This window comes from Gopherus flavomarginatus, chromosome 2 (genome assembly GCF_025201925.1).
Source record: "Gopherus flavomarginatus isolate rGopFla2 chromosome 2, rGopFla2.mat.asm, whole genome shotgun sequence".
Lineage (NCBI taxonomy): Eukaryota > Metazoa > Chordata > Testudines > Testudinidae > Gopherus > Gopherus flavomarginatus.
Genome location: NC_066618.1, coordinates 34,395,482 through 34,456,429, shown reverse-complemented (window position 1 = coordinate 34,456,429; position 60,948 = coordinate 34,395,482). Strand labels below are relative to the sequence as shown.

At 44.0% G+C, this 60,948-nt stretch overlaps 1 protein-coding gene across 1 annotated transcript; it reads left to right on the top strand.

Moving 5' to 3' along the window:
• The first annotated feature begins 10,860 nt into the window (after positions 1-10,860).
• On the top strand, positions 10,861-52,239 carry RAB18 (RAB18, member RAS oncogene family). The gene is made up of 7 exons (XM_050939172.1): positions 10,861-11,031; positions 22,687-22,742; positions 37,943-38,004; positions 48,725-48,797; positions 49,744-49,862; positions 49,947-50,013; positions 50,911-52,239. Exons 1-7 carry the CDS (start codon positions 10,964-10,966, stop codon positions 51,084-51,086), a joined length of 621 nt encoding a protein of 206 aa, XP_050795129.1. The 5' UTR covers positions 10,861-10,963; the 3' UTR covers positions 51,087-52,239.
• Positions 52,240-60,948: the final 8,709 nt, after the last annotated feature.

Below are 60,948 nucleotides of genomic sequence, written 5' to 3'. Positions count from 1 at the left end.
GAGGAATCTCAAGCACTGTGTAAGTGAGTAGAGACTGAAAATAAGGGGCTCTGTACTGGGAATGTTAGGTGCTGAAATTCCCTGGCTTCTGGTTTGTAGATCTAGATATTAAAAAAAAAAAAATGAACACGTTCAGGCATCTGTAATTCTACAAGATAATAACTAAGTAATCCAGATTACTATGGGAAAATATAACTGAGTTTTTGTTCTAATATGGAGCGATCTAGCTAGCATTCAACAGCAGTATATATTACTCTTCAGACACAAACACAGTACAGTTATGTCTTATTTCTATATTGAGGTATTGTAAACCCAGAACCAATACTGCAACTAAAAAACTAGATTAGGGCATTGTCTTGCTGACAGTGAAGTTAATTATAGATTTGTCCCATTAACCTCAATGGGAGCTGGATCAAGTTGGAAATCTGGAACTAGTATAACTCATGATTATCATTAATAACACAGTAGTGCTTTTTCATCTTTGACAGCCTCCAAGTAAATGAACAACAGCAAAGCTGAAATTAAGTTAAAAAATAAGGTAATGGATTGCCCATGGAAAATTCTGGAAACAAATTCGTTCAAATACAACAGGAATGAGTATTTATACATTGGCAAATCTCCGTAAAGCTATATTGTATACTCCAAAAAGTTGATAAGGAAATGTTCTGCATGAGGAAGGCATCAGACTGTTAAAAGTTTAGAGACAGCAGGAAATGATTCATATCACAGTACTGTGGAATCTAGAATCACTTATATTGGTGAGCATACTGTGCCTCACCAGCTCAGATTATCATGAAGAATAGTTTAAATTTAAATCATCTTGTTAAAACAATTACTAATAGCTAAAGATACTTAAGAGTCCCCTAGAAATTAAGGATCAAACAAAGGCATGAAGATCTGCAAAAGTGCTTCCAAAGTTCAATATGTTCTAAGCACTCTATGTAAAAAGCTCAAATGACAAATGGAAACCAGAGTCTTTTGAAGCCCATAACAAATACTTCATATTGACACATAATTGAAATACTCATCGGAAAAGCTACCCAGACACAATGGATGGTATGTGATATGAACAGGAGAAGTTAAAAACAGGATACAAGACTCTGGGGACTATAGTGGAGACTATCCAAAGGCTAAATGACAAATATAAAAAACTCTAACTGCATTCAAGTTACCAGATGCTTCATAAATAGACAACTAACTAACTGAATCCAGAAAATCAAGGGGGAATACTACCAAGATGCAGGAAACCCAGTGGAAAAGTAATCTTAGTAAATCAACAAGACACTAAAAAAGTATGTGCAACTATATATACTTATAACAGAGGTGCAATAGGTAAAACAGAGACTAATCTTCTCAATGCCAGGAAAACTCAGTCACCTAATTCAAACTCCTGATACAAAAGAAATGTTTTGGTTTATCTGTAAGCATTTTGGCTTACATGTTGTTATGAGAAGACGAAATTGCATATATGTTGTTCTTGAAATTAGTACTGTGCATTGTGCCACCACCAGGATTGTGATTGGGAATGTGAATGGGCACCCGGGAATGGGCAACAGGGGATGGATCACTTGATTACCTGTTCTGTTAATTCCCTCTAGGACACCTGACATTGGCCACTGTCAGAAGACAGAATACTGGGCAAGATGGACCTTTGGTCTGACCCAGTATGGCCGTTCTTATTTCATGAGTTAGGGTACGTCCAGACTACCCGCCGTATCGGTGGGTTAAAATCGATTGCTCGGGGATCGATATATCGCGTCTAATCTAGACGCGATATATCGATCCCCGAGCGCGCTTATATCGATTCCAGAACTCCATCAACCCCAACGGAGTTCCGGAATCGACACGGAGAGCCGCAGACATCGATCCCGCGCCGTCTGGACAGGTGAGTAATCCGATCTTAGATATTCGATTTCAGCTACGTTATTCACGTAGCTGAAGTTGCGTATCTAAGATCGATTTTCCCCCCCTAGTGTGGACGAGCCCTTAGAAAGGGTCAAGCCTGGTCAGTATTTGAAGAAGCAGTTCACCAAGAAAACTCAAGGTGGCATAGGCATTATTATTTCCTACCTAATAGATGGGTTTTTTCTCTCTGGATCAGCTCTTCAGGACATAGACCTGTGGCCATACAGCACCTAAACACAGTAGGGCCCAATCCTGATGCAGGCCTTTGGACACTAAAGCAACAGAAATATTAAAAATAATAGTAAACCAATACCCCAGCGTGGTGTGGGAAAGGATTGTTTAATCAGTAGGTAATTTACATCAAGTAAAAGGTAAAATTAAGGCTTTGAACATTAGTTTTGATTAAGGCTACGTCACAGTATTTTTAGTAAAAGTAATGGACATGTCATGGGCAGTAAACAAAAATTCACAACCCCTGACTAAATCTTGGGAGTGCTGCGGGTGCTCGTGGTGGGGCGTGGCTACTGTAGGGGAAGGCTGGGGGACACTGCAGAGTCCTCGGGAGTGCGGCAGGTGTTAGGGGGCCAGTCCAGGGGATATTGCAAGTGCTGGGGGGAGCTGTCATGGGGGTGCCGTGGTGCTTGGGTGGGAGCAGCCCAGGACTCGTGCTGGAGGAGGGCAGGGGGGAGAGGAGTTGGTGGGATTGGCAGGCTCCCTATCTGGCTTCTTGGAAGTGGCGACATGTCCCTCCCTAAGCTCCTAACTCCATGCTTTGCCAGCTCCGCAGCTTCCATTGGCCAGGAACTGTGGCCAATGTGAGCTGTGGGGGCGGTGACTGCGGGAAGAGGCAGCACACAGAGGTAGGCACTAAAGGAGGGAAGGAAATGGTGCCGCTTCCGGGGAGCCCCCCCAAGGTAAGCGCTGCCCAGAGCCCTCACCCACTCCCACACCTTAGCCCTGAGACCCCCACACTCCCAAACTTCCCCTGCTGCTGTTGGGGGGCAGAGGTGCGGTGGCCCAAGACTGACCCAGCAGCAGCTGGTGCAACTGGCCTAGGGCTGCCTGAGCTGCTTGTACAGCCCCGGAGCCAGCTGCACCAGCTGTGGCAGAAATCATGGAGGTCACAGAAAGTAACAGAATCTGTAATCTCTGAAACAAACTTGCAGCCTTAGTTGTGATTAAACACCCCCGTTACAATTTTCACAAGACTATACCAGTGGATGTTAGCTGTTGTTCTGCCCAAATCCTAATTTAGGTAATTATACTTTGTCTTTACCAATCTAACTTTCTGCTTCACTTGCAAATAGAGATGGTATTTTTCTTATGCTCCTGTCCTAAACAGTTGCTGCTTTCTACAGCAGGGGTAGCTTCACTTCAAGCAGTTGTTAAAAAGATTCCTAAGGAGTTTTCAAATCACTTTGGGATGAAGGGCATTATGTACCTGTGAGACACTGTAGTATATTTATTATTACTATTACAACTATAATAGACTTCATTGTGAAGGGTGAACACTCCCATTTCCCATTGAAAGAGAGTTGCAGCTGCTCAGTATGCTCCAGCATAAGCCCCCAAAATAATAAGATATTATAAGTGAAAAAGTAACATGATGAAACCAAAAACATAGATACTCATAGACTCATAGACTTTAAGGTCAGAAGGGACCATTATGATCATCTAGTCCAACCTCCTACACAGCGCAGGCCACAGAATCTCACCCCCCAACTCCTGTAACAAATCCCTAACCTATGTCTGAGTTAGAAGTCCTCAAATTGTGGTTTGAAGACCTCAGAGAAGAGGAGGCTGCAGTAGCCATGGCAGGATAGAAGAAAATCTTTTCAAGACTCTCCGATGCTGCAGTTTTTATAGGGGAAGATGTAAGAAAGGATAAACAATGTGTGCTGTTATGCTGCCATGGCTACTTAGTGATGAACAGGCATAGGAGAGAATTGAATAATGGCAGCTGACTTGGGCCAGCCTCGGAATCTAGTATTGGCCTTTTACATAATACACAGAAACTTGGGTTCCAATTCTAAGTCCTTGCTGTCTAAGCCTGGAAATTTGTGGATGCAGCATGATCTGCAACTGCAGGAGGGAGAAGAAAACTCCTATTACTCAGGCATCCTTGCTTACTATACACCTTTCACCCAGCACCTGAATTTTAGGGGCACTGCATTCAGATTCTCAACCTGTCAGACACAGCACCGCCAGACAGATGGCCCATTCCCTTTTGTAGCATGGGCCCTCGTCACTTCCTCACTTTCTCACATCCATATTCCTGTGCCAGAAAAGGATCTTTTTCACTTGGTTGGTTGTGTTCCTAACTTATCAGATGGCTTATGTTGTGGCAGCCTTTGAATCATATGTTGCAGATGTGTATGAGGGCAAAGGCTCTTGTAAGGTGCTGCATTAGCCTTATTAAGTCATGAGACCAACTGGCTTGTGGTAAATGAGGGCATTTGTTCTCAAGTGCAGAAAAGACCCATTGCTGACTTTCCTCCTTTTAACAACCTTATTCAAGGTTCAATCTATTGAAGAAAAAAAAGTGATCTATTTCTTTTCTTACCCAGAACAATTGCTAAGAAATTATTTGATCTGGTTTGCTTGCAGACACATACCAGTCTAATCTGCACCCACAAGCAAGAATTTCCTATATTCAGAAAAATACCTCTTGCTTTATCACCACCATTATAAATCTGCAAGAAGTCTCAAGTTAGCTTTCCAGAAATGAATGCAGTGAGGTGAGGATACTAAGCTTTGGAAATGTGTTACTAATTCTTTTTATAACTCATCAAGATCCCTGCATATATATTCTATTTGAAACTGACTTGTCATCTTGATCTGTTCTATGAATAGCCCCTTCTTTAACTTCTACTTTTTTATGGTGTTAGGTAAAATATTTTTAAGATTATTGTATTGGATAAAAATATACTTCCTATGAACAAAGAAATGTCATCACAACCCTAATTGTTTCAGTATGCTTACAAGGTGCACACCTCTGCCTTACTCACATTTGGCTACTGAGGGAAAACTCCAAGGTTCAGAACTAGTCACATGTGTCATTGGTCCTTCTGTGATCTTTCACTGATTGTTTGCCCCATCCTTTTCACGGTTGGTACTTTTGTTGTAATTAAAAATATAAAAGATATTTTGCTCCTTTTTAAGATGTAATGAATGCACACCTGAAACTGATGCCCAAACAGAGGTACACTTGTGCACTGCTATGTTTATACCTTTTTAATGGTAACTTTAGAGATATTTTTAAAAGTGTATTTAGTGCATCCAATCAGTCTTAAAAGTCAGTTCTTGGTTGAGCTGAAAGGTTATTGACACAGTGCTGAAAAAGTGGCTTTTATTTTTAAAACTACTGCTTGCTCTTGTTGGGATTAAATGATTAATCCATTTATTTGAACAGAATTTAACAGAATGGAGACTTGACCAGCCTTTTACAAAATCTTCCAGCTGATATAAAGTGTGGTGAGTTGTGAAATGAGCACTGAAGCCTAACATTTAGTTAGTAAATTTGCCACATTTAAAGGCACAAAACTAAACTTGAACACTACTTAAGGTAACCAAATTCCTTTAGCATAAAACCAGGATCGTCTATAAATGATTAATACAGAGTTCCTTTTTAATTATCTTAAAAATGTGTTGATTTTCACTACCAGCAAGAACTGAGTCTTCCTGAAAAATGTTCAAAGTTATGATGTCACTATCAAAAGCAGCATTAACATTTTTGGGTAGGCCTGCAACACAATTTTTCATGTTACCCACCTACCAAATAGCCAGTTCCTGTCCATCATTATCACAACAATGTGTAATCCATCTCGTAAAAGTGTGTTGACTATGAGCAGTTTACTTTAATTGCTCAATGTTACATGCCTGGCTCCTTAGTCCTCTGCGCTGGTCACGGAAACTCATTAAGCATGTGTAGGCTTGTGAATCTCTGCAGGAGAGGCAGTGCTCAGCCTGGCTGCTGACAGCAGGGAGAGAGACAGTATTCTCATGCATCTCCTTCATAAAAATAGGTTGGAGCCTTCAAAGGAGAGGTCAGCCATAGCATGCTCATTTTCATTATACTCAGGACTCCAGAAAAGGCTTGGGCACCAACTGCACCTCCTGAACATTCCTCCACTCCCTGCTGGGGGCATGCCCCACAATTTGTGCACCTCTGCTTCAGAAGGTTTTGTGTGCAGCCTGGAGAAAATGCATAAATACTACCTAATCGATTGCTGGAACATCTTCTGAGGTAAATTTTATTATCCCTATTCTACAGACGTCAAAATTAAAACAGAAAGATTAAGTGATTTGGCAAAACTGTCAAAGGAGTCTGTCACACCCAGGACTAGACTTTGTTGTCAATCCCATACTTTACATTGCATCTCACCTTACTGAGTCACCCATCCTTATGGCTACAAGTTACATCTGCTCAGCATGGGAGCTGGTCCAACTGCAGACAGTTGGCTCAGAGTGCCTCACAGTGTGGCAGCATTAAATCAGTATTGAGCTAGATGGCACTTATCCATGCAGCCATCAGTCAAGGAATCCAGTGGCCTTGTTTTTCATAGATCAGCTCTGGGTAAAGGGGTGGAGAGGCGGTCACTGGCTTTCAGGAAAATAAGCAACAAACCTTCAATCCTAGCAATCAGTTTACTTTTTCAAAGATATCTTTGAAAGCAAAATTGCTAGAAACTTTCTGTTATTTAAATGAAAACTGACATGTAAGGTCTGATTCTATGGGGTGCTAAGTGACTTCAACAGGCCTGGATTATCCAATGCGCATTCAGTGCACTGGCATATGGCTCCCATCTCAGTGGACCCCCCCAATCACTGGAGGAAAAAAACCACCTTCCCACACCCACACACAAAGCAACTCAGGGCCACAAAGGGGATGTGGCAGGGCATCACATCACGGGGGGTGGGGGGTGTCACTCCTGAACAATGTGGAAAAAGCCAACAGGTTTGAGTGAACAGCCAGGCCAGCTATGCGGGACAGGAGCTGCTGTGGGAGGAAGGTAGGGAGTGCTTGCTCTCTCATCGGGCAGCTCCCACCCTTCAGAAGCGGGCTGGGGAGGGGGCAACTGCCACAGTGCACAGGGCCCCAAAATTACATGGATTTATATACATACTAGTGTAATAAAATAATATATAACACCTTCAATGCATCTCAGAATATTACAATAAAGAGATACAGCCATAGTCATCTATTTGCAGGGATGTGCCTGTAACATCTAATAAGATAATGATTGTTTTCGTGCTCATATAGCACAGTCATTGGGAGTTAGGATCCCTGAGGGAATCATAGAACTTTAGGACTGAAAGGGACCTCAAGAGGTCATATAGCTCAGCCCCTCTGTGCTGAGGTGAGACCAAGTATACCTAGATTATACCTCAAAGGTGTTTATCTAACCTGTTCTTAAAAACCTCTAATTACAGCGATTCCATAACTTCCCTTGGAAGCCTATTCTAATGTTTACCTATCCTTATGATTAGAAAGTTTCCCCTAATTTCTAACCTAAATCTCCCTTCCTGCATATTAAACCCATTACTCCTTATCCTAATCAAGTGTCTCCCAGGGAAGGACCTGTGTCATCAAGTGTGTCCAGAAAGGGGATGGGTCATGTTAACCTGAAAAAAATAATAATCTCAAAATATGCAATATGTGTGGAACAGGAGATGGGGGAAGTGAATGGAGAACATTGGGAAACCAATACATTTATTGATACACCTGTAAAGCAGGTCTGTATAGGCAAAAAGGTACAGTTGGTACAGAAAAGGTACTGGTACAATATTGTATCATGTCGACGAAACTTTTATATATGAGCTTGTATGCATTTATATTCATAGATTCTGTGGCCAGAAGGAACCACTGTGATCATCTAGTCTGACATCTGTATAACACAGGCCATAGAACTACCCCCAAATAATACTTAGAGCATCTCTTTTAGAAAACATCTGATACTGATTTAAAAATCGTCAGTGATGGAGAATCCACCACAATCCTTGGTAAATTGTTCCAGTGAACTGCCTCACTGTTAAAAAGGTACACCTTATTTCTAGTCTGAATTTGTCTAGCTGTAACTTCCAGCCACTGGACCATGTTATACCTTTCTCTGTTAAAGAGCCCATTATTAAATATTTGTTCTCTATATATGTACTTATAAACTGTAACAAAGTCACCGCTTAACGTTTTCTTTGTTAAGCTAAATAGATTGAGCTAAATATTGTCTATCACTATAAAGCAGGTTTTCTAATCCTTTAATCATTCTTGTGGCTCTTCTCTGAACCCTTTCCAATTTTTCAACATCCTTCTTGAACTGTGGACAACAGAATTGAATACAGTATTCAAGCAGTGATTGCATCAATATTAATATTTGTAAGGATAGGTTGAGCAAATGCTCCAATTACATGCTGGAATATTTCAGTTTTGAGGGGTAGCATGCGTGCCCCAGCACACTGAAAGTGATTTTGTTCTCCATTTCAACATGATTTGCTTGCTAGTAGCCTTCCCTCTCTCCTTCCTTTTTGCAGTTGTATCTGACTTTTTCTCTACTTCAGCTGTGATATCCAGTCCCAAAGGTACCACATCTGCCTACACAGAGAAACTGAAAGCCCTGAGAACATCCTCTTGGGTGACTTGTCATCCACCCTTACCCCCAAGTTTATCTAAGTAAGCTGGGGAGGGGAAAGATAATTTAGACCTTATTTTAAATCAAGAAAGTAATTTATCCTGTTTTCAGCTGAAACCCTGAAGACAAGCAGGTATGGATGGCAACCCCTCCGCACTGTTAAAGGAATCATGGTGCTGAGCTGCTTCTCAGCTGGACCCTGAAACTTCACCCAGTACAGAATGGCTCTGAGAGAGCAGGATGGAAGGGGTCTGTCTATATATATGCACTTGCCCTCTAGAAGCTGATGCGCAGAAAGAATAAAATACTTACTGCTAATCCTTTATCTTAAGTAGGGCCCTTCTTTTTGGGTAGTACAAGGTTCCAGCCCTAGCTCCCCAAGTATGTGTGTATAATTTATATAGTAATTTTATTTCCTGTGGTGATAATTGGATGAATAGTAGGCTAAGAATGATGGAAGAGGAGGGAAAATGGATAAACAGGGTGGGTAGATGGTTTCTTGACAATTCCCCATCTGTCCATAGCAAATGCCCTCAATTTATACCTCCCAAATCCATGAGGGGTAAGACCCCAATTCTCTTGAATAGAGCCCCTTCCCCAATACAGTATTTAGCCTGTTGTCCCACTTCCCCGCGTAGATTTGGTCACTAATAAGGATATGTCCACAGAATAGCTGTGATCATGCCTCCCAGCATGGGTAGACACTGCTAACTCTGCTGGAGCTAGCATAACACTGACAACCAGGGTCTGTCCGTGGGCAGGATGGAAGCTGGAATCTCTGGCGCTTAATGCAGGAGCCTCTACTGAATGAGCTAAAAGCAGACGGTAGCTAAGGCTGTAGAGTCATTTTCTCTCTCTCTTTAAGTCAACTTTGTGCCGCTAGATGGGACAGAACACCACACCCAGAAGGTGTGTGGGTTACACTGGCATGCTAGAAATAGCCCATGGACATTGGGGCTCCACTGGTGGCTGGAGTCCAAGCCCTTCCACCTCTTGGGTCTGAGTCAGGTGACTAGCCGGAGCTGCCACCCCCATCACAACGTCCATGCTGCAATTATTGGCATGCTGGAGCGGAGCTAGTGCAAGTTTGTTTACGGTGGGGAGACTGATTCCCCAACCGCAGCGCAGCCATACCCCTCGGGCAGGACCCACGTGTGGCGGGGCTGATCCCCCGGCCGCAGCGCAGCCATACCCCCCGAGCAGCACCCACGTGTGGGGGGCTGTTCGCGGTGGCAGCGCAGCCATACCCCCCCCCCCGGGCAGCACCCAGGTGTGGGGAGCTGATCCCAGCCGCAGCGCAGCCATACGACCCCCCCCCCCGGGCAGCACCCAGGTGTGGGGAGCTGATCCCAGCCGCAGCGCAGCCATACCCCCCCCCCCCGGCAGCACCCAGGTGTGGGGAGCTGATCCCGGTCGCAGCGCAGCCATACCCCCGGGGCAGCACCCAGGTGTGGGGAGCTGATCCCGGCCGCAGCACAGCCATATCCCTCGGGCAGCACTCACGTGTGGGGGGCTGATCTCGGCCGCAGCGCAGCCACCACCCCCGGGGCAGCACCCAGGTGTAGGGGGGCTGATCCCGGTCGCAGCGCAGCCATACCCCCCGGGGCAGAGCCCAGGTGTAGGGGGGCTGATCCCGGTCGCAGCGCAGCCATACCCCCCCCCCGGGCAGCACCCAGGTGTGGGGGGCTGATCTCGGCCGCAGCGCAGCCATACCCCCCGGGGCAGAGCCCAGGTGTGGGGGGCTGATCTCGGCCGCAGCGCAGCCATACCCCCCGGGCAGCACCCAGGTGTAGGGGGGCTGATCCCGGTCGCAGCGCAGCCATACCCCCCGGGGCAGAGCCCAGGTGTAGGGGGGCTGATCCCGGTCGCAGCGCAGCCATACCCCCCCCCGGGCAGCACCCAGGTGTGGGGGGCTGATCTCGGCCGCAGCGCAGCCATACCCCCCGGGGCAGCACCCAGGTGTGGGGGGCTGATCTCGGCCGCAGCGCAGCCATACCCCCCGGGGCAGAGCCCAGGTGTAGGAGACTGATCCCCCGGCCGCAGCGCAGCCACACCCCCCGGGCAGCACCCAGGCCGGGGGCAGAGGAGCAGCAGTCGAAGGCCCCAGTCTGCGCGGGTGACGCAGCGCACGGGGCTGTTCGCTGAAGTACTGAGTGGGGCGCGCAGACCAGTCCCGCGGTGACAGCACATCGCCGAACGCACCTGCCTCTAAGCGGCTAAACACAACTGCCTTCTCCGGCGCATGCGCCGCAGGGGAGGCTTAGGAAGTTCGTTCTCGTAAGTGGCGGCGGGTCAAAGCGCATGCGTGGAGGGGCTGCAATAGAAAACTGAAAAATAAAAAGGGCTGAGTGCGCATGCGCAGTCACGAGCGGACTGGGCTAGACTAGTCTGCGCAAGGAGGTGAGAGTTGGGGTCGGCCGGGCTCGCTCGGGATGGACGAGGACATACTGACCACGCTGAAGATCCTCATCATCGGCGAGAGCGGCGTCGGCAAGTCCAGGTGAGGCAGCGTCACTCTCCCGGCCGGCTGGTCATGCCTGGGCCCGGTGCCGTGCTGGCCACCTCCCTCCCGAGGGGCCCGGCCCGGTGAGGCCTCCTGATGCGGGGCTGCCGGCCTCAGGTACCGCCTCGCCCCCCGGCCCTGTTGACAGTCTGCAGGGGAACCCTCCCCGCTCAGGTCCTGGCCTCCCTCCCCCAAGTCCGGGCCCCTCCCTTGTTCACACCCAACAGGAGGATCTGGGCCCTTCCCCTTCGGCCCTGGTGACAGCCAACGCCCCCCCCTCAGTTCTGGACCTCCCGCCCTCAGGTCCGGGCCCCTCCCCTGGTCCTGTTGACAGCCAACTTTCCCCCCCGCCTCAGGTCTGGGCCCCTCTGGCTCTGGTGACAGCCTGCGGCCCCGCCCCCCCTCAGGTCCGGGCCTGCCTTGCTCACACCAAGCGGGAGGATCCCGGCCCCTCCCCTCCGGCCCTGGTGACAGCCAACACCCCCCCCCCCCTTAGGCCTGGAGCTCCCGCCCCCTCAGGTCTGGGCCCCTCCGGTCCTGTTGACAGCCGGCGGCGTCCCCCCTTCTCGGGCCCGTCCCCCGGCCCCGTTGACAGCCAGCGGCATCCCCCCTCCCCTCAGGTCCGGGCCCCTTGTGTTAACAGCGAGCTCTGGGCCGGGCCAGGCCCCTTCCCTCAAGCTCTGGTGACAGCCAGCGTGCACCGCCCCCAGGTCCGGGCCCCTTCCCTCTGTCCCTGGTCAGGCTAGCAGGGACCCTTCACGTCCTGGATCTGGTCACAGACTGCCCCCTGCCTCAGGGTTGGGACTTTACCCTCTGCCCCTCCTCATTTAGGGGCCTCCCATGCCTTGTGTGGGACGTTCCTCCTCACAGTCAGGCTATCTTCCCTCCTGCTTATCCTTGAGGACCCTCTTACCTAGTTGTCTTCTCTGTTTCTGTTCAGAAGCAGGCTCCCTCTTAGCTGCCCCCCCCACTCCACCGCACCCCGCCCCACGGTCCTTAAGATGCAACTTGTTAAATTACTTCTGAATCACTGCTTCCCAGTACCTGAGGATCATACTAGCATGGACCTTCTTGCAGTGAGTGAGTAGGGGTTCTTTGAACAGTCCCTTGACATAGTTAAAACAGGGACTAAATACAAATATCAAAACTGTCCTACTCAGACAGATCTGTTGCCTCCCCTCCATTTTATTATGCATGGATTTTTCAAATGAGATCTGAAAAGAGGGTCCTGACCACACTGTGTCGAAAAGATGTATGTGCTGTACATGTGAGGGTATCAAAGTTAGGCTTGGCAGAATTTGATTTTTATTTTTTATCATTTTGGTGGATAACAGTGTTAAATTATTTTTATTGATTTTAATTTATTTTCACGGTTGTGGGAAATTATGTGGCGTTGGACAGTTGGGGGTGTCACAGTAATTACTTAATGACAGTAGACCTTGAGATATACAAAGTTAAAGCTTTAGAATATTAAATTACTAATTGTACATTTTGACTTGAAATTTTAACAAAGTAAATATCCTTAAATCAAATGCAGTCTCAAACATTTTTCTTTTGCCTATCTGTAAATTTCTATTATTATCAAATGAAATTTTTTTTGGTTTGTGTGTTTATTTCCATTACTGTTTGTTGACATTTACTAATAAAAAAACCTAATCATTCCAAGCCTAACTATATTACATTTAGAAATAAATGCTTTTTAAAACAATAACTTAATTCTGCTATCTTGCATCAGATAAAAGGGAAACAGCTACTGCTAAGTCTTGCCTTCTAATAGTTTAAAGAAGGTGACAGCTAGTCACTGCCTCTTTCGAATCCTCAGTGTATCAGATCTGTAAAAGTTTTGCACTAATCCTGTGATGACCAACATGACTTGAGCAAATTTCTTTTAGATTAAGTCATCTCTTGTTCATGTGACCTTGTGAAAGTTTGCATTTAGATAAATAACTCCTACATCTTAGTTACCTGTTGTATGTATTTAATATCTCAAAACAGACATTTAAAAATCTTATTTTTATGTCATAAGGATTTCACTATTTTATATCCAAGAATAACATTAAAGCCACTTAGCATTTAAAGTTTTCTTCATTTATTTAGAAGGTAAACTGCAACTTTCTGTCAAGTACAGTAAATCCTCACTTAACATTAAAGTTGCATTTTTTCAGGGACATAACTGCAAGTTAAACAAATCCAATTTTCCCATAAGATTTAATGTAAATGTGGGGGGTTAGGTTCCAAGGAATTTTTTTTGGGGGCAGACAAAAGGCATTATATACTGCACAGTACTGTACTGTGGTGGGGAGGTGTCCCTGGCTTACCCCTGGGGCTCAGGGTTGGGGGTGCAGGGTCTGGCAGGGAGTTAAGTTGTGGGAGGGCACTCAGGGTGGGGGTGCGGGAGCAGGGCTTTGGAGCTGTGCTCTGGCTCCACTCCAGCTCCAGGCAAAAACGTGCCGCTCCAGCTCCAGGCTCCACTCCAAAGCCCTGTGCAGGAGGAGGCTCAGGGCTGGGGCAGGCAGGAGGTGTGCAGGTGGCTCTGCACAGCGCAGCACCACCCCCATGGCCCCGATTCTGGGAGCTGCCCCTGGCAGGCAGGGCCACATGGAATGCAGGTGCTTCAGGGGCTGCAGGGAACTGGGCTAAGGGGGCCCCAAGGCCCTGGCCTGCAGCTCTAAAGCCCCTTTCGGAATGCGGCCCTGCGAGCACGGGCCGGAGCACTCAGGAGGAGCAGGGGCAGCCAGCTGCTGGAGAGAAGTGGTGTTTTTCCCCTTTAAAGTGCCGCTTCTCTCTGACCGGCTTTGAAGGGGAAAGTGCTGCTTCTCTCCGGCCACTGGCTGTGTGGCTGCCCCTGCTCCTCCTGAGTTCTTCAACCTGTGCTCACAGGGCTGCATTCCGAAAGGGGCTTCAGGCCGGGGCCCCCTTAGCCCAGGGCTCTGCAGCCGCTAAAGCCCCTGAGTTCCGGGTGGCCCTGCCTGCCAGTGGGTAGGAGACAGCTTCCCCACTCGCTCACTCTCTTCCTCCATCCCTCCCAGAAAGTCATAAGTGCTGCCAAACAGCTGTTTGGTGGCAGGGAAAGTACAGGGAGGAAGGGAGGGAGAGGAAGCCGAGAAGAGGAACTTGTGCAATGCTCCCTTATAACGTCGTTTGGCTGACTTTACAAGGGAGCATTGCACAACTTTAAATGAGTATTTTCCCTAATGAAGCAGTGACATAACTTTGAAACAATGTTAAGTGGGAGGATGCTCAGCGATGAGTTACTGTAGTGTTATTTTTTACACTAAAAACACTGCTTCTGCTCGGACAATTTAACCCTTCCTTAATTAAGCTCTTACTTTTTTGTAGGTAAAGTAAGCAGTTCGGGCTTGCAATACACACACACACAATGATAGAACTTCCTCAACTTTATAGTCACGCTTCTGGCGATACTGGCACTTTTTATGTTCAAATTCTCTGTAAAATAAACTTGGTTTCTATATGTGATAGTGTCACACTTCAGATGCCCTATATTTTGCTGCACTAGACAGTGAAATTCAATACAGGATATCCATCATAGTTATAAACTCTTGTCCCAAACATGTAAAATCACTGATTAGTATCTTAAAAGGAACTTTCTCAGTGTAGTATTATGGCTAGTATGCCAAAATGAGAATCCTTGTACATAGACTTTAAGGCCAGAAAGCACTATCATGATCGTCTAGTCTGACCTCTTGCATGTTACAGGCCACAGAACCTCACCCAACCACTCCTGTAACAGAAACACAACCTCTGGCTGAATTATTGAAGTCCTCAAATCATGATTTAAAGCCTTCAAGTTACAGAGAATCCACCATTTACACTAGTTTAAGCCTGCAAGTGACCCATGCTGCAGAGGAAGGCAAAAAAAATCCCAGGGTCTCTGTCAGTCTGACCCAGGGAGAAATTCCTTCTCACCCTCAAATATGGGAATTAATTAGACCCTGTGCATGTAGGCAATACTCACCAGGCAGACACCTGGGAAAGAATTCTCTGTAGTAACTCAAGAGCCCTCCTCATCTAGTGTTCTAGCCACTGGAGATATTTGCTGCTAGCAGTGACAGATTGCTTACGCTGGCAAGTAGCCAGTCTCCTCATACTGTCCCCTGTATAAACTTATCAAGCTCAGTTTTGAAGCCAATTAGGTTTTTTGCCCCCACTGTTCCCCTTGGAAAGCTGTTCCAGAACCATCACTCCTCTAATAGTTAGAAACCTTTGTCTGATTTTAAGCCTAAACTTGTTGATAGCCAGTTTATATCCATTTGTTTTTGTGTGCATGTTGGCACTTAACTTAAATAACCCCTCTCCCTCCCTGGTGTTTATCCCTCTGATGTATTTATAGAGAACAATCATCTTCGCGTAGCCCTCTTTTGGTTGGGCTAAACAAGCCAAGGTCTTTGAGTCTCCTCTCATAAGGTAGGTTTTTCATTTGTCGGATCATCCTAGTAGCCCGTCTCTTTACCTGTTCGACTTTGAATTAATCTTTCTTAAACATGGGAGACCAGAATTGCATACAGTATTCCAGATGAAATCTCCCCAGTGCCTTGTATAATAATACTAACACTTCCCTCTCTAAAGAAATAACTTGTCTGATGCATCATAGGACTTCATTAGCTTTTTTCACTGCCACATCACATTGGCTGCTCATAGTCATCCTATGATCAACCAATACACCCAGCTCTTTCTCCTCTTCTGTCACTTCCAACTGATACATCTCTAGCTTATAGCACACATTATTTTTGTTGTTCACGAAGTGCATGACTTTGAACTATTAAATTTCATCCCATTTCTATTAGTCTCATTTCAATGCCATCCAGATCTTCTTGTATGATATTATGGTCCTCCTCCATATTGGCATTACCTCCCAACTTTGTGTCATCCACAGATTTTGTTAGCACACTCCCACTTCTTGTTCCAAGTTTATTAATAAAAATGTTAAATAAGATTAGGTCCCAAGACTGATCCCTGAGGAATTCCACTGGTAATTTCCCTCCAGCCTGACAGTTCATCTTTCTCTATGACCCATTGTAGTCTCCCCTTTAACCAATTCCTTATCCACTTTCAGTTCTCATATTAATCCCCATATTCTCCAATTTAACTAACACTCCACATGAGAAATTATATCAAGTGCCTTACTGAAACCAGATAGATTAGATCTAATTCATTTCCTTGTCTAAAAACTCAGTTAACTTCTCAAAGAAGGAGATCAGGTTGGTTTGGCATGCTCTACCTTTTGTAAAGCCATGTTGTATTTTATCCCAATTACTGTTTACCTCTATGTCCTTAGCTGCTTTCTCTTTCAAAATTTGTTCCAAGTCCTTGCATCAGGATGGATAAAAATCAATGATTTTTTTGATAAAATGTTTTTTACCTTTAGATTGGTTTTTGAGGAATCTTTGAGCTATAATGTATCTTAATTAAAACTCTCATCATGAAATAGGGATTATTAATTCTATAATATGAGACAATATATTCATGTAATGTTTGACACATTTTGTAAATGACTTCCAATAGTTCATGGATTAGGGACCCAAATTTATGGGATTCTAGGGGCTTCTATATAGATTGTTTAGGTTAATCTTTTTATCTACCCAATGGGACTCAGTGGTCTGTCTAGAAGATATCATAAGAAATGCTTAGTTTTGCAGTTCTCAAACTGTGTGGATTTGTCTCCAGAGATAATATGCTTGTTAACAGCAAAAAATGTTTTATTTCTTACCTCTAGATATTTATTTAAAATCAACCCTATTGTCCCTCTGCAAACTTATGAACACAGAGTCAACCCCTTACCTCTCTAAAAGTGCAAAATTTCAAAAAGTTCAATGAATAGAAGACTGAGTACGGTGACCAGAAAGCAAATGTGAAAACTCAGGACAGGGGATGGGGGGGTAATAGCCCATAGAAGAGAGACCCAAAAATCAGGACTGTCCCTATAAAATCGGGACATCTAGTCACCCTATTGTTGAGGGTGAAATACATCTGCACAAGGAGAAGTCTGTAGATAAATGTGAGAAGAGAGGGACAGTAGAATCAAAAGTAAAACTGTTTGAGCAGCATATTCCAGAAGTCTTGAGGCCTTTCTGAGTGTAGCCTTAATTGATTTTGAATCTACCATACCATTCTTTCACTAGAAGGGAAAACCTATAACAGCAGCAGGCTGTAAAAGAGTCCTAGTTTGGGAATAAGAACCATTCAAGTAATATATGTTTGATGTGACTTTCTTTTTTTTTTTTTTTTTTTTTTTTTTTTTTAAACACCAGGGAACTGGTTGAAGTCACTTAAGCACTTGGATTCAGAGACTGATGAAGTGATAATCTCATTTAATGGCAGTAGCTTCTTCTGCCGGTGTAGAAAGAATATTTTTTTTTCCTTTTGGACTAATTCATTCCAAATTGAGAAATCATTTGGGACCTGAAAAAGCAGGAAGGCTTGTTTGTTCATAATCTAGAAAAGAAACAGGAAAATGAAGGTGACGTGACTTAGCTGCAGAAGCCAATATTTTAAGTTTTTCATATTGAGCAGGTTGACAGTCTATTTAATTTGTTTTTCATTTAACTATTTTAGTTTAAAAAAAAAACACCTAAAAGTGGGGACCTGCATGTACCCTTCTAAGCTTAATTCCTAGCTTAGATCTGATAGCGCTGCCACGAGCCAAAATATAGTGTTTGGCACACTTTCTGTTCCCCCAAAACCTTCCTGGGGAACCCAAGACCCAAACCCCTTGGGTCTTAAAACAAGGAGAAATAAACCTTTCCCCCTCCCTGGGTTACCCTGAGAGACTACACTGATCCAAATTCCTTGGATCTTAAAACAGAGAGGAATTAACCTTCCCCCCCCTCCCTTCCCCCCACCAATCCCTGGTGAGTTCAGACCCAATCCCCTTGGGTCTTAGACAAGGGGGGAAAAAATCAATCAGGTTCTTAAAAAAGAGAGCTTTTAATTAAAGAAAATTTTTACTTTTTCTATCTCTGTAAAATCAGGATGGAAAATGTTCACAGGGTATTCAGCTCATATAGACTAGAGGGACTCCCCCTCCCCCTGCCCAGCCTGAAATTCAAGTTACAGCAAACAGAGGTAAAAATACTTCCAGCAAAATACACATTCACAAGTTAAGAAAACAAACATAAGACTAATCCGCCTTTTCTAGCTAGTACTTACTATTTTGAACATGAGAGACTGTTTCAGAAAGATTTGGGGAAACCTGGGGTGCACGTCTGGTCCCTCTTAGCCCCAAGAGTGAACAACGAACAAAACAAACAGCACAAATGAAGACTTCCTTCCACCAAGATCTGAAAGTATCTTGTCCTCCCTATTGGTCCTCTGGTCAGGTGTCAGCCAGGTTTACTGAGCTTCTTAACCCTTTTACAGGTAAAAGAGACATTAACCCTTAACTATCTGTTTATGACAACCTGATTTTTAAAAAACTTGAATGTTTAACTGAATTCAAAAATTCATATGCCTGTTTTGTTAAAATATATGTTTGCTGTTGAAGAAAGGAAAAAAAAATCCAGAATACGTAACCATTGTTTTAGTTAAATCAGTTTAAATGTCTGTCTGGTGATTGTTATCCTCCTAATACAGCCTGGCAAGAAAATCCTCCAAATATTAATGATTAACCTGTTGAATTGGAGATAGTTCACCTCCCAGTGACTTCATAAATATCTGCTTCAATTACCTTTGGCAAATGAAATAACCAGTCATTCATTTTCTGATATGGCTGTAAAACTAATCTGAAAAGTCTTCAAAATAAATCACTTAAAAAATGTGTAGCGTATACCTTCTAAAAATGAAACCTACCTCTATCTCTGAGTTGTGAAGAATATGTACAGTGACTCCTCACTTAAAGTTGTCCCAGTTAACGTTGCTTTTGTTGTTATGTTGCTGATCAATTAGGGAACATGCTCGTTTAAAGTTGTGCAATGCTTCCTTCTAACATCATGTGGCAGCCCCCTGCTTTGTCTACTGCTTGCAGGAAGAGCAGCCCGTTGCAGCTAGCTGGTGGGGGATTGGAACCAGGATGGACTGGTAGCCACCCTGTCAGCCCCCTGCTCCCTAAGTTCCCTGTGCAGCAGCTGCCTGCAGTTCAGCTGTGTTCCACCCCCCCCCACTGCCATGTGCTGCTCCTACCCTCTGCCTTGGGGCTGCTCCCGAGACTCCTACCTATTGTCCGGGGGGGAGGGAAGGAAGAGGAAGGCTAATGTCAGGGTGTCCCCCTCCCTCCTGCTCCTGCACCTTGCTTACCCCATCTTCCATAGAGCAAGAGGTACACATCAGGGCTCAGGACGGAAGGAACTTGCAGCAGCTGAGGTCTCAGCAAGCTGATCTAATTAACAAGGCAGTGTACTTAAAGGGTAAATGCACATATCTCTCTCACACATACCCCCTCTCTCACTCTACAAGGCAGCAGGAATGAAGGGAGTTAACCCTTGAGGGCTCAGCCAATTGCTAGTTCATCATTTAGCAGTAAGGGAAATATCCCACCTTCTGACTCCTCCACCTCAACCAAGCTTCACAATCATCATCATTGCGTACCAGTATTAAAAACTTATACTCTGTATATGTGTATGTCTATCTATCGTATAGTTTGTTTGGTGGGGAAAAAAAATTCCCTGAAACCTAACCCCCTCATTTACATTAATTCTTATGGGGAAATTGGATTTGTTTAACAACATTTCACTTAAAGTTGCATTTTTCAGGAATGTAACTACAACATTAAGTGAGGAGTTACTGTATTAAGGTTATAACAACAAACGAATGCACTTTTATGTAGAAACCCATGATTAAATCAAGTCTTCCTGACTGGTGATTTAAATCATGATTTAAATCAAATCCACCCTGCCTTGCATACAGTTCAAGTCGAACTAACAGGCCTGTAGCTTCCCAGATCACTTTTACCCTTTCTTATAAGTAGGAACTGTATTAGCATTTTCCAGTCATAGGATATAACCTCCAAGTTTACAGATTCATGAAAAATTCTTGCTATTTGAGCTTGCAATTTCACGTGCTAGTTCCTTTAATATTCTCAGATGGAGATTATCTAGGTTCCCAGATTTAGTCCTGTTAAACTGTTTGACTTTGACTTTGGATGTGGTCACTTCCATATACTCATTTCCGTTAGCCACCCTGCCACTGCCCCTAAACTATTCATTAGTCATATTAAAAACTGAGGCGAAGTATTCATTTAGGTGTTGGGCCATGCCTTTACAGTATTATCTTGAATCTCCACCCCATCCTCTGTGCTTAGCGGTCCACCTCCTTTCCTTTTTTCATCTTATATGGTTATAGAACCTCTTGCTACTCGTTTTAATTTCCTTTGCAAGATCCAACTCTGCTTGGCTTTTGACAGTTCTCATTTTATACCTACACTTCCTGACCTTCAAGAGGTAGCTTTCCTTGCTGATCCATCCCATCTTCCATTCCTTGTAGGCTTTCTCTTAATTACCTGTTTTTGAGATGCTTGCTCATGCAGCTTGCTCTGCAACTCTCCCCTACAATTTTTTCCCCCTTTCTTGGGATGCAGGCTTTGGATAGTTTCTGCAGCTTTGACTTAAGGTAATTCCAAGCCTCCTCCACATTCAGATCCTTGAGTTCTTCTGTCCAGTCCACTTCCCTAACTAATTAACATGTTCCATAATCAGGCAATTCCTAGTAGCATTTATTTCACCAAAAACATTAAAGAGGTCTCTGTCTATATCCAAACTGGATCCTGGAGGTCTGTAGCCTACCCCTAGTACTATCCCAGGGAAACCTCTAGTAGCTTTCTTCCCCAATGTGATTTTTAGCCAAAACAGATTCTGTCTTAGTCATTCCATCTCTTCTAATTTCCTTACAGTCTATCTCATCATTAGCATACAATGCTATTCTACCACCTTTACCTTTTATTTCTGTCTCCTGAACAACACTTACCCTTCGATACCAGTACTCCAGTCATGACTACTATTCCATGTTTCTGTTATCCCTATAATATCTGCTTTCACTTCCTGCACCTGTAGTTCTAGTTCTTCTATTTTGTTACCCAGGTTCCTTGCAATAGTGTTAAAACTTCTTAGTTATTTCTACTTGTCTCTGCCCAGATTCCTCAGCCAAATGCATAGTCATTCCACTTTCGGTATCGTCTAACTGACTGTTAGCTTCATAGGTATCAGCATTGTCTTTCCACTTGATGTCCATTTCTCCATTGTTGTATCCTTCCTTACTTGATTTTTCCTCCTGCTCAATGTTCAAATCAAGCATGAAGATTACACGAGTGTCTCCCAACTGTCCCCTCCAAGTTCCTATTTTAAACTCTTAATCAGTTGTGCCAGCATCCATCCCAGAAGTTTATTTCCCTCCTGGCAGAGGTGGAGTCCTTCCCAGGAGAACAGTCTTCTGTCCATGAATGCCTTCCAGTGGTCAAACATCCCAAAGTCCTCCTTATAGCACCACTGCCTGAACCATCTGTTGATCATCATCATCTTGTCTCCCTTTTGTTCTCCCACTCTTGGGGCATGTAGATCCCACTGAAGATCATTCAGCCTCCATTTCCCAGCCCGGCATATCCTCCCTTGTTACAGCTAGATTCTTGCTGGAATGTATAATTTATCCTTCATATGGGAACAATCAGTGGATTCTTTCCTGCTTCAATTAGGATCTTCTTCAACATCAGGTCCACATCCCAAGTCTTAGCTTCTGGCAGACAGCACACCTTTCTTTTTTTCCAGATCAGGTCTGGTGACAGGCCTGTCTGTTCTTAGTAGGAAGTCACCAATCACGTAGACCTCCCTTTTCCAGTCGATAGTGTGATTCTCTGGCCTTCGTCCTGTTTTTTTCTTACTGCAAGTTCTCTTGTCTTTATTCTCCCTCGCAATCGTCTGCGAGTCCTCCTGTATTCCTCCGGGGGTTCTGAACTCTGGGTGTCTTCACTGACTCTTCCCCTCTTCTTATAGGACTAGCTGCTCTTGGATAATAGATTTTTTTAGATGGTCCCATTACAGAATATTCTGTAATTTGAAGTGCCATCCACACCTGTACAATGTAAAATTTAACTTTTAGTGTTCACAGTTTCATCAGAACTTTAATTTGTGTGAAGTTGCATTCATATTTTTCAGTGTATTCTGGAACCTGTACATTAGAAATAGAAATAATTGTGAGGTTTTTTTTCATACTTACCATTAAAGTTCTGTGGCTTTCTGTGTCTAAGAAGTTTTGCATATGTATTGTTCCTTAAATTCTTCCTACTGTGGTAAGTTCTTTCAAACTTGCAAAAATGTTGTGCTTTTTTGCACTGAGTTTTTAGGAGACTTGAAATTGAACAATAGAAATGAAATATTCTGAACAGTAGAGCATGTGATGTTGTTTTGGATAACCCTAGTCAGAGCAGAGATTGAGGCCTAGCCTCAAAGAGGCTTTCTCAGTATTGGAATTGAAGAGTAAAAATAACTACTCCTTTCTCAAAACATAGTGAGTTAGTTATACAGCAAGCTGACATGCATTACTTTTATTTGCACTGTCTTGAAGATGACACTGGGGTCTACCTTGTTTTATATTAATGTTGCTTTCAGTCTTGTGGTATACAATAATGTACTCATCTGGCAAGCTACAGTTACACTCCAACAACAAAATACTTAGTGTTCTAATAGTATCTCTTTTTCCTCCCTCCATCAGCCTTCTGTTGCGGTTCACAGATGATACATTTGACCCAGAACTTGCAGCAACAATTGGTAAGTGTGTGCTAACACGACTTCATAAAAATTCAAACTAACTTAGGTAGAAGACAGTGACTTGCTGTGTTTGCGCAACTAGTAATGAGGTTCAACCTTATCTGCCCTTCAGTAAGGGGGGAGGGGATGATCTTGGCTCATCATTAGCATGGTCTACACTAGAAATGAAGTCAGTTTTAACTATGTTGCTTGAGGTTGTAAAAAATCCACACCCCTAAGTGGCGTAGTTAAGCTGACCTAGTCCCCACTGTAGACAATGCTAGGTTGACAGAAGACCTACCTACACCAATGGGAGAATGCCTTCTGTCAGCATAGGTAGTTCCTACATTGAAGCACTATTGTGCTGCAGGTGTGCCGCTGAAACCTCTTAGGTGTAGACATATATGTATAGTGTACGGAGTTAAACACTACAGAAGTATAAACAGTAATTGGGTGCTGTTATACTTTGCACAAAATTAGTTCAGAATTGAGACAGTGTTGTCGTGTGTATTCTGTATTCTTGAAGATGGAACGTATAGACATGGACTGTCACTGAAGGAGACCTAAATCTGTTAGCACTACAACCACACTCATGGTGTTAGTAAATTTATTAGAGCTGTGTGCAAAAGATTCTTGCTAACCTCTGAGAAATCAGTAAAATCTCTCAAAAGTAATAGAAGATTGGAACTTAGTTTGATAGTAAGAAGAATACTGCACAGAATTCATGTTAGAGTAAGTTGCATAGGTGGCCTGCTCCAGAGAAGCTCTACATTATACTGGGCACTGAACTCCTGTCTCCCAATCATCTCCCTTCAAGGAATGGTAAGAAGTGGCTCCTTCCTTACCTACCCCAATACAACCATTAGCTCCTGGGCAAGTGGCCCAAGAGAAGAAGGGAGTGCCCAGAGCTGCTAAAAAACTGTGTGCCAGGATGATGTGAGTGATATGGGTAGCAGTAAGGGCCCAGCATTAATTGAATTGAATTTAGGAGGGAGAGACAGACCCCAGAATAGGGGGGGTGCTGGTATGGATATTAAGTATCAGAGGGGTAGCCGTGTTAGTCTGGATCTGTAAAAGCAGCAAAGAATCCTGTGGCACCTTATAGACTAACAGACGTTTTGGAGCATGAGCTTTCGTGGGTGAATACCCACTTCTTCAGATGCATGTGGTGGAAATTTCCAGGGGCAGTATATATATGCTAGCAAGCAAGCTAGAGATAACGAGGTCAGTTCAATCAGGGAGGATGAGGCCCTGTTCTAGTAGTTGAGGTGTGAAAACCAAGAGAGGAGAAACTGGTTCTGTAGTTGGCAAGCCATTCACAGTCTTTGTTCAATCCTGAGCTGATGGTGTCAAATTTGCAGATGAACTGAAGCTCAGCAGTTTCTCTTTGAAGTCTGGTCCTGAAGTTTTTTTGCTGCAGGATGGCCACCTTAAGGTCTGCAATAGTGTGGCCAGGGAGGCTGAAATGCTCCCCTACAGGTTTTTGTATATTGCCATTCCTAATGTCTGATTTGTGTCCATTTATCCTTTTCTGTAGAGACTGTCCAGTTTGGCCAATGTACATAGCAGAGGGGCATTGCTGGCATATGATGGCGTATATTACATTGGTGGATGTGCAGGTGAATGAACCAGTGATGGTGTGGCTGATCTGGTTAGGTCCTGTGATGGTGTCGCTGGTGTAGATATGTGGGCAGAGTTGGCATCGAGGTTTGTTGCATGGATTAGTTCCTGAGCTAGAGTTATTATGGTGCGATGTGCAGTTACTGGTGAGAATATGTTTCAGGTTGGCAGGTTGTCTATGGGCAAGGACTGGCCTGCCACCCGAGGCCTGTGAAAGTATGGGATCATTGTCCAGGATGGGTTGTAGATCCTTGATGATGCATTGGAGGGGTTTTAGCTGGGGGCTGTATGTGATGGCCAGTGGAGTCCTGTTGGTTTCTTTCTTGGGTTTGTCTTGCAGTAGGAGGCTTCTGGGTACACGTCTGGCTCTGTTGATCTGTTTCCTTATTTCCTCATGCGGGTATTGTAGTTTTGAGAATGCTTGGTGGAGAATTTGTAGGTGTTGGTCTCTGTCTGAGGGGTTAGAGCAGATGCGGTTGTATCTCAGTGCTTGGCTGTAGACAATGGATCGTGTGATGAGTCCGGGATGGAAGATGGAGGCATGAAGGTAGGCATAGTGGTCGGTAGGTTTTCGATATAAGGTGGTGTTAATGTGACCATCACTTATTTGCACCCTGGTGTCAAGAAAGTGGACCTCCCGTGTAGATTGGTCCAGGCTGAGGTTGATGGTGGAGTGGAAGCTGTTGAAATCCTGGTGGAATTTTTCCAGAGTCTCTTTCCCATGGGTCCAGGTGATGAAGATGTCATCAATGTAGCGTAGGTAGAGAAGGGGCGTGAGTGGATGAGAGCTGAGGAAGCGTTGTTCCAGGTCGGCCATAAAGATATTGGCATATTGTGGGGCCATGCAGGTGCCCATAGCAGTGCCACTGATCTGGAGATATATATTGTCATCAATTTTGAAATAGTTGTGTGTAAGTATAAAGGCACAGAGATCAGCAGCCAGTTGTGCTGTGGCATCGTCAGGGATAGTGTTCCTGACAGCTTGTATTCCATCTGTGTGTGGGATGTTTGTGTAGAGAGCCTCTACATCCATGGTGGCTAGGATGGTGTTTTCTGGGAGGTGATCAATGCATTGTAGTTTCCTCAGGAAATCAGTGGTTATTGGTATGGATATTCAAGTTTGTGAAAGGCAGTAAAATGCCTAAAACCTGTCCTGCTATTATGTGTTGTATCATATGACTGTAATCCAAGATAAATAAGCTGGTGAACTGGGAGCAAATTAAGCTGGTGAACTGGGAGCAAATTAAGGTAACTTTTTTTTCCTGTACAAGGTATTCTAATTATAACACTAGACTTGTTGCAATAGAGGTTCTAACTAAACACCTGGAAGAGAGCAAGTAATTTTCCTTAAACTATTGATCAGTCGAGGTGGCTACTGAGAGAGAAACACTAATGTAAAACCAAAAATAACTGTATAGTTGTCTAATGTATTTGACTAGCTGAATTAAATATTGCAGGGGGGGGGGAGGAGTGAGTAGGAAGCTATTTAATTATTGTTTAGGGATAGCCATGTTTTAATTCCAACTCCTAAAGCAGAAAAAATAGGTTTTGCAGAAATACTAACACTTCATTTCTTTTGGATGTCCCGACTACTAATTTGGGCAACTGAGACTTGACAAGGCATTGCTTGATACCATCCCTTCAATCTACCTTCTCTTAATGGCTTGTGGAGTGAGAAAAAGATGTACCTTTCTTTTCAGTGATATCCTCTGGCACTAGCACTGCAGTATTATGGACAAACATCAGTATGGTGACAAAAATGTCAATGCTTTGTCAGCTCACTTGCTTTCAGGTGAGTATTGAGTAGAAATATATTTCTACATCAACAAGAACTGCTTGAGCTCATCCTGGCAAGAAAAAAGGAGGTCTTTGAGCTCCTGCTGCTTTTTCCTTAAACAATGCAGGCCCTGAAGGAAACCATTAATGGAACATGCATTGACGATAAAACTCATGATGCAGGTCAACTTGCCTGAGTTTTAAAAATGTCTCTTCTCAAGGGGCCAAATCTATATAAAGCTGATAATTGTCAACTATTGCATAAACTCCCAGATATTAAAACTTTTCAGCAAAGGAATCAAAAATTGATTCCGTATCAACCTAAAGTTAACAATGTTGAACTTGAAGCATATTTAACTTCATTAACCATATCATTAGCTGATGTAGATTACTAATTACAGTTTTACTGCTACATACCGCTGCTAGCCCTGTGGACACTATTATTCCACAGTTGTATAAGGAGCCCCAGTATCCACCTTTTACTCTGGAACAAAGCTTGACTTTAATAATACTGAGGTTCTAAACTGTTTTGCAAGAGAACCTTCCCAACAAGGTGCTTGGCATAAACCAAAAAAATACTATCTTAAAAACGGACTCAAAGTTCTTATGGGAGAGCTTTCATCGTTCATCTCAATGAAGTGTTGTTGACTCTAAAATCTAATGGTGATATAGATCTCGATATTAATTGTTTCACTACTGATCTCCTTAGCAGACTCAGCTATCAAATGTGTATCTTAGCTGCTTCACATACTTTCCTGGGCACTCAAACATCCAGCTTCTTCTTTTACAAGATTTAATAATGAAGTCTTCAATATAAAATTCTGCAAAAAGTTTAGTTGGACTAAAGCATTTCAGTCCTCAGGAGACTAAACTGTTGTGTGTCACAGACAGAAAACAGGATAGACTGAGGTGCTACCAGTGCCTGAAGTCCCTGTAATAGTGGGGAATTGACTTGGTAAGAGATGTCTAGATGATCCTAACAGGCAATTCATGCTGCAGAGGAAGGCAAACCCTCCACCTCCATTCCCCAAGGTCCCTGCCAATGTGACCTGAGTTTAAAAATTGCTTCCCAATGACAAACCTGGTGATCAGTTTGACCTTGAGCAAGACACACTGACCAGCCATCTAAGAAAAAAGGATTTTATGAACCTTCTTCAGAGCACTGCCTCACCTTATCCCGTATTCCATCTCCAGCTGTGGCTACTCTTTGATGCTTCAGAGGAATGTGTGGGATGTGAAACTATACATCTGGCCAATTGTGCATTGAGGGGGAGGGGATTTCCTTCCTGATGCCTGCAGGTTACTGGCTAAAGCCCTAAAGCATGAAAATTTGATTATAGCTATTGTATTAATGCAAAGCTGCAAGTGTTTTGACCATGCTGAAGGCAATGCAGGCAATCTTGTTCTGCCGTGGCCCATTAAGGAAGGGGATGAACATGGAGAATCACAGATTTCCAGACAAGAAGAAATCAGCCTGGCTTCTGACACACACAGGCTGCTTCTACCAGAATCTGGATTAAAGCATATAATTTAGAAAGTTATGTAATCTTGTTTTAAAGGGTACATCTACACTACGGGATTAGTCCAATTTTTACATAAACTGGTTTTGTAAAACAGATTGTATAAAGTCGATTGCACATGGCCACACTAAGCACATTAATTTGGCGGTGTGCGTCCATGGTCCGAGGCTAGCATCGATTTTTTTTCCGGAGCTTTGCACTGTGGGTAGCTATTCCATAGTTCCCGCAGTCTCCCCCACCCCTTGAATTCTGGGTTGAGATCCCAGTGCCTGATGGAGCAAAAATCATTGTCGCTGGTGGTTCTGGGTAAATGTTGTCACTCATTCCTTCCTCCGGGAAAACAACGGCAGACAATCATTTCACACCCTTTTTCCCTGGATTGCCCTGGCAGATGCCATAGCACGGCAACCATGGAGCCTGTTCAGCTTTTTTTTTTTTTTAGTGTCACCATATGTGTACTGGATGCCACTGACAGAGGCGTTACTGCAGCGCTACACAGCAGCATTCGTTTGCTTTTGCATGATAGCAGAGACGGTTATCTGTCATTCTGTACTGTCTGCTGCTATCATGGGTGCCCCTGGTTGAGGTCGGCAGGGGGCGCAAAGGCAAAAATGGGAATGACTCCAAGTCCATCCCTCCTTTATGGTATCTAAAAATAGTGAGTCCTGCCTAGAATATGGGGCAAGTGTACTAGAGAACCAGTGTATCGGAGAGCACAGCTGCTCCATGTCAGTTCCCGCAGAAATGATGAGCTGCATGCCATTCATGGGGGTTTCCCCTGCAACAACCTCACCCGTTGCTTCCCTCCTCCCCTAACCTTCCTGGGCTACCGTGGCAGTGTCTTCCCCCCCTCCCCATTTGTATCATGAAATTATAAAGAATGCAGGAATAAGAAACAGTGACTTTTTAGTGAGATAAAATGAGGGGGAGGCCTCCCGCTGCTAAGACAGTCCAGGCAGAACATTGAGTGGTGCAGGGGAGGGGAGCCCAGCATCCCGCTGCTATGATAGTCCAGACAGTACAGAATCTTTTATTTACACATGAAAGGGAGGGGGCTGATGGAACTCAGCCCCCAGTGGCTATGATGAGGATGGTTACCAGCCATTCTGTACCATCTACTGCAAATGACCAGGAATCATTCCTATTTTTAACCAGGCACCCCTGGCCAGCCTCACCAAGGCCAACCAGCAGCACTCACGGGCTGATGATGACGACGGATAGCAGTCATATTGTACCATCTGCCACCGGGGAGGGGAGAAGAGCGGATACTGCTCTTCACTGCTGCAGCATCGCGTCTACCACCAGCATTCAGTAGACATAGGGTGACATGGAAAGAAGTCAAGGGAAATAAATCGTTTCTTTTCTTTCACGTGGTGGTGGGGGGGGAGTAAATTGACGAGCTATACCCTGAACCACACCGGACAATGTGTTTGAATCTACAGGCGTTGGGAGCTCAGCCAAGAATGCAAATAGTTTTCGGAGACTGCTGTGGACTGTGGGATAGCTGGAGTCCTCAGTACCCCCTCCCTCCCTCCCTCCATGAGCATCCATTTGATTCTTTGGCTTTCCGTCACGCTTGTCACCCAGCACTGTGTAGCCTGGAGATTTTTTTCAAACGCTTTGTCATTTCGTCTTCTGTGATGGAGCTCTGATAGAACAGATTTGTCTCCCCATACAGCGATCAGATCCAGTATCTCCCGTACGGTCCATGCTGGAGCTCTTTTTGGATTTGGGACTGCATCGCCACCCGTGCTGATCAGAGCTCCACGCTGGGCAAACAGGAAATGTAATTCAAAAGTTCGTGGGGTTTTTCCTGTTTACCTGGCCACTGCATCTGAGTTCAGATTGCTGTCCAGAGCGGTCACAGTGGTGCACTGTGGGATACCGCCTGGAGGCCAATACTGTCGATTTGTGGCCACACTAACCTTAATCCGATATGGTAATACCGATTTTAGTGCCACTCCTCTCGTTGGGGAGGAGTAGAGAAACTGATTTAAAGAGCCCTTTATATCGATATAAAGGGCCTCGTAGTGTGGACGGGTGCGCCGTTAAATCGGTGTAACACTGCTAAAATCGGTTTAAATGCGTAGTGTAGACGAGGCCAGAGACTCCAAGCAATGCTGACTCTACCATCTTCTCTGTTGAGCTGATCTGTTCCATTGTTTAATTACCCTCACCACTAGGAAATGCTTATTTCAGAGTTTAATTTGTCCAGGTTTAAGCCACTGCATCTTACGCCTTTGTCAGCAAAATTGTAAAGCCTCATCAGATCTTTTCCCTGTATAGAACCTGTACATGGCGATCAAGCTGCATATCAACAGTATCTTCATTAAGCTGAATAAGTTGAGCTCCTTAAGGCTCGTACTTAAAGCCCTGCAGATCTGTGAATATCCATTTTGTGTCTGCAGATATCTACAGACCATGTCTGCAGATCACAGATCAAATGCGCATACAAGTTTTGTATCTGCATGGGGCTCTACTCACACTGTAAGGTTGTCTATTTTGGGTTTTTTTCCCAGCCGCTGGATCATTTTTGTGGTCCTTCTGTGAACTCTCCAGGATTTCCACATCCATTTTGAGAAGCGCATCCTCTACTTCTGCTTAATAGTCCATGTGTACATCAAAAATCTCGTTAGTCTATTTTGCCACAGCATTGCACTGAGAACTCGTATTGAGGTGACTGACTAAGTTGACTTCTAAATCACTGCCCAGATGGTCTCCCATTGTGTAAGTATAACCTGCATTCTTGATTTCCAGATAAAATACCTCAATTAGACTGACAGTAGTAAAACATTTTGTTGAATTAGAACCATTTAACTGGGTGATTCAGATCACTCTAACAGTAAATAATGAGGACTGGTTACTATCTCGGCAATCCTTTGTGATCTACAAATTTTTACCAGCAAAGATTTTAAATCATCTAGATCATTGATAAAAATTAAATGGCATTGGACCAAGAACACACTTCTGGGGGACCTGCTAGAAACAACCCTGATAATTGATACTTCCCCCAGTAACAACAGCATCTTATTTTCAACCTGACATTTTAATAACATTTAATTTACTTAAACCCAATTAAAGCCACTTTAATTCTGAGTGAGAGTATCTAAACAAGAGTTTAATGCAATTTAACTACTCCACTTTAAATTCACACATTTGATTCAGATTAACTTTCCTTAGTTTTCCCATGTAGACACATCAATGAAGTTGCTTTTAACAGCCAGGCCTGTCGGAAAGACAGCTGGCTTGTCTGATAAGACCTACCTTCCATTAAATCTTGCCGACTTGCATTAATCATATTTTAACCTCTTCATTGATGGTCCTGGATTAACCATTGCATTATAGTTGTGACCCTGCCCAGGCGGAATTCCAAATCTTGCCTTTATGCCCACATTTTCCATTCTTATGAAAAGCCTGCAAGTGCCCTTTATAGAAAGAATGATTTAGTCTAGTCATGAGTCTTTGGGAGCAAATAGCAAAATTTCAAACATGAAATTTGGTCCCTATCAGTTAATATGCACAATTGGCCTGACTTCTTGTTCTAACATGCATTATTGTTGGTGCATGTACCATGTAACAATGCAAAACCTATCATCAGTGAAAGATTTGAGAAATAAGCAGCAATCAGTGCATACAATAAGGAACTTAAAAAAAAAGTGGCAACATTAATGCCAAGCATAGTAGAGAGAATTTACATTGTAGACTACATAGCAACAAATAAAGCCTTACAAAGGACAGGAATAAATTAGAAATGCTTATATGTAATTTTGATTTGGCATAAGCTGAAATCTTAAATTATCAGGCTCCTAACTCAAAAGCTGATTTCTCAACCTGAGCATTGCTACAGTGCTACCTTTTGGCACTTAACTTATTTGCTGGGTGTAATAGCTCTCAAAGTTTCTCTTGAACTGTGCATGGCCAGTGTTCTGAAATGCTTTAAAGAAGAGAGGAAAAAGCATACATAAACACGGAATAAAGCTTAAATGTGCTTATTTATTTTTAAAAATCCTGAAACCACTTTTCCAGTAATGGATAAGTCCTTCTCTTAATGGATGGAGGAGGGAGACTGAAGTTCCAAAGGACTAACTTATATGGCTAACATTAAGCAGTATCCCATTGTAAAAGTATCTCCCTTTTTATGCTCTTGTTCCTTTTTTGGGGGGGTGGGGGGAGGAGAAGTGTGCTGAGTTAATAGAAATATAGGAGCTGAGCTATTTTATTGTGCTGATAGAACTTTGTTCCATTTTTGGAATGGGGGTTTAAAAATGTTAAGACCTTCCTCCTGGGAATGAACTCCTCTTGTGAAATACAAAGTGCAGTGCCCTGTCCACTTTGGAGAGGGATTACATTCTTAAATAGTTAGCTTTCCTTTCTCTTAGCCTCTGCTAATGCATAACTGCATATTTCCATGCATACCGACGATCATGCTCAACAACTCAGGGAAGGCCTCTCAAATTCTAGGCTGAACTGTGGCATGAGGTCTTCAGTGGCTATTGTCCTTTGGTGGTCCTAGTTTGTGACACTGTCAGCTTTGTTGGTCAGTAAATAGCTCTACTGGATTAGCAGAGCCCTGCAAACCACAAATTATCCACAGATATCCACATCCATGGACTATTTTTGTGGATTGCGAATGGATCCAAATTTTATATCTAAAGCCCTGCAAATCTGCAGATATCTGTGGATCATTTTTTGTGGATCACATGCAGGTACCAATTATGTATCCACGCAGGGCTCTATGGACCCGTGCTCCAGCATGGTGGTGTATAGTATTTTGAACCTCAGAAATGCCATTGTCATGTACTAGTTCAGGGGTTCTCAAACTGGGGTTTGTTACCCCTTGGGGTTGTGAGGGATTACATGGTGGGTTGGGAGCTGTCAGCCTTCACCCCTAAGTCCCGCTTTGCCTCCAGCATTGTAATGGTGTTATAAATTAAAAACACCTTTTAGTATATTTAAGAGGGGGGTCACACTCGTAGCAAGCCTATGAAAGGGGTCACCAGTACAAAAGTTTGAGAACCACTGTACTAGCTGCTGGGTAGCACTGCCCTCTATTGGATTAAGTGTCAGACTTGCTTTGTTTGGTCACTAAGGGTATGTCTACACTACCCGCCGGATCAGCAGTTGATAAATTGACCCCCAAGCCCTTTCCTGTACTCCAGCGCTGCAAGAGGTGCAGGCAGAGTCGATGGGGGAGCGACAGCAGTCAACTCACCGCAGTGAAGATGCCACAGTAAGTCGATCTAAGTACGTCAACATCAGCTACATTATTCACGTAGATGAAGTTGTGTAACTTAGATCGCCTCTTCCTCCCCTTTCCCCCTCCCCCCCCCGTGTAGACCAGGGCTTAGATCAGGGGTCCCCGACATGGTGCCCGCAGGTGCCTTGGCACCCACCGGGGCATCTATGTGCACCCGTGTACTGGCCGACGGAGAAGCATCTGCCAAAATGCCACTGAAAAGCGGCGTCATCAAAAGGTGTCACCGCCAAAATGCCTCTGATTTTCGGCAGCGATGCCTCTTGACGTTGCAGTTTCTTGGCAGATGCTTGTCTGCCGGCCACGGTCCTCGGTGGCTCGTCATCTGACACCCGCTACCCGGAAGAGTTTGGGGACCACTGGCTTAAATGGCTACTGTCAGCTCTCCTTTAGCTCAAATGGCTGAGAGTAGAAAGTCCAGAGTTACTAATGTGCTGCATATGTAAACACTATGGATGAAATCTCATAGCTCAATTAAAGTAAAGGAGAGTCTTTCCACTGACTTCACTGGTCCAGGATTTCACCCTATTTAGCCATGTATTTGTACGTAATCTTCTGGTAGCACTGTGAAATGAGAGCCTCAACACAGATCCATTAACTATCCAAAGATACTCTTATAAGAGTATCAGAGGGGTAGCCATGTTAGTCTGGATCTGTAAAAGCAGCAAAGAGTCCTGTGGCACCTTATAGACTAAGACGTTTTGGAGCATGAGCTTTCGTGGGTGAATACCCACTTCGTCAGAAGCATGTAGTGGAAATTTCCAGGGGCAGATATATATATGCAGATATATACACCTGCCCCTGGAAATTTCCACTACATGCATCTGACGAAGTGGGTATTCACCCACGAAAGCTCATGCTCCAAAACGTCTTAGTCTATAAGGTGCCACAGGACTCTTTGCTGCTCTTATAAGAGTAGATTTTCCTGGCCAAAGTCCAACCAGAGGGCAAGTTGCATTGTAAATAGCGTAACCCCCAGTATTTCCAGCTGGGTAAATCTTTTGTTCACTTCTTCATCTTACCATTCTCCCCCCGTCCCCCACAATTGCTGTGTAGCATGGTGTCTCACGTGCACTCTTAGACAACTTATTTCAGTAGTGGATGAAGTAATGCTGGCATTCAATTCAAAGTTCTTGATCTTTCTGGATGAAAGGAACTATATACAGTATAAATATAAGATATTTGTGTTCTGAATCTATCCTGTTGGATTGTGCATTTGCTGTGTTTACACCAGTAGACTTTTCATTGTTAATCTTTTTTGCATCTGTTCGTGGAATCTAGCTATGTTACAAATGTGCTTTTCTGCAAGCTCACTTTTTTTTATGGGGCTTCTTATAATCAAATTAATGAAGACTAAAGTAGCAGCAGCTCAAATAAATATTAATGCGTGTCAGTGATACATATACAAAAGAAACCCATTATCACAATGCTAAATGTAGTTATGATCTCTGTACAAGTTAAGGTGATAGTCGTGTTGCATCAAAAGCCCTGCAGTTTGTTAGAAACATGGGTTAATTTACTATTTATGTCTTCTTTTATACTATAACTATGCTATCTTTCTCATTATCACCTAAAAGGGTTAAAATATACAATTTGGTATAATTCTAAGCAGCATACTTATGTTAAAATATTTACTATTATAATACATGCATAGGAAAAAGTATAACACTAAGTTTACATTTTTAAATACCTCCATCAAATTCAAAAGTAAGAGTTTTTTTGTTAATCTTGATTGGCCTCTGTTGCTCAGAAGGAGCATTTTGTGTTCAGAGTAACTGATAATGGGGACCAAAGATGTGTGTGCATCTCCAGTTGAAGTTGCATAACTGTATCCAGGAACAAAATCTTGGGCCTGTTTGTGGAATGTGAGCAAGGTGCCATTGCCTCAAAGTTCAGCTAAACTTTTTGTAGTGGTATAGACAAGCTACGCTCACTTCTTGAAACTTATAATTGGGCTGAGAATGAGAGAAATTTCAGCTAAAGTGGCTTCTGTGTTTGTTTTGTTTGTTTTTAAGATGGTCATGATCATGTAAAAACAGGGTTGTAAAAAAAATAATTGTAGCTTAAAGTATATATCTGTTTAAAAATGTATACTACTTAGCTGTTCGTTAGGGCTTTCATGGCTTTAGCAGAGGTACCCTTTGATGCAGCTCAGCATAGAATGCTTTTAGTTTTAAGAGCCAGCTCTTTTTATGTTCAATGCTGAAAATTGACAGGGCAGCAGGTTATTTAGGCTTAATCTAAATCAAATTGTAAGCATGGCAAGTTCCTGTTTTACCTACTTACAGCACCTTTGCTACTGACTTGTAACTGGAGATATAGTGATTTAGAATTTCTGACTCTGCAGCCTGTTCATTCAACAGTAATTGTGTGCTAAACCAATCTTAAGAAAACATTATGTGGTACTGTAAAAGCAGCAAAGAGTCCTGTGGCACCTTATAGACTAACAGACGTATTGGAGCATGAGCTTTCGTGGGTGAATACCCACTTCGTCGGATGCATGTTGCATTCATCCACGAAAGCTCATGCTCCAATACATCTGTTACTCTATAAGCTGCCACAGGACTCCGTGCTGCTTTTACAGATCCAGATTAACGTGGCTACCCCTCTGATTATGTGGTACTGTTATAAACTGTCAATTATAGATTAAGAATCTTTAATTTAAAAAACATTCAAATAACCTAGACTTTAGTGTACTTTTTTTTACTATAACAGTAGTTTTAACGACAGTGGGTTTTTTGTTTTAAAAAGCCTCTCTAATATTCAGTGCATTCTACAATCATGACCTAGATAAATCTTATAGCCATAATCTAGGTCAGGGGTCGGCAACCTTTCAGCAGTGGTGTGCCGAGACTTCATGTATACACTCTAATTTAAGGCTTCGCATGCTGGTAATACATTTTTAATGTTTTTTAGAAGGTTTCTCTAAGTCTATAACATACTGTTATATGTAAAGTAAACAAGGTTTTCAAAGTGTTTCAGAAGCTTTTATTTAAAATTAAAATGCAGATCTTATTAGTTTAGTGTGATCCTTGCCGTTGCTGAGTTTTTTCCAGTGTCTGGTGGCACTTATTTAGATACTTTAAGCTGCACACAGGCTTCTGAGTTATAAGTTGATAACTGGCTGGCAGGAGGTCAGTGGCTGGAACCCCAGATCAGCAGCTGACGTGAGTGGAGCTGGCAGCTGGTAGGGCTGAGCAGGGCCGGAAGCCTGGACCCTGTCTGGCAGGGGACCTACGCTGGAAGCAAGGTGAGTGGGGCTGCAGTGGGGACCCTAGCTAGTAAGGGTCAGCAGCCAGAACCCCGGGTCAGCAGCCAGAACCCCAGATCAGCAGCAGGCTGAGTGGGTCGGCTTGCCCAGCTCTGGGGTTTCAGGGGTAGGCTGAGTGTCTCTGCCAGCCCCCCTCTGGGGTTTCAGCCATTGATTCCTGCCAGCTGGGGTCTCAGCCCACTGCCAGCCTGGGGGAAGGAACCCCAGGCCAGCAGTGGGCGCTGAGTGGGACCGGCGGCGGGACCCAGGCTGGCAAGGGGCCAGCAGCGGGAACCCCAGAGTGGCAGCAGGCTGAGCAGCTCAGCCTGCTCCATGTGCTGTCAAAAATCGGCTCGCGTGCCACCGTTGGTACGCATGCTGTAGGTTGCCAACCCCTGATCTAGGTGTATCATGCTCCAGTGTGCCTAGAAAATTAATGAATCCAAGCTGTGGAGCACTAAAGCAGGGAGAGTTCCAAAGTAAAGGACCCTTCAGAAAATTTGAGTTAGACTCCAGCTGTAGTGACTCCATTGATTTGTAACAGCAGCATCCTCGCATGAAAGCAGTGTACCAGGTAACCAGGCTGTCATTTGTGACTTGATAAACTGAAAATACCTCGAACTCCATTCAAACTTATTAGCAGTGTATGTGACTCTGGAAATACTAATGTAATATGCTTTCTAGGTGAAGCACTGCTTCATAAAATACATTCCATACTAAAGTTTCTAAAAGGGATGGTTGTAATCCCATGTAGAACGCTCTAATCTAGCCTGTAGGTGACAAATTATGAATAATTGAGCCCAGGTATTGATCAGTTCCTGGTAGATGCACTCTCCTAGCCAGGGGTGGAGAGGCAGTCTTGACCACAGACAATACCTAGGTATTCAGGAGCAACCCAGAACCTAATATTACCCAAACTTTTGATGAAGGTAACATGCATACTCTTTCCCCTACCCCCAACTTAGTAACATTATTTCTATCTTATCTGGACTGAGCTTTGGGCAGCTTGTCCTCATGCAAACAGGAAGCCATTAGTTCCACTGCAATAGCTGGGTCAAATGTGTGGAAGACAATTGAGTGTCCTCAGCAATGTGTGCCACAAACCATCTTTCCTGTTTAATCCTCTCAGTGGCTTTTTAAGCAAGAAGTAATAGAATAGACCCCAGGTGAGATCCTTGAGGTTCCCTGGGACAGAGAAGCAATTGACCAGCACTGTCTGCCAGGACTTTTCTAAGAGGCATTATAGCATCTTCATCTGAATGGTCTTTAACTGTTAGATCAGTGTTATAGATCTTAAGGCCAGAAGGGGGATAATTATGACCACCTAGTCTGATCTCCTACATAACATGGGCTATAGAATTGCATCAAGCCCATAGCTGATGCACACTAGGAAATGGTGGAATGAAAGGTTAGAAATTGGAATCTAGACTGGAGCAAACTATGTAGAGGAGGGGGGAATTTGGAATTAACTTGAACAGCATACTCAAGAACACTACGCTTCATGAAGGAAATTAGTACCTGCTTCACTTCCATGATATACCTATTGGCCCATGGCCCAAGGTTACTTGAAGACTCTTCTAAGCCCTAATTTCAAAGCCTGGTGTAGGACCATAGAGGGAAAGTAGGAGAGATATGAGGGGTGAGTGGGCAAATAGTAACCGATTAAACTAATCCATTCCACCTGCTATTGTCAAAGCACAACTTCGGTTTGACTTACTTGGATCTTTTGTTGTCTTTCTGTCTGACAAAATTAATCATAACACATGTTTGAAGGAGAATTAAAACCTTTTTATTTTTCCAGGTGTTGACTTCAAGGTGAAAACAATTTCAGTTGATGGAAATAAAGCTAAACTGGCAATATGGGTAAGTTCTGAACATAGTAAAACACCAGAGCTTTACATAGTTTGATTTGTACTAGTGGTGATGATTTTTATGGAAATATGCAGTTGAAGGGATTTGCCATGTTAACAGGCTTTGTTAGTAGAGGGGTGTGTGGGTTTTTTTGTGTTTTGGTTTGTTTGGTCAGTTGGTCGGACTGGGTCATTCATGAAAACGTTACTGGTGGGATTTTCCCGTTTTCAGGATAGGTAACATAGCTATAGTATCAGCTCTGGTATCTGAAAGAAGAAAATGGGACTCTTCCCGTAAAAGAACTCTACAGAAGAGATTTTTTTTACTGTTATCAAACAAAATTTAGAGGCCAACAAGTATACAGGAGAGTATGGAGTTACATTAGAAGGAAAAGTCCTTAATTTGACTACAGATGAATATTACCTGTGCCTCTCTTATAACTTCTACTTGAGTTTGATATCACAGACTACACAGTTTGAGCCTGATAACTAAACATGTAAGATTAGGTATAAAGTTTCTCACACTGAATTCGCATTTCTAAAGAAAAAAATCTTCTGAACTAAGACTTCACATTTTCCATACATTTTACATAGCTTGAGAATTGCCACAGGTGTGCATGTTTAATTTACAGTAGTAACTTTAATGTAACTTTAAAGTGACAAGAATGTAGAAACACTCAGGCGAACCAAAAGGAGTTTGCCTGCTAAGGTTTGAGTTCAGGATTTCCTCTATTACACTGGTCTACAATTTTTGAGAAGTCGTCTGCTTCAGAGATAAAATGTGCTATTTATTATGTATTGTGATGTGCTGAATTCAAATATGACAATTAAAACAACTGGCTACTGTTTCTAAGATACTTAAGTTTTTTTACATTTTATGTCTATGTATATTGTGTAGATAGTAGAGGTTTAATCATAAATTGTAAACCTAGGTCTTTTCATGTGTTTATGGTTGCTTTACATGATGATATTTCACCTGTCCTGTTTATGTAACACTTTAAAAATCAGCAAAAGGGTTATATAACTAAAATTTATTATGAAACAAAAGGCAAAAAACTATTATGTACATAGTTTAGTCCTATTCAGTATCTACTCGGCGCTTCTAGGCTTGTCTCTTGTATTCATTTAAATGGAGCATCTCTTGTCACTGTCCAGCAATGGTCTGCAAGCATTGATGGGCTCCATTTGCCCTGATAGCCTGCCAGGAGATTCCGCTGCTGTAGTCTGGAGCCCAACAGCTCTGCCTTACTCTTGGGTAGTTCCAAATCCCTGACAAGGTCATTCAGTTCACCTTGTGTTATGAGGTGTGGTTCGGAGGAGGAGGATGGGAGAAAATGTGGGTCCTGTGACATTGATGGTTCAGGACCAGAAGTTTCATCCTCTTCCTCTTCCTCATCTGACTCAAGTGAGAATGATTCTGGTGCATCAGGAACCGGCAGTCCTTCTCCGTGGGGTACTGGGCGTATAGCTGATGGAATGTTTGGATAATGCACAGTCCACTTTTTCTTCTTTGACGCACCTTTCCCAACTGGAGGCACCATGCAGAAGTAACAATTGCTGGTATAATCTGTTGGCTCTCTCCAAATCATTGGCACTGCAAAAGGCATAGATTTCCTTTTCCTGTTCAACCACTGGCGAAGATTTGTTGCACAAGTGTTGCAGCATATGTGTGGGGATCTTGTCCTGATCTCCAATTTTGCAGCCAAAAGAAAGATGATAGGCTTTCTTAACCATAGTGGTTATACTGCGCTTTTGTGATGCAAAAGTCACTTCACCACAAACATAGCAGAAGTTATCTGCACTGTTCACACAAGTACGAGGCATCTCTGCTCACTTTGGCTAAACAGAAATGTGTCCCTTTGCAAAAATCAAACACTGACAAATAAGAGAGCACGACACTGTATGATTTCTAGAGCTGATATAGGGCAATTTGTTCAGCAGCGTGATGTAAGCTTCGTTATGATTGCATCAACCGTGACTTCTAGGAATAACATGATGCAATTCATATCATGTATGACGCAATACCAGCTTCAGATTGCATCATTCATTGTTTTGCCTAAAAAGCAAGTACTGTCCAAACCCAGTCATAGATTTATTCATAGATCCAGTCAAAGATGTATTTTAGTCATTTCTGGTTTAAATTGAGATCCCTTCCCTTTATAACTCGCTTATCCTCCGCCATTCCCAAGTCAAGGGTCGTATATACTGACCCAATAGCATATCTTGAAAACTAGAGCCAATCAACAATTTTAAGTATCAGAGGGGTAGCCGTGTTAGTCTGGATCTGTAAAAGCAGCAAAGAATCCTGTGGCACCTTATAGACTAACAGACGTTTTGGAGCATAAGCTTTCGTGGGTGAATACCCACTTCTTCAGATGCATATGGTGGAAATATCCAGGGGCAGGTATATATATGCTAGCAAGCAAGCTAGAGATAACGAGGTCAGTTCAATCAGGGAAGATGAGGCCCTGTTCTAGTAGTTGAGGTGTGAAAACCAAGAGAGGAGAAACTGGTTCTGTAGTTGGCAAGCCATTCACAGTCTTTGTTCAATCCTGAGCTGACGGTGTCAAATTTGCAGATGAACTGAAGCTCAGCAGTTTCTCTTTGAAGTCTGGTCCTGAAGTTTTTTTGCTGCAGGATGGCCACCTTAAGGTCTGCAATAGTGTGGCCAGGGAGATTGAAGTGCTCTCCTACAGGTTTTTGTATATTGCCATTCCTAATGTCTGATTTGTGTCCATTTATCCTTTTCCTTAGAGACTGTCCAGTTTGGCCGATGTACATAGCAGAGGGGCATTGCTGGCATATGATGGCGTATATTACATTGGTGGATGTGCAGGTGAATGAACCAGTGATGGTGTGGCTGATCTGGTTAGGTCCTGTGATGGTGTCGCTGGGGTAGATATGTGGGCAGAGTTGGCATCGAGGTTTGTTGCATGGATTGGTTCCTGAGCTAGAGTTATTATGGTGCGATGTGCAGTTACTGGTGAGAATATGTTTCAGGTTGGCAGGTTGTCTATGGGCAAGGACTGGCCTGCCACCCAAGGCCTGTGAAAGTGTGGGATCATTGTCCAGGATGGGTTGTAGATCCTTGATGATGCGTTGGAGGGGTTTTAGCTGGGGGCTGTATGTAATGGCCAGTGGAGTCCTGTTGGTTTCTTTCTTGGGTTTGTCTTGCAGTAGGAGGCTTCTGGGTACACATCTGGCTCTGTTGATCTGTTTCCTTATTTCCTCATGCGGGTATTGTAGTTTTGAGAATACTTGGTGGAGATTTTGTAGGTGTTGGTCTCTGTCTGAGGGGTTAGAGCAGATGCGGTTGTACCTCAGTGCTTGGCTGTAGACAATGGATCGTGTGATGTGTCCGGGATGGAAGATGGAGGCATGAAGGTAGGCATAGCGGTCGGTAGGTTTTCGATATAGGGTGGTGTTAATGTGACCATCACTTATTTGCACCGTGGTGTCAAGAAAGTGGACCTCCCTTGTAGATTGGTCCAGGCTGAGGTTGATGGTGGGGTGGAAGCTGTTGAAATCATGGTGGAATTTTTCCAGAGTCTCCTTCCCATGGGTCGAGATGATGAAGATGTCATCAATGTAGCGTAGGTAGAGAAGGAGCGTGAGTGGACGAGAGCTGAGGAAGCGTTGTTCCAGGTCGGCCATAAAGATATTGGCATATTGTGGGGCCATGCGGGTGCCCATAGCAGTGCCACTGATCTGGAGATATATATTGTCATCAAATTTGCAATAGTTGTGTGTAAGTATAAAGGCACAAAGCTCAGCAGCCAGTTGTGCTGTGGCATCATCAGGGATAGTGTTCCTGACAGCTTGTATTCCATCTGTGTGTGAGATGTTTGTGTAGAGAGCCTCTACATCCATGGTGGTTAGGATGGTGTTTTCTGGGAGGTGACCAATGCACTGTAGTTTCCTCAGGAAATCAGTGGTGTCACGGAGATAGCTGGGAGTCCTGGTGGCATAGGGTCTGAGTAGAGAGTCCATATATCCAGACAGTCCTTCAGTGAGAGTGCCAATGCCCAAGATGATGGGGCATCCACGATTTCCGGGTTTGTGGATCTTGGGTAGTAGATAGAATAACCCTGGTCGGGGCTCTAGGGGTATGTTGATTTCTTCTGGTGTTAGTGTTGGGAGTGTTCTGAGTAGATGCTTTAGTTTCTTAGTGTATTCCTCAGTGGGATCTGAGGGAAGTGGCCTGTAGAATTTTTGGTATTGGAGAGTTGTCTGGCGGCCTCCTTTTGGTAGTTAGACCTGTTCATGATGACAACGGCACCTCCTTTATCAGCCTCTTTGATGATTATGTCAGGGTGGTTTCTGAGGCTGTGGATGGCATTGCGTTCTGCACGACTTAGGTTGTGAGGCAAGCGATGTTGTTGTTCCACGATTTCTGCCTGTGCATGCCAGCGGAAGTATTCAATGTATAGGTCTAGACTGTCATTTCGACCCTCAGGAGGAGTCCATGTGGAGTTCTTCTTCTTGTGCTGTTGGTGGGAGGGCACCTGTGTATCAGTGCACTGTTCAGTGTTGTCCTGGAAGTATTCTTTGAGTCGGAGACGGCGAAAGTAGGCTTCCAGATCGCCACAGAACTGTATCATGTTGGTGGGGGTGGCAGGGCAGAAAGAGTCCCCGAGATAGGACAGACTTTTCTTCTGGGCTGAGTGTGTAGTTGGATTTTTAAGCATCATTTTCATTCTCAGTGACCCAGAATTAGTAAAGTTGGACTACATTTATTTCAGAAGCATTTTGGCTGTAGAGCAGTGTTACCATAGCAGCTAAAATAGAGCAAGAAGCTCTGTATCTTGCATAACTCAGTTTAAGTACTTGTGCTGACCTAGACTGTTGAAGGGAAACCTCAAACCTTGAACTATGGAAAGAAAGGGAGGGAAAAGGTTCCCCAATAACTCTTAATGATATATTTGCTTTTTAATCCATAAGCAGGGTGTCACGGACTCACAGATCGTGCTCACTCGTGGCCCCGTGCGGTCTGTGGGGAGAACCCCCTTCAGTGGGACAGCCCTTCTCAGGGGTCCACTCTCTCTCGGGGTCAGGCCCCTCCACCTCCTGGAGCCGCACCTCTCTGAGCCTTAGCACGTCTGTCTCTGCCGTGAGTCCCCTTGGGGAGTCCATTTGCACTGGACCCCCTGGGCCTCCTCAGCCCCAAAGGGGGTTGATGCAACCCTGTTCTCTAGACCAGAGTGACTCTCAGCCAGCATTAAACAGGAGGGCTTATTGAGAGTTGAACACAGCACAGGAAACTCTCAGGGCCTCAAGCCTGGCCTCCCTCAGCCCAGCATATCCCAGTCTCCCTGCAGCAAGGTGGACTCTGCCTGCTCCCTCTCTCCAGTCCCACCCCCTGCTTCCCAGCTGGGCCTCCAGTATCCCCAGCCCCAAGTCCCGCCTCTGTCCATTGTCTTCTTTCCAGGTAAACAGGTTTGTAAACAGGAAAGGTTGGGTCTCCTCTCCTCTCAGCCCTCCTTTGGCCAGAACCAGCTGGTCAGGTCACCGGGGTCCTCTCTTCGCAGCCCATTGTCCTCCCACTGGCCAGAACCGGCTGTGACTCCTGTGCTGGGTCTCCGGGTCACCAGTCGCTGGGGTATCCATCGTCCAGGCCATTGGCTGGGGTCCCAAGTTCCTTCTCCGGTCCTCTGTAACAACAAACTCCCTCTCCCCTCACCTCATTAAACCAGTAACACCCAGGGACACTGAGTCCCACCCCCTCTGCATACAACCCCCTGGAAAACACAGAAGACCCCCTGCTTTGTCACACAGGGCTCATGTTTTATGGTCACAGACTCCACCTCTGTTATGGAACAACCACTGGAATTCCAGGGCTGTCAGTTGCTCTGTGGTGGCGGGCTGCTTGCAACTCTTTCACTGCTAAGCAAAATGGAGCAATTCTGGTGATGCCTGCCTGGTCTGTCTGAGGAAAGAAGCAGAGCACAGGAGGGAGAAAAATACAGATCGGGGCTACTTCCCTTGCTTTGATATCAAAAGTGCTGCATGTGTCAAGTAACAAATTGTAGGCTCTGAGGTAGGCACTTACAGTCAGATCTCCACACACATCCTCGATCAAGCAAAGCAGAGTGGATATGACTACTGAGGGTATGTCTTCACTACCGGCTAGATCGGTGGGCAGCGATTGATCCAGTGGGGATCGATTTATCGTGTCTAGTCTAGATGCAATAAATCGATTTCCCCATGTGCTCTCCTGTCGACTCCTGTACTCCAACTTAGTGAGAGGTGCAGGCAGAGTCGACGGGGGAGCTGCAGCAGTTGACTCTTCATAGTGAAGACACTGCAGTAAGTAGATCTAAGTACGTCTCATAGACTTCAAGGTCAGAAGGGACCAATGTGATCATCTAGTCTGACCTCCTGCACAAAGCAGGCCACAGAACCCTACCCATCCACTTCTATAACAAACCCCTAACCTATGTCCGAGTTATTGAAGTCCTCAAATTGAGGTTTGAAGACCTCAAGCTGCAGAGAATCCACCAGCAAGTGACCCATGCCCCACACTGCAGGGGAAGGCAAAAAACCTCCAGGGCCTCTGCCAATCTGCCCGGGAGGAAAATTCCTTCCTGACCCCAAATATGGCAATCAGCTAAACCCTGAGCATGTGGGCAAGACTCACCAGCCAGCACTCAGGAAAGAATTCTCTGCAGTAACTCAGATCCCATCCCATCCAACATCCCATCACCGCCCACATGGCATACTTATCTGCTGATAATCAAAGATCAATTGCCAAAATTAAGCTATCCCATCATACCATCCCTTCCATAAACTTATCAAGCTTAGTCTTAAAGCCAGATATGTCTTTTGCCCCCACTACTCCCCTTGGAAGGCTGTTCCAGAACTTCACTCCTCTAACGGTTAGAAACCTTCATCTAATTTCAAATCTAAACTTCCTAGTGTCCAGTTTATACCCATTTGTTCTTGTGTCTACATTGGTACTAAGCTTAAATAATTCATCTCCCTCCCTAATATTAATCCCTCTGATATTTATAAAGAGCAAGCATATCCCCCCTCAGCCTTCTTTTGGTTAGGCTAAACAAGCCAAGCTCTTTGAATCTCCTTTCATAAGGCAGGCTTTCCATTCCTCGGATCATCCTAGTAGCCCGTCTCTGAACCTGTTCCAGTTTGAATTCATCCTTCTTACTCATGGGAGACAAGAACTGCACACAGTATTCCAGGTGAGGTCTCACCACTGCCTTATATAATGGTACTAGCACCTCCTTATCTTTGCTGGAAATACCTCGCCTGATGCATCCTAAAACTGCATTAGCTTTTTTAATGGCCATATCACATTGGTGGCTCATAGTCATCCTGTGATCAACCAATACTCCAAGGTCCTTCTCCTCCTCTGTTGCTTCTAACTGATGTGTCCCCAATGTATAACTAAAATTCTTATTATTAATCCCTAAATGCATGACCTTGCATTTTTCACTATTAAATTTCATCCTATTACTATTACTCCAGTTTACAAGGTCATCCAGATCTTCCTGTATGATATCCCATTCCTTCTCTGTGTTAGCAATACCCCCAGCTTTGTGTCATCCGCAAACTTTATTAGCACATTCCCGCTTTTTGTGCCAAGGTCAGTAATAAAAAGGTTAGGTAAGATTGGTCCCAAAACCGATCCTTGAGGAATTCCACTAGTAACCTCCTTCCAGCCTGACAGTTCACCCTTCAGCACTACCCGTTGTAGTCTCTCCTTTAACCAGTTCCTTATCCACCTTTCAATTTTCATATTAATCCCCATCTTTTCCAATTTAACTAATAATTCCCCATGTGGAACCGTGTCAAATACCTTACTAAAATCGAGGTAAATTAGGTCTACTGCATTTCCTTTGTCTAAATAATCTGTCACCTTCTCAAAGAAGGAGATCAGGTTGGTTTGGCACGATCTACCTTTTTAGTAAAAGCATGTTGTAATTTGTCCCAATTACCATTGACCTCAATGTCCTTAACTACTTTCTCCTTCAAAATTTTTTCCAAGACCTTATATACTACAGATGTCAAACTAACAGGCCTGTAGTTACTCGGATCACTTTTTTTCCCTTTCTTAAAGATATGAACTATGTTAGCAATTCTCCAGTCGTACGGTACAACCCCTGAGTTTACCGATTCATTAACAATTCTCGCTAATGGGCTTGCAATTTCATGCGCCAGTTCCTTTAATATTCTTGGATGAAGATTCTCTGGGCCCTCTGATTTTGTCCCATTAAGCTGTTCAAGTTTGGCTTCTACACGTCGAGTTAGCTACATGAATAACATAGCTGAAGTTGAATAACTTAAATCAATTCCTCCCCTCCCAATGTAGACCAGGCCTGAGAAAATGGACACAGCCATATAAGGGCCTCATATGAGAGAGAACAGGAGTCAATGGAACATTTCCTCTCTGAGGCAGGAGTCGCAGAGCAGCAGAACTCTTTCCTGGGAGGAAGAAAATGAGCGAGATAGGACACCTGCATGCTCTTTCCTGAAGAGACAGGGTGAATCATTCGTAGAGAGAATCTTACTCAACAAAAAAAAAAAAAAAGGAGAAGTTATCTTTCCCTTTATGCCCTGCATCTCCAAAACACAAACCTAAGTTATAAAACTGCTGGCTCTCTCTGTGACCACTACAGTCACTCATGGTCCATGCTAAACTCAGGAATGCAGCATAAAACACGTTCATTAAGTGCTAGGAAGATTGCTGGTTTCTGTGCACCCATGTACACTGGTTCGGTCTCCATGCCAGTCTAGAAAACTACAGTGGTGTCTGGTAGGGAAACAAGCTGGTGGAGGGGCCAGAGTTCTGCATTTCTGTGGTTCAGGTGGCCTGGAGAAGCAATACTATTACAGTATGGATAACAGTCTCCAGGCGTAGACTGGTGAGAGGCGTTTGCAAAGGAATCCTGTCCTCTGGCTCTAGTCTGAGGCCATGGCTACACTAGAGAGTTGCAGCGCTGATGAGGCGGTTACAGCCCTGCAACTTAGGATGTGGCCACACTTGCAAAGCACGGCCAGCGCTGCAACTCCCTGGTTGCAGCGCTGGCTGTACACCCGGTCGAGCCTCGGGTGTAGCGATTCCAGCGCTGGTCAGCAAGTGTGGACCCCACCAGCGCTTTTATTGACCTCTGGGGTATAAGGAGGTATCCCAGAATTCCTGTCCACAACAAACCGGAAGGAAGGGAGAGCTCGGAGTTCAGCCAAACTGCTTATTTAAAAAACAAACACAGCTCCTGTTTGCTGAGTGAGCGGAGGCAGGCAGGGGAATTGCTTTGGAATGTTCACAGCTGTTTGCTTGAAGAGAGAAACAGCACTCATACGGCAGAGGGGGATGGGGAAGTTCATGTTGAGCAGATGCTTATCTGGTCTGACAGCTATTTAGGAGTACATTATTTGCATTTAGTGAATGAGAGAGGGGTGGGGGAAGGGGTGAGAACTTTTAAAATGATTGAAGATAGGCACTGTGTGTCTTCCAGTCCTTAGAACTTGCAAGGCAGGGAGCTGAGAACAGTGTCAACTCCAAAAATCCATTCTCTCTGTCTCCCCCACGCTCCTTGTCACATTCCACCCCACCCCCCTCTTTTGAAAAGCATGTTGCAGCCACTTGAATGCTGGGATAGCTGCCCACAATGCACCACTCCCAACAGCACTGCAAATGTGGCCACACTGCAGCGCTGGTAGCTGTCAGTGTGGCCACACTGCAGCACTGGCCCTACACAGCTGTACGAACACAGCTGTAACTACCAGCGCTGCAGAACTGTAAGTGTAGCCATGGCCTGAGATGGGGAATATGGGGGTAGGGGTAGACTTTTCTCTTCACCAAAGTGTTCTGCACTCCACTCACATTGAGCCTGAATATTCAGGATCTATGGTGGTGGAGTGAATTTTGAATCTGAATGGAAAAACGTTGCTGATATCTTAATTATTGGAATGACTGCTCTTTTGGAGGTAGATTGAGTGGCATTTACTTGTTTGTAAGCAATACGCTTCTAAACTGGGACAGAGTTTGAGTGAATGAGCTTCTCTGTTTCTGATGCATGCATATTCTCATGATCTGTGGTGCTTATAGTTCACTGTAGTTTCAAGTATCTACAACAAAGCATATGTAATCAGCATTTTAATACTTGGTCTCTGCAGACCCATTTGTCCTTTAAGTTCATAAAGTCCTAAGATATAAATCTGATTTCACAAGCTACTTCAGTTTAAGAAGGAACATGATCAGTTTTTTGGTACTTCTGCTTGGTTTGCCCTATTCGTGTTAAACATGTTTTCTGTGGTTTGAAGCTAATTATCAAATACTGGGCAGTGAAAAACCATATCTTGTCTTGTTATCACAAGACTTTGCAGTGTTTTGCAAACCTAAAATGTTCACTTAGAAACAAGTGAAACTGTTGCACTGGTGTCTCACTTACCTGCTAGCTGTAGAGCAGCAATAGCCTCAGTGGAAATGTGAGTGCCCTATATCATTGTAGAGTGGCTTATTTTACTTAAATGCTAAGACTTTAAAAGCCACTTCCTAAAGCAAAAGTCTTATCAACTCTGCATCTAATCTTAATTGTATTTCATATAAAGGTAATTAAACTTGATTCCTTTGGTGCTATATTCCATGATTGTTCTGAAGTTTCTTTATCATTGTGTTAATTAGATCTTGCAGATGCTGTGCTTTCTTTCAGTAGCACATAGAGTAGATTATTTTGTGCAAGTACAGTAATGGAAAATGTTCTGAATATTTTTAGGATACTGCAGGTCAGGAGCGGTTCAGAACATTAACGCCCAGCTACTATAGAGGAGCACAGGGTGTTATCCTAGGTAAGAATGCTACTCAATGTACCACTTTAAAACCTTTTGATTTTTTTTCTAGTTTTACAAAAAATTTAAAGACCAACTAATTCTTCTCCAACTATGTTTGGCTGTTTAATACTGAAATTCTTGGCTTCTAGTTCAATGCTCCCAATTACTGGAGTATCTAAGCATCTTGAGCATCTCTTTCCATCAGGAAACCACCTCCCTTCTTTCCAAAAGAAATCCATCACAGCTTGTATACACCGCACCACAGTTCTGACTACAGGGATATGAAATGTAGAGCACGCTAAAATGTTGTGCTCCTACTATCCCATGTAAATTCTGCTGGCACATACTAAAAGGTATCAACAATGCACACTCCCCCATAATCAAGACGAACAGTGCCATGTAGACAAGTCTCAATGTTTTGTTTAACTAAAATATATCCTCCATTGTGCTCCCAACAATGATGACCTTTTTATCACACCCCCAATGTCATTTAGAAAAGACTGTGGTTTAAATTTAAGAAGTCTGTGCTTCAGATAGAAGGAAAGGAGAACTGGGTCAAAAAACCTTACTTCTTGCATCTGCCCTCTGAAGATAACTATTGCTTTGCTTTTGGATATTTGCCTCACTGTGTGTTGGAAGCCTCCTTACTAGGCACTTGGAGCACAATGTCTGTTTTGCTGTTGCTGGGGTTGAATGGTGGACAAAAAATCTAGGCGCAAAAATAGTTTTGGTGATTGTTAGCCTTAAATACAAAGCACCTTGGCTCTAAGAGGATTATCAGCCTCATTCGTGTCCTGTTGTATATGCAATAACTTGAAATTATGCTGGTCTGTCTACGAATCTTTTAAAAAATAATTCAGATTTTGAATGTTTGCAATCACTTAGTAGTTGCAATAAATTATTTGGAAACGTCTTTAAAATAAGGTGTTAAATTAGGTTAGTGACCATTGGCAATATTTTTCAGTTTATGATGTCACAAGAAGAGACACCTTTGTCAAACTGGACAACTGGCTAAATGAATTGGAGACATACTGCACAAGGAATGACATAGTTAAAATGTTAGTTGGAAACAAGATTGATAAGGTAAGCAAACTTGGAAAAATTACTTTCAGTAGTTTTATACTTGTACTTCTGTCACAGCATATAATGTACTGTTTCTTCTTGCAGGAAAACCGTGCAGTTGACAGGAATGAAGGTCTCAAATTTGCAAGAAAACATTCCATGTTGTTCATAGGTATGCTCTTGAAGATGTATGTAAAGCCTACATGATATTTTAAGTTACCATTATGTAACAAAAAAAACTGTGGTTAGATTCCATTTTTACAGAATCGCCAAGGTGAAAATTTTTACTGTATCAGCTGAGTAATCTAATAGTACTTGCTTCACTTGCATTGTTTAAGTGCTTTAAAAAATGTAACTTAAACCTCAACATCCTCAAGATAGGTATTCCTATCTTGTTTAGACTGGTCTTAAAATGAGTCTATCCAAATTTCTAGACTCATGGCAGATGCAACTGCCTCGCTGGAGTTGTTTTTTTTCAATCTGTACGCTCCCAGTGCATCCATCACCTTTGTATCTAAATGCTATGGTCAAAATAAAGGCTGTTTTATGTTCCTAATACCATTCTCTATTCCATTCTCCCATATTAAGAAACCTCTCTAAGTGGGATTAAACTTGGTGATGTCTAGTAGAAACTTTACTCACTGTGATTACTCTAATGACTGGACCATATATCCTGCTAACTCAGTACCTCACTAGCTTAGTACCTCACTAGCTTATTACAGGACTTGTTTTATGTCAGTACAAGGCTGTGCAGTAAAGTATAACAGACCCTTTAACATTGCTAGCCTTTCAAGTTTAAAAAAAAACAACAAAAAACTTGAACATGCCAATTGTTATAATAATATTTCACATAGCATGTCAAAGCTCATATCTGTCTGTAGAGAGTAAGTCATCTTACTGCCTTAACTACTATGACTTGCTGTTCATCTGTGACTACTTTCCCTTCTGTACCAAAAGTGTGGGATGCATGTTGAGTTTAACGCCTGTTGGTTCTCTCCAGTTAAAGTAAGAAGATGGTGAAAGATACATTAATGCTTGCTTGACTTCTTAAATCTCTCTCTTCCCTCAGAGGCAAGTGCAAAAACATGTGATGGTGTTCAGTGTGCCTTTGAAGAACTTGTTGAAAAAATCATTCAGACTCCTGGACTGTGGGAAAGTGAGAGCCAAAACCGAGGTGTAAAGTTGTCAAACCAGGAAGAAAGCTATGGAGAAAGAGCCTGTGGTGGATACTGCTCTATGTTATAAACTCTGGGAAACTTATCCTCTTGCATATTTAAACAGATAGTGTCACCTTTCTGTAAGTTCATTAACTGCTATTTTTAGGGACCTTGCAGTTTGCACATATTTGTTTTGTATCATGGCAGTGAACATTTGTAGGAAAACATGCTCAGCAGCTTTCCCAGTTGAAAAATGTTATGGTAAACATGCCCATCTTGCAATCTTCAGGTTTTTTTAAATGTAGCATAAAATAGTGTGCAAGAACAAATGCACTCAAATTTTATGACTTTATACATTCATCATGTAACTACTCTTAAAAAAAAAAAAAAAAAAAACCCATCTATCAAATATACATTGCTGCATTCTGTCGGCTTTTTGTCTGGATTTTTTTTTTTTTGTTTAAGTACTGTTGGAATTATAGAATTGCTTTATATGCACACATCCTAAAAATGATGCAAGCTAAAATGTGATCTCTCTTACTGATAAATGCTTGTCCTTGTTGGTACTGTATAACACAAACAGCATGATTACACAATTTTTACAGCCAAGTCTGTTACAAATTCTTTTTCGTTAAGCAGAGCTATCTAAACTATGGCCTCTGCCAGTTTATAGTTAAACTGAACACTTTTTGAAGAGATTTCTAATATTTCCTTTGAGAAGTTGAGCAAACACAGTAGGGGATTTTTTTAAAAAATCGTCACTTCAGTTGATAACTTGTTGTTTAACTGGCGTTTTAATCCTGTCATATTTATCTATTAAATTTATGGCATTCTTGCACAGTAGTCTTTATGATGCTGCCCACTGTAGTCCTGCTGTAGAGTCTTCATTTTTTTGGCCAAGGATTTGAATGGTGTCTTTTTATTCTTTCATTGAGAATCAGCTTGCCACACTTAAGTCCAGACGCTCTTTTCCTAAACATTGGTAATGTACATATATATCTCAAACTGTAGCTCACTTATGGCTATGAAGGTCTATATCGCACAACTGCTTTGTGTGGCTATTTGTTCAGAAACAAAAATTTCCTGTCAGAAACTAAATATGGGGAAAGTCACATTGCTTTTGGATCTCTGGGGAGAATACTATTGCAGTGAGTATTTCACTTGGGTTTACTGTAAACAGCCAATGGTTTATCTGTTTCAGAAGACTTACCTGTATAGACTAATAAATTTTTTCCACAGTATTCAACTTTTCTATCCTCTTCCTATTGTACAGTTGTTTATTTTTCTAGTACACTTTTTGTGGAGCGATTATTTCTGGTGCATTAAAGCAAAGACAAGCCTAGGCACATCCTTCTTAATTAATCAAGTAACTGATCTTCATATTGGAACAAACTACTAAGCAGTTTCTTGTAAATATACATTAAAATACCTTTTATTACTGCATTTTCTGTAGATATCAGCAATCCATCATAGTAAGTCTATAATTTTGCAGCCAATTGGATTGTTTCTGGTAAAGTACACTTATTCATCTATGGAAACCTTGCTTTCTACTCTTACACTTGGTAGAAAACATTACCAAAATTTGAAGACTTAAATATACTAGCTGTTTTTACCAAATATTGTATCTTAAGTACTATTACTGTAAGTAGGATCATTTAAATATGTGAATGTAATCAATAACTTAATACACTTCCATGTTTCATTAAAGCTTTAGATGTGTCTTCCTGTGTCTTGATACAGCATACGTTTGCTAACGCAGTTATTCATCAGTGATGAGGTTGTCCTGGCTCTATGCTTTGAATGCTTGATTAGGGTAGGTACACATTTACAAAAATATTGACATAAAACCTCAGGTGCTGAAATGCAACTTTCTGATAAATGATACTAATTATTTAACTTTTAGCTAGTTGTCAGTTTCAGGGCTAGCTGCAGCTCTGTCCCATCTAGGCTGGGTGCATTCCCTTATGTTTCAGGCATTGTACCTTTTTACATTCCACTATAGAATTCTGCCACTTAAACTGACCCCTGTACTACAGTACCCTATGTAGCAACTGTTACCCTACAGGTCTGACTGCCTTTGGGAGGCTGTGACCAATGGGATATAGTGATCAACCACTTTCTGAAAATTGTTTTTATTTTCCAGTTTAAAAAAAAAAAAGCATTAACGGAAGGATTTTTAAACTGGTCTGCAGGCATGTATACCTTACCATCCCCTGCTAACTTTGACAGGCCTAACTTCTTCAGCCACCCTCTCAGTTGGGTCCTATGTTTCAGTGCAGTTTTGACCAGTAATAATTAACTCTCAACACAAACACACATTTAAGTGCCAATTTTTAACCCTGCTACAGTCCTTTTGATCTTCTGTGCCTATTTGGCTTAAGATAAGTCGCCCCTCACCATTCTTTCCCTTCCTCATTTTTCCTGACAACCCTCTGTTACCCCAACATTCATGCACTAAATTTCTCAATAACCTGGACAAGCAGCTCCAAATCCTTAGTACCAGTTAACTGACTAAAGAAATCCCACTATATCTTGCTTACATTGTTGGTGCTTGCAGTTGTGTTGCAAATGAGACTTGCATCATCTGCGTTCTGATTTACATGTGTTTGAAAGCTGTGTAGCAGCTGTTTGACAGTCTGTCTGTTGCCACCAGCTACCTCTATAGGAGTGGGGTTCGGCAAAATCAATTTGCAAAATGAAGGATTGTGCCTAAGCTACAATGCTAACTCAATCTATACATCATGCTTGTGGGAGCTCTTGGATAAACTCTATGTCCAGCAGCAACTGCTGAAATGTGTAGAATTTGTGAAGTTTGTAGGTAGAGTTTAGTATGTGGTGGTGAGGAGATAAAGGGGGCAACATATGTTTTCGTTTAGAATAGACTCACTTTGCCCTCTTGGGAGGGTGTGCTTGAACTAGTCTCCCTGCTCCATAAGCTGGGAATTCAGTTGCCTCAACTAATGGGAGTTCTCTGTTGTGCTGAGAATTATGCAGAGGTTGGAGACACCAGCAATACCCAGTAGAGCTATTCTGGGCAGGAAACCACAGGTAACTGGGCTCCCTTGTCTTACAGAACTCAGTCCACCACCGACAACTTTATAGCAATTGTATTATCTTAGTGACTGGATTAGACAGCCATGTGCTTAGGTTATTGCTCTCTACAGAATTTGGCCTCCTTATGTAGGACATCCAATAAACACTGAACAAAGTGCAAGTCACCACTTGTGACTGTTTTATGGTCATCTTTGTGACTGAAAGGCTGCCTGAATCTTCCAGTAAAAAGACTGCACTAAGGAAGGATTAGAAGTCTACCTCCCACCTTAAAACTTGCTATTGTCTGACCAATATGCAAGAAATAGGTTCTTGGTGCTACATACTTCACAGTACTATCTGTCCGTGTTTTCCATGTCTGAGCAAAGTCATGGAAGTTCACACATTCTCCAAGGCAGCCAGGAAATAGTCCAGCAAGGCTCTAGACCAGGTGATGGCACAATTGTTTTGTATATTTAGTGGAAGAAAACTGTCGCTGAAAACTGCTTAATACTTGCTCAGTCTACTGGATGTCTGCAGAATTTCAGTCTTCTATTTCTTTTGCCACTGGATGCTGCTAAGAATATGTGGAGATGGTTCAAATCCTTCCTTTCAGACCAGCAGAAGGTTGAGATGGGCAGTTACACCACTACTTGTAAAGTTTCCATTTGTGAAATACCACAAAGCTTCATTCTTTCATAAGATTCAAGCGTTCTACCATAACCTGTGGGAGATTGAAAGCGTATCTTGCAACGTTTCTATTGATGCGGCTTAGCAACCCATGAGGGAAGTGAGTCTCAGAGCCCATGAGTGGGAACATTTTACACTGTGTAATTTTATAGCCCTGCAGTCCAAGCCCTGTGAGACTGAGTCAATTTACCTGAGCTCTCAGACTGTGCTGCAGGGTTTTTTAACTCAGTGTAGACATACCTGTAGCAGTGGTGACTGCATCAATGCTGAATAAGACAGTGTCGTCTGCATATGGTTGGCAGCTGAGTCCATAGCATCTCACAGTATTTTCTAGTGGTCTCATGCAGATATTGAAGAGGGGATCACTGTGGGATCATGCAGGTGATGGCCTGCAGAGACAAGAAGCAATTACCCATCACCACTTTGAATTGTGCTGGAGAGGAATGATTAAAACCACTGCAGTGCTGGGCCATCTTCTATTGTTTGATGTAAGCAGGTTAACTTTTGTGTTTTTATTGTGTCAAAAGCTGAGGAGAGGTTCAGCATTATGAGTGTGGAGATTTTGCCTGTGTTCACTGACTGAAGTGCTCCTCTAAGACCATTAGTGCTGTCTATGCATTGTGCCCTGCTCTGAACCCTGATTTGTGAGGCATCCAGGATGTTGGCTGATGTTACATGTTGGAGCTTGCTGGCTTCTATTTTCTCAGTTGTTTTGTCCAGGAATGGGACGTTTCAGGTGAGATGGTAATTGGACAGGTCTTCCAAGATCAAATGGTGGTTTCTTGAGGGTTGATCAAACTATTGCATTTGGGTAAGGGTTCTTCCCTGAAAAAGGCATTGAAAACTTCGATTGATAGTGACCATAGTTGTTCACTGGCTTTTAACAGTCAGGAGAGGTATGGATTTGTTTCCCAAGTTGTGGCAGTAATATTTTTCAGGGTTCCTTGAATTTTGGCACTTGTGTTTGGGGGTAGGGCAGCTCAATCAAGGGTGATGGGGTTAATAATACAGTGGGGTTGGGGTGGAGTTTTCTTTCCCAGTTCAGATCAAATGAATACGCATGGAACTATCAAAGTGTGCTGATAGTAGTTTTTTTTTGTTTGTTTGTTTGTTTTGTTTGTTTTTTGCAGCGGTTGATACTCGGGTTGGATTTCTGGTCTATGCAGTTTGGGATGATAAGCTAGTTCACTGTACTAGCTGTGAGTCTGCTGCATTGACTGTAGAGGAGTAAAAGGTTCATTTTTCCTCCTTTACTAGAGTGGCATAGTTCTGGAAGAGTTGTTTATGCTACTGGTAGATACTGGAGCGGCTGCAGGCCCCAGCACGCCAAGCGCATGCTTGGGACACCAAGCCACAGGGGGCGCTCTGCCTACGCCGTGAGGGCGGCAGACAGGCTGCCCTCGGTGGCTTGCCTGCAGAGGGTTTGCTGGTTCCGCGGCTTCGGCAGACCTCCCGCAGGCATGCTGCGGAAGGCAGCCTGCCTGCCGTGCTTGGGGCGGCAAAATTCCTAGAGCCGCCCCTGGGTAGATGCATTCAGAATTTTTGTGCCATTGGTGTTGACTTTCTGCCTGTGTGCTTCATCTGCCATAGTTCAACTATGACCCCTGATGATCCTCTAGGTCAGTGTGGAGCAGGGCTTTGGAGCAGAGCCCAGAGCTGGAGCATGGAGCGGCTCCGGAGCAGTGGAGCTGCAGGTTTTTGCCTGGAGCTGGAGTGGAGCCAGAGTACAGCTCCAAAGCCCTAGTGTGGAGGGAGTGGGCAGTTTGATGCCAAGATGTCTCTGGTAGTGGACAGTAGGTGATTGTACTGTTTGCATTAACTCGTCAGCAGCTTGGCCTTGTATTAAAGTAACTGCTTTCCCACGGTTAATTGAAAACCTAGAGGGCCCCAGAGCTTTCATGGGTGGACCAGCTTTGGCTGTATAGTTGCATTGGTGTAATCTACCAATACAACTCCCAAAGTAGAGGCTCATCTTGAGGATCCCCAGGAAGTCTATTCCCAGACTGCTCCCAGAGCCTTAGGCAGGTGGAGGCAAAGTTTTTTGTGGGGGCAGAGTTTTGAGCAGAATGAGTGACGACATTGGCCCGCTAGGAGGATTTGAGGATTGGCAGTGGTCCTAAGGTAAATTGAGTTTGAGACCCCTGATGTAAACTTTAAAGGGTGGAAGTGGGTAGCATTTATTTATGGTAATGAAGTAGTTACTAAAGGAGCATTGCCTGCCTTCTGTATGGAGCCCTACAGCTGCAGATGTTTTATTATTATTTTTTACTGTTTTGATCTATAAGTGAAGCTAAATGGAGATCTAATAATGCAGTTAGAGACAGCTCTGCTATTCTGCTGATGCTTTGGTGTCTGCCGCAGAGCTTCTGTTTTGGCACCTGGCTGGTTGAAATCAGAGTGAGCAACAATGAAGTTGTAACGTCTAACCTCCTTAAGCAGACCCAACATCACTAGGATCTTGCTTGCTCAGTGGGATGAGAGCCCCTCCCAGGCTAACATTCTTCAAATAAAAGGTTGGTTATTTGAGATCTAACATGGGGCCCAGTTTTCAGGCTAGTAGTCACTGTTTTTAAGTTGCAACCTTAGAGTTGTCTCGCAGATCTAACCTAACTTCCTGAAATATGTTCTTCTTGTGACTGCCTTGTAACTGCTTCTGGGCCTTTGCTTATTAATCAGTGACATCTGGCTGCCTCCTCTTCAGTAGGGGCCATTCAAGATCTCTTAATGTATCATGTTTCAAAATACAGCTCTCTTCTTGGGTACAGTTCAGACTTTTTATACCATGGCAGTGACTATTGCTGGATGGCAACTGCTTCCTTTTCTTTGTCATAATCTCAAAAGGATTTGAACTGGAACCTTGGAGGATTCGTTTCTTTGAAACAAACTGAGAGAAGGGTGTGGGAAGCCAAAAGTAGTGTGTAATCGCACGATAATCTTGAGGGCAAACCAAAGTTTTCCCCAACCTAATGGCTCATGGGTTGACACAGTTAAGGCATGTCAGGCCTTGTCTACACTACAGAGTTGCAGCGCTGGTGAGGGGGTTACAGCGCTGCAACTTAGGTGGTGTACACACTTGCACAGCACGGCCAGCGCTGCAACTCCCTGGTTGCAGCGCTGGCTGTACACCCGGTCGAGCCTCGGGTGTAGAGGATCCAGCACTGGTGATCCAGCACTGGTCAGCAAGTGTAGACACCCACCAGCGTTTTTATTGACCTCCATGGCATAAGCAGGTATCCCAGCATAGCTTAGAAGCCTCTCTGGTAATCAGGCAAACTCCACTGCCCTGGGCTCACCTGACCCCTCCTTTAAATGCCCCGGGAATTTTAAAAATCCCCTTCCTGTTTGCTCAGCCAGGTGTGGAGTGCAATTAATCAATCAATCACTCAGCGACCATGCCTCCACGCACCAAACGAGCCCCAGCATGGACCAATGCAGAGCTGCAGGACCTCATAAGTGTTTGGGGAGAGGAGGCTGTGCAAGCACAGCTGCGCTCCAGAAGGAGAAATTATGATATTTATGGGCAGATATCGCAGTCCTTGATGAGAAAGGGCCATGAACGGGACGCGTTGCAGTGCAGGGTCAAAATTAAAGAGCTGAGGAGTGCTTACTGCAAAGCTCGTGAGGGAAATCGCCGTTCAGGAGCTGCCCCCACGACCTGCCGTTTTTACCAGGAGCTGGATGCCATACTTGGGTGTGACCCCACTGCCAATCCTAGGAGCACGATGGAGAGTTCAGAGCAGGGAGAAGTGGGGGAGGTTGTAGAGGACGGCGACAGTGAGGCTACAGGCGTGGAGGGAGACACCCCGGAGTCCCAGTACACATGCAGCCAGGAGCTCTTCTCAAGCCAGGAGGAGGCTAGTCAGTCGCAGCAGCAGGAAGTTGATGATGAGGAAGAAACTGAGGATCGTGCTCGAGGTAAGTAGATTTTTATGTTTTGGGAGAGGAGGGTTTTGGTTATGGCTGCCTGCATGCATGCCTAAACGTGGAATAGCCCATTGATTTGCTCTATCACGTCTCTGTAATCTGCCTCAGTAATCTCTTGAAAAGTTGCAGCAAGAGCATTTGCAATTTGCTTTCTCAAGTTGATCGGGAGAGCCACCGTGGTCCCTGTCCCGGTCAGGCTAACTCATCCGATCCACTGTGCAGCGAGGGGTGGGGGGACCATGGCTGCACACAGGCAAGCTGCATAGGGGCCAAGGCGGTATCCACATTCCTGTAGAAGACCCTCCCTCTCTTCCCAGGTAACACGCAGCAGTGATATGTCTGGCAGTAGGAAACCCTGTTGAGAGTTTAGGGATACTTGAGTGCAGGGCGCCAGGTTCGCGTTTCCCCAGCCCATGGCGCTCTGTTCTTAACCCCCGCCTCCCAGCACGTAGCCAGCCATGCGGTGTGCTCCGGTGTTCCCCACCTCCCCTCCCAGCACGTAAGCATCCACGCGGTGTGCTCCGGTGTTATGCACCTCCCTCCAAGCAGGCATCCAGCACCGCGGTGTGCTCCTGTGTTCCCCCCCCCCCCCCAAGCAGGCATCCAGCACCGCGGTGCGCTCCGGTGTTCCCAATCCCTCCTCCCAGCACGTAAGCATCCACGCGGTGTGCTCCTGTGTTCCCCACCCCCCCTCCAAGCAGGCATCCAGCACCGCGGTGTGCTCCTGTGTTCCCCACCCCCCCTCCAAGCAGGCATCCAGCACCGCGGTGTGCTCCTGTGTTCCCCACCCCCCCCCCCAAGCAGGCATCCAGCACCGCGGTGTGCTCCTGTGTTTCTCCCCCCTCCCCCCAAGCAGGCATCCAGCACCGCGGTGCGCTCTGGTGTTCCCAACCCCTCCTCCAAGCAGGCATCCAGCACTGCGGTGCTTCCCCCCTCCTCACCAGCAGGACGGTGTGAACGTGGACCAAAGAACAACCCCCCCCCCCAAGCAGCTCACCACCTTCCTGTTCACTACTGTCCCCTCTTCAGGACACCAGCTACCTCCTGTACCCATTGCTGATAAACCCCAGTGACCCATTGGTCAATTCCCACTCCCAAGGGGAAATCGGGGCAAAACCACTCACCCCATTGCTCGCCATGACTTAGCTTCCCTGCCCTCTCTGTGTTATGTGAGGTATGTGAGAAGGATGCTACCAAAAGTCTAAAAAGTCCTTCAATGTGTGATAATAAACAATGTAGCCTCTGTGTATTACATGGTTCTCTCTCTCTCTCTTTTTTCTAGTGACCTTGACTACTGCAGCCGGATCACCGGCCTCACGTAGGTTGCAGAACTTGAGACGGAATCCTAGAAAATCAAAAGAGGAATTGATCAAATCTGTTATGAGCCACTACAACAGAGAAAGTAGGAAGACACAGGAATGGAGAGAGAAGATGTGTGAATGGAGACAGAGTGTACATGAATGGAGGCAAACAGAAAGCAGGAGAAAGGAATTGTCTGCCAAAAAAACCACAAAGCAGATGATAAGCCTCCTGGCTCGCCAAACTGAGTCTTTCGAGTCTCTTGTAGCCATGCAGACAAATATGTACCATTGTAACCCACAGCCCTCCCAAAGCCCTCTTCCTTGTTCCCCAGTATTTCCACAAAACAACTTTCTCCAGCAGCCAGTTCCTTATTATCCCCAGCTGCCCCCAACACCTGTACGATCACCTACCAGCCCTGATAACTATAATTCTTACCCTGTTCACTCCCCCCCCATTATTCTGCAGCATAGTAATCCTGAAGTGCAGCAGACTTTGAATAGTGATCAAAATAGGACATATTCAAACCTGTGAATGTACAGTCCACCACCCCAACCCCCTTGCCTGTTATGTACTGTATGTTGAATAAAGGTTTTTTTTCTTTTTCACTACGTTATATTATTGCTGGAAGTGGTAAATATTATACACCAAGGTAAAGCAAAGCACATCAAATGCATCAAACATTACTGTTGGCTCTCAGCATCAAATTGCTCCCTTAAAGCATCTCTAATCCTTGAGGCCCTTTCCTGGGCCTCCCTATTAGCCCTGCTCTCTGGCTGAGCAAACTCATCCTCTAGGCGTCGAACCTCGGAGGTCCATTCCTCACTGAATCTTTCACCCTTCCCTTCACAAATATTATGGAGGGTACAGCACGCGGATATAACAGTGGTGATGAAGCTTTCCACCAAATCTAGCTTCCCATAAAGACAGCGCCAGTGGGCTTTCAAACAGCCAAAAGCACACTCCAGTCATTCTGCACCGGCTCAGCCTGTAGTTGAACCGGTCCT

Bases quoted from the DNA above. Each gene is read 5' to 3' on its own strand.
- RAB18 (XM_050939172.1), top strand. From the start codon at position 10,964: ATGGACGAGGACATACTGACCACGCTGAAGATCCTCATCATCGGCGAG. The intron at 48,798-49,743 runs GTAAGAATGCTA...AATATTTTTCAG, and splicing joins AGCACAGGGTGTTATCCTAG to TTTATGATGTCACAAGAAGA. The intron at 49,863-49,946 runs GTAAGCAAACTT...TTCTTCTTGCAG, and splicing joins TTGGAAACAAGATTGATAAG to GAAAACCGTGCAGTTGACAG.